Source organism: Pinus tabuliformis, chromosome J, assembly GCF_031772625.1.
Source record: "Pinus tabuliformis cultivar Carrire ecotype Pingquan chromosome J, CPIR1, whole genome shotgun sequence".
NCBI lineage: Eukaryota > Viridiplantae > Streptophyta > Pinopsida > Pinales > Pinaceae > Pinus > Pinus tabuliformis.
Window position 1 is genome coordinate 131,156,441 of NC_142295.1, and position 72,089 is coordinate 131,228,529.

The following is a 72,089-nucleotide window of genomic DNA, read 5'->3' on the forward strand; positions in this document are numbered from 1 at the left end:
ATATGTGAAATGAAAAATACACACTCTTGTATTTCCTTTACCCATACAAACATCATGTTTCAATTTCATAATACTTTTAACACTTTTAAGCCTTTTTTTAAGTTGATTTATCTATTACTTAAAAAAAATATCACACAAAATGTCCAAAGTTGCTTACCTACTACTTTGGAAACTAGATTAGTAGCAATGGAGAAGTTTCTTGATCCAAATTTTCTAAACATTATAAATAGTGAAATTAAAACTTGGAAGTTTCATGTATAGTATATGAGTCCTAGTAGCCTTGAGATGCATAAAACGAATCTTCCATACCATAATAAAAAAGTTTGGAATGCTATGCATGAAAAAGATAATCTATGTGATGCAGAGCAACATTTGATGGAGGGGTAGAGCTAGAAATTCCATAATGTTGAGGGTAGGAATTTCCATACTGAAGAATAAGACCTAGCTAAGTTGAAACTAGTGACTTGGCATTGATATCTTTGAGTTGAAGTTGTACCTCATCAAGTTGTAAAAGAATCTCTTCCTTGGCTTCATCCCTCTCTAGAGAATCCTTCCAACCATGGTCCTTTTGTGCTAGTAGATATAAACTTCCAATATTTCGTATCTCTAACACTATAGTTCTCTAGGTCCAATATCTAGTCTCCCAATTCAAAGTCAACATCCATAACAAACCAAAAGCCTAATAAACTTTAACACTATTAATATTTATAACTTGTTAACTCATAAAAATTATAAACAACAAAGTTTATCTCCAAGCTTATTCTCATAAAAATATAGAAAAACAAATCAATTCATATCTTTATAATTTTATTTTTTTCCCCTAGGAAAATTCGTAATTTTATTAGAGATAACAAAATAACATTTTGTAGATGCAGAAGCGCATATCCATAAGAAAGTCAAGACTGTTGTTCAAATAAAAAACCAGAATGAAAAAACCGAAAAAAATAATAATGCACAATTGGGGAGAAATTATGACTTTCTCCCTTTTTTCTTCTCTACCTTTCGCCACTCCCCTTGAGTCGGCAAGGATGAAAACAGAACTAGTGAGGTATCCTCCTCTGGGCGAGGGTTATCCTTGTCTAAATCGGAGTGGTCTGAAGTATGGAGTCTTTTGACTCCACTAGTATCCATTGTATCTGATATCTTCTCCGGCAAAGAGTCCATCTGATCATGTGGCTCAGATTCCACAGATTCTGGCTACTTGTGCACCTGATTATTCTCTTGGGGAGTGTGTTCCTTTTCCGTTTCTTCTTCCTCAACAGGGTCGTCTTCAGGTTCTAGTGGAGAGAATTGCCATCCTTTGGGCTGTTTTCCAACTTTCTTCTTCCTACGCAAATCTTTTTTGGCTTCTGGGCATGTGTTTTGAAGATGCCCTGTTTGGCGGCAAATTCTGCATCTGAATGCAGTATTTTCATAATCTAATATTTGTGTCCAACATCCCTGTTTATACTTGAGTTGTATTTGGTCTGGCAGCCCTTTGTTGAGGTCGACTTCCACACATATACGAGCAAATGTATATATTCTTTCCTCCATTCTTTCTATAATTTAATTAATAACTAATAAATATAAATTAATTTAAATAAATACTAAACAACATTATTATTAAAAACAAAAAATTATATATAATTTTTAAAATATTTTTATTAAAATAAAAATATTGTACAATTAATAATTAAAACACTTTTAAAATTAAGTAATATAATTTTATATTAATATCTTATCCATATTTTGTGAGTTTTCATCCCCTTTGTGTTAGTATCTCCATGATCTCCTTTAATCTTTAAATTTGTAACTACCCCTCCCACATTTACCCACTTTCACAAGCTCTCTAGGGTAAACATGAGATGAGTGTCACTATGATATGACCCAACCTCCAAGTTCAAGTTATGGAATTGAGGCCTACAAACCAGAAGTAATTTGACATCCCTCAGAGAATACATATTACTCGGGAGCCTACCAACCACCCCAAGTGATCAATCCCTGAGTTGGAACACTTTTTCACTAGGTTTACTCCTCAATCACACCCATAACACTTCATGCATGAGGTTGAGAAGCTATAACTGCACCCACAACCCTACCTCCATGCGATTATGACCCAAAATCCGATGTTTTTTGCATGTGATCACGATATCTATGCCACTTTTTCAAACTAGCCTCCAAACCATTGCCTAGAACTACCTATAACTTTCCATAATCATGACAATGATGATAAAAAAAGATAAAAAATCATAACTTGAGAAAGATCTTGACCTAGACATGCCTAATACATGATAGACATTTCGTCAAAAACATGATAAACACATAAGCTACAAGTTATGAATGCATATTTGATCATAAACTTTTGAACTTCATCTGAGAATCACCAAGAAGGCTCAATTCCCTCTCTAGCTAGATGCAATAACACTTGGTAGCTCATGCATTCATCAAACATCCAATAAATTATCAAGTCATTAACAAGATCCATAGCTAGAGAACATAATAGAACCATGCATATAACCATATAAACCATGACAAATTAGCCATAATATCACCATAATAACTAATACAAGTTCTCATAGATAACAATAGGAAAATAACTCATATTAACATAAGAAAATGCCAACCAAGTCAGGGACTTACACGTACCACCCAACCATAGATTGGGTTGAACCAAATATCTCTTTCATCCAATCACCCCTGCACCATATTCCAAGTATGAATGTGGGATCATATCGGTTAAACAAAAATAAAAATAAAAATTAGGGCTTCTAGAGGCCAAACCACCTCAACCCTAAAGCATAGTGATCTCACCTATACAGTCCAAAAATCACTAACATGAACTAGATCGGCCTCTTCTTGAGCTTTCCAGGGCTTTGGGGATTCCATCTCAACCCACAACCTTCATGGACCTAAACTGTTATAGGGCTTCAGAAAACTACCATCTCAACCCACAACCTCTAGGGACCCAACCTATTCCAGGGCTCTATAGATCCTATCCCAACCCACAACCATAGGGAACCTGAGAACCAATTAGAAAATCCAAAAATGGGGAACCCACTACACCGTGGCTATCCAAGAAATCTAAAGGAAAGGCTGAATCCACTTCCAATCCTGGAAAATCTCTATGCCAATGACAACACAACTATAACACCACATGCATATACCATGCATCCAAAAACCAGCTAGGAGATCACACATGCAACATGTTACTTGCAAAGTAGGCTTCTTGTAGTTTCTGATCCAACCTTCCTTTCCTCTATCCTACAATTCGTTGCTTGCTTTCTCCAAATTCAAGTGGATTCTAGAGTGCTCCAAGAATTTTGTAAGTGTGGAAGAGTGTATGCAAGAATGAGAGTATGGAAATAGAGAACCAAAAGTGAACTGACAAAACTTGTCAAATATTTCTTTGATGCCTTTTTATCATTGATGTCTCCCCTTTTCTTCATTTTCCTCTCATTTTCCTTGCATGCAAATTTGTCTCTTCACCTTACTTTTCTCCTATTTTCCTTTATTTTTATAATTAAATGCCATTTATTTCCCCTTTTCCTTTTCCAATTTCCATAGCCATTAATTAAACACAAGTGATTCCCACTATAATGTTTACCCACCGTTCAACTTAGAATACATGTACCATGACCTTGGTGTTATTTTATTTACATGTAAAATCAACCGAAGGCTGTTACAAACCCCTCCCCCTTGGGGGAACACCCTCCATAATGTTCAATGACACTTATAACTAGAAAAACATGTTGCCCATGAAGCTTTATAGCACAACTCGATGCAACATTTACATCATACCAAATTGTTGAAGCCATGAACACCATACTACTTATTGGAGATTTATAACATAGCTCATTGCAACATTTACAATACTCATATGCTGTATAAATATATAACCCAAACGCATATACTAAACACATCTGCTAAACTAGAAAATAAGGAAGGATACAAAGCCCGCATATGATAAACCATCTCCCATGTAGCTTCATCAAGACCAGGGTGCTTCCATTGCACTTTAAATTTCTCTATTGCTTGGTTTTGGAGCATGATTTGCTTCCACTACAAAATGAACTAAGGTTCTAGCAGGAACTTTCCCTATGGTTCCAACTACAATATAAACTAATCAATCACATGATCAACATCCTGGACATATCTCTTAAGAAATGAAACATGGAAAACATCATGTACTTTCATTGTTATCAGAAGTGCAAGTCTGTAGGCCACTGGTCCAATCCTCTCCAATATCTTAAAAGGCCACAATATTGAGGTTCCAACTTGGCACATGACTCAATCCTCAAGGAGATCCTCTTGAGATTAATGCACAAGTACACATGATTCCAATCTAAGACTCCTTAAATGCTCTATGTTGATCCACATAACTCTCCTGCCTATCTTGTGTTGCCTTTAGATTCCTTTCAATAACTTGCATATCCTGCTCCATCTCAGCCAACATATTTGGTCCAATCAACACATTGTTCACTAAACCACTCCAACTTATTATTGCAACTTTACCCATAAAGAGCCTCAAGTGGACTCATCCTCAAGGATTTTTGATACCCATTATTATATGAAAACTCCACTAGTGGAAGATACTCCTCCCACTTCCTTTGCCAATGCATGACATACACCCTCAACATGTCCTCAAGAATCCTATTAACCCTCTCTATTTGTCCATCTGTCTACAGATGATAAGCTATGTTGAAGGCTAAATCTCCCCCACCCCCACCCCACACAAGACTACAAACAACTCCTTCGAAAAATTGGAAGTTACCTTGGCATCTCTATTTGATATGATCTTCTTGGGAACATCATTCAATCTCACTATCTCCCTGATGAAGATCTGAGCTACCTTACTATCTGAACTAGTAGACGTCACTGCAACGAAGTGAGCCACCTTGCTCAATCTTTCAACCACAACCATGATGGAATCATGTTGCCTTGATGTCCTTGGAAAACCTATAATGAAGTCCAAGGAAATGACCTCCCATTTCCATTTTGGAACCAGAATAGGTTGCAACAAACTAGCTAGTGCTTGCTCTCAAATTTCACCTACTAATAGTCTAAGCATATCGTAACAAACTCAGCCAATTCTTTCTTCAAGTTTGATCAATGATAGAACTTCTTAATAGCTGTCAAAGTCTTCTAATATCTTTGATGACCTGAATACAGATTGACATGAAACTCCCTCAAGATAAGCTTCTTGAGCTCATTTCTGTCTAGCACATAAATCTTGTTACTCAATCTTACCAAGCCATATGTCGTGAGGTGATACTCCTCATCCCTATCATCTTCACCCTATTTCTGCTATCTTTACTTCAGCTGTTGATGCCTCTCATCATGCTACCCTACATGCAAGATTTGTTCTTGGAAATCTATCCCATATGAACTCACAACTGAAATATGATTCACTTGCACTCTCTTACTTAGTGCATTTGTAGCCCTGCTCTCCTTTCCATTGATGTATCTAATCTTAAAGTAAAAATCACTCAGGGTATCCAACCATCTACCTTGCCTAGAATTCAGATTCGACTGGTTAAGTAATTACCTCAACCCACTATGATCACTCATCAAGATGAACCTCCTGCCAAGAAGATAATGTCTCCACATCCTAAATGCATGAATGATAAAAACCATCTCAAGATCATTAGTCACATAGTTTCGCTCATGCTCATTCAACTTCCTTGACTCATCACATACCACATATCCTTCCTGCATCAACACTCCAACAAGTCCTTTCTTAGAGGCATATGTAGAAACCACAAACTCCTTATCGGGATATGGAATCTTCAAGACTGGAGAATTTGTAAGAAAATGCTTCAACTATTCAAAACTTGCTACACACTCCTCATTCCATTCAAACTTATTTCCTTTCCTCTATAAATATGTAATAGGATAGTCAATCCTTGAGAATTTTCTGATGAACCAACTGTAGTAACCTACTAGTCCCATGAATTATCTGACCTCATCCACATTCCTAGGAGTTGACCACTCCATCATAGATTTAAACCTTTCTGGGTCCACTGATGTCCCTCCCTTAGAAACAACATTGTCCCAAGTAATGAATCTACTTTTGAAATAAGATGCACTTGTTGAGCTTGGCATACAACTAATTCTCTCTCAACAATATCAACATTGTTGCTAGGTCCTCTACATGCTCTTCCTCATTCTTAGAGTATATCAATATATCATCAATAAAAATTATCACAAACTTTTCCAGGTAAGGATGCAGCATGTTGTTCATCAAACACATGAAGGTGGAAGGAGTGGTAAGACCAACAAGAACCACCACAAGCTCATAATGCCCATACCTTGTGCAGAATGTAGTCATATAGATGTCTTCTTCTTTAATGTGCACCTGATGATATATTGATCTCAAATCAATATTTGAAAACACTATTGTTCCATTCAACTGATTGAACAAGTTATTAATATGTGGCAATGGATACTTATTCTTGATAGTCACCTTGTTCAATCTCTTATAATGAATGCACAATATTAGATTACGATCCTTCTTCTTTACAAATAGTATTGGTGCACCCCAAAGTGACACACTTGGCCTTATATATCCCTTATCAAGCATTTCCATAAGATGCAACTTAAATTCCACCAACTTTGGAGTACTCATCATATATTTTTCCTTAGATGCTAGTGTTGCTACTGGCATCAACTTAATAGAAAAGTCCACCTCTCTACGAGGAGGAAACTCTGGAATATATGCAGGAAACACATTCTGAAACTATTGCAAAACATGATACCTCTTCAGGACTTCATCATCCTCATCTTCCTTCCTTTTGTCACTAGAAATATGCACTACAAATAATAAGCATCCTTTCCTGCAAATATGCTTTTCTTGAATAGCTATAATCGTTCTCACCAATATAGGCTTCTTCTTTCCCTGCAAAATTCTTCATTCCCCATCATCATCCATGCACTCAATAGCCTTGTCATAGTAGTCCACTTTAGTCCTATGAATGAACAACCAATCCATGCCCAAAAACATACCATATGATCCCAAAGGAAGCACATTTAGATGTGTTGATGTAGGCATAACATTCAACTCAAATGTAAAAGATCTCACCCAATGATGAAATATTCTCTTGGTCCCTGTATCCAAGTACACCAACCGAGATCCTACATGCACTTCTTTATTCAAGCAACATTTATCCACTAGATCAGGACAAATATAACTATAATTTGATCCAGGATCAATCAAAATACAACCAACTTGATCAGAAAGCTTACCTTCCATCTTGATAATGGATGTCTGATTGCAACACCCTCCTCCCACATCTACCTAAGCAATCATCCTATTGTGGTAAACATATGACAATAGGCCACTATGATATGATTCAACCTCCTAAGTCACGTTAAGGAAGTGGAACCGATGGAAACACACCGTACATGCATTCAACATCAGCATTAGGACCCTCAGGATCCAACCCAACCTTGCTGCCAACCAACCCCTAGGTCCCACTGATATTTTAGACCACTTGACCCCTAGATGCTCTCATGCTATAGGCCTGCCAACGTCTAGGAAGCTTTGGACACTCTCATGACAAGGCACGACAGCATCTAGGGACAATTTTGCTCAATTTTGTGCCAGTGTCCCCGAGATTTAAGCCACATTTTCACGCCGAGAGCCAAAGTCACTACCCAGAATTGAATGACACCTTTAGAACAATAAGCTAACATGGAAATAATAGTACTAATGCAATTACTTTAATAATACCTTTACTAGACCCCTACTAGCCATGACATACATTTTGTCAAACATATCACGAATATGTAATCTACAGGTGTAAATAACATATTTGAGCATAGGGGTCTCATACTTATATGAGAGTTTCTATGAGGTATTGTTTCCTTTTCACTTTAGTTGTAGTTTCATCCATTAGGCCATAGATACATTGTTCATTCATATACAAGTAACAACATGATGGGAGCCATACATAGCCATTGTCATAATACATATTCATAACTAGCACAATAACAACAGAAATATCGAGGATACAATAGCCATAGAATCCACATATAAAACAATATATTACTCATAGAATTACAAGGAGAAATAAACTCATATTAATGACATAAAGTCCAATTTAGTATGGGACTACCACATTCCACCCGACCATAAAATGGTTGAGCCAAACTTCTCTTCATCCATTCAACCCCATGCCATATTCCAAGCATGAATGTGGGATCTCATAGACCAAATCAATCCAAAACCATATAGGGCTTCCATAGGCCATTCACCTCAACCCATCAAGAATTGATTCCACCTCATGGTCGAACATCACAAAACCATCATCAGATTGGTCTCTATCCAAGCCTTCCAGGGCTTCCATAGCGTTTGTCCAACCAAGGCTTCCAAGACTAGTAACTCAACCCACAAATTTACTGGGCTTCCAGAGCGTTTGTCCAACGAGGGCTTCTAGGACTAGTAACTCAACCCACCAAGGGCTTCCAGAGCGTTTTTCCAACCAAGGCTTCTAAGACTAGTAACTCAACCCAAGTTGTTACAGGGCTTCTAGAGTATTTGTCCAACCTAGGCTTCTAGGATTATTAACTCAATCCAAGCTATGTAAACATGATAACCAACCAAAACAAAACAAGGAAATAAACCACAATCTCCATGGGTGTCGAGGAAATGGAAAGGCTAGGAAATCCACTGTCAATCCCAAGCATTTTCCATGTCAATGACAGATTAACCACATGCATATGACATGCATTCACAAACTATTGATGAAAACATACATGCAACTTAGTTCCTGCAAGCAAATCCTATTGTAGCTATTGATCCTGATTTCCTCTTATGGTTTTTTGCTCTTCCTTTTCCTTCTTGCTCCAAAACTCCAAATATGCCACACTCCTCCAAGACTGCTCCAAGAAAACTCTAAGTATCCAAGATTATGAGAGAGAGAGAGAATAGAGAGAAATATCCAAAACTGAATTGACCAAGCCTACCCATTGATACTCATAAGCCTTTTTATCAATGAGGCCTCTATTTTCTTCAATTTCCATTATTTTGCTTCATTTTCCTCCTCATATGCAACTTGTGACTTTTCACCTTCCTTTCTCTTAATTTCCATTATTTTCATAAATAAATTTCAATAAATGCTTGATGTCTTTCCAAATCCTTTTCCATTGCCTTTTCCAATTTCCCTTAGCCATGATAACCAAAATTAACACCCACTAGGATGTTTTTTTCCCACCATTTATCTTGGAATACGTGTCCCATCATCGTGACCTTATATATTTTTACATGTATTTTTAACTAGGTATGTTACACTGATGATATGCTTACCTGTTATCCACTCATGCATAAATATGAGGAATACTCTTCCCAACATCTCCAACTTGTTTGTGCCTCCTGATCACTATAAATCTGAGGCTTGCCACCTTGGTGCAATGGGTACTTACTCCTAAAGTGCTCTTCACCACAATTTCAACACCTAAAACACTTGCAGCCACATCCTTTGTTCTACTCCTTAGACTAAGACCCATGTCCTTTCTCAACTGCATTTAACTTCTTATGAGGTCCCACATTCTCCTTATCACTTGCATCCCAAGGTATTCCTTCCTTATGATTCCACCTCCCTTTAGTACTCTCATTACCTTTCCAATCCCTCTTATGCTCCAACTTGTGGTTACACTGCTCATAACAATGATTTAACATCCTGATGACTTCCTCTAATGACCAAGGCTCATCATACTCAATTCAATATTTAAATGCTAAAGACAATCCATTGATGAACCTTTGGCGCTTTGTATTCTCATCCTTGAGGTAGGGCACAAACCTCAACAACTCCAGAAACTACATCATGTACTCTTCATTTGTCATAGAACCCATCTTGAGCTCATAAAAATCCTTTGCCTTTCCATCATAATATATATTAGAAAATCACTTCTTCCTGAAGAGTCTTTTAAACTCATACCAACTCAACTCATCTACCCTAATGCCTTTGAGACACTTCACATCTTCCCAACATATATATGCTTTTCCCTTGATACTGAAGATCACTATCTTGTCTTTCATATTATTTGAATAATCATGCAATCCGAAGAACTTATTCATCCAAAGTAGCCATGCTTATGCATCTTTTGATTTCTTTACATCCCCATCAAAAGTAGGAGACTTGGATTTCTTGAACTCTTCTAGAAAGTACCTCCTCTCACTCCTCCTATAAGGATGATGGCGGTAATGACAATGATATCCATCAGAACCAAAGCTGGAATAAAATCCATGACTACTAGCTCTCTTGTCAGGTGTATCCAAAGATTTGCTACCTTTTACTGTATCATCCATATCCAACCTGTGTTCTCCATGAGACCTACTTCCATATGCCCCATTTTTCTTTTCTTCTTGTCCCTAACTAATCCCTAGTTTTCCCTGCTTCTATAAATCTAAAAGACTTTGAAGGATGACTGCATTAACTTCTACTTGCTTTTCTTGAGCTATGACAATTATTTTATGTGTCTCAATCAAATTGTTATTATTTTCCTTGAAACTTATAATTTCCACCTTCAAAATTCTTAGTGTATCTGCTAAATTAGGAGAGCACTCTTCTCCTTACTACCCAACTGACCTTTCCCATTCCATAGTATTCACATCAGGCCTATAAGGTGTAACAACCTCCTCCCACATTTGCCTAAGCTAACCGTTCTACTCGGGTAAACATCTGATGAGAGGCTACTATGATGTGATTCAACTCCCCATGTACAATTAGGGAAGTCTAATCGAAAAAACAAAAGCCATTATGACCTTCCACACATGCTACAAAACCTTTAGGAGCCAACCAACCCTTCCAGGTGACCAACCCTTGAGACAAATTGACATTTCACTGATTTAGACCCTCAGCCACTCCCATAACAAGCCATGCATGTGACTGAGGCCTTCCAATTGCTCCCATAGTAAGGCATGCCAACGGCTGTGGAATTTTTCAGACAATTCTATGCCGACAACCCTAGATTTCGAGCCACTTTTTTAGGGCTAGGTCTTAGGCCACTACCCTGAACTTCATGAAACTTTTAGAAATGATAAATAACAATGGAATAAGTCTACTAATGCAATCAATGGTACAATTACTTGATCTCACCCCTACTAGCCATGACAGGGATTTCGTCAAACATGCCACATATATGTAATATACATGTCGTAATAAAAAAATTGATCATAGGGGTCTCATACTTATCTGAGATTCGTAAAGAAGAATTGTTTCCTTATCACAATAGACGCATCATCATATATTAGGTAATATATTCATTTTACATTCATTTTTTAATCCAAACATGATGAGATCCATACATCGAGTCTGTCATAAAACATACTCATAACCAACATATAGCCAACATAAATAACAAGGATACAATAGCCATAAAAACCACATATGAACCAGTACATTTACACATGAAATACCAAGGAGAAGGAACTCTTATTAATGAATGCATAAGCCAACCATGTATGGGACTTTCATGAACCACCCGACCATATATTAGGTTGAACCAAATATTTCTTTCAATGAATCACCCCTGTTCCATATTCCAAGCATGAATGTGGGACTCAAAACAAAACCAACCAAGGCTTCCTCAGGCTTTGTCGTATATCCCACAAAGGGTTTCTTAGGCCCGAACCATATTCAATATAACTAGGCTTTACTACGATCTTCGCTAAATCACTAGGCCCTAAAAAAGCATGGATGCCTTCGAATATATCCACCTAAACCATGAGGAATTTATTTGTCTCAACCTCTCGATTTTACCGTGTATCCCACCATTATTGGTCAAGGGATTCCTAGGCCTACAAGGTCACCACACTCTTGGTTTTACAATTTATCTTGCCGTTACTGGTCAAGGGATTCCTAGGCCCAATCAAGGCTATTTACCTCTGATATTTATCGTGTATCCTTCCATTCACCGGTTGAGGATTCCTAGGCTCAATTGAGGTGTTCACAACCAAGCTTTACCATGTATCCCATCCCAGGATTCCTAGGCCTTGTGAATAATGGCAAGACCACCCCACCCAACTTCTAGTCCATCTGGCAATCCTGCTCAACTAAATACAAGATAATCCACCACACCATGGCTATCCATAAATGGCAAGGCAATGCTAAAAAAAATTGTCACGCTTGGAAAAATCCATGCCAATGATAACAAGAGAACCAACAACACACATGCATGTACCATGCATGCCAAATCTAGTAAGGATAGCATACATGCAACTCGATACCTTCAAGTAATCTCATTATAGCCGCTTGATCCTTTCTTCTTTTTTTCCTTCTTTGTTCTTCCTTCGCTTTCCTTGATCTAATGCTAGAGTGCTCCAAGAATGATCTAAGTGTCTAAGAGTGAGAGAGAGAGAGAGAGTAGAGAGAGATAACTCCAAAATTGAACTGACAAAAAGGTACTAACTGATCCTCATAAGCCTTTTTATTAATGAGGCCTCTATTTTCTTCATTTTCCATTATTTTCCTTCATTTTCCTCCTCACACGCAACCCGTGACCTTTCACCTTCCTCTTCTCCTAATTTCCATTATTTTCATAAATAAAATTCTAATTAATGTCTCATGTCTTTCCATAGCCTTTTCTAATTTCTTTGGCCATAATAAACCAAATGAATACCCACACTAGGATATTTTTCCAACCATTCAACTTGGAAAAGTGTCTCATGATCTAGGTTATTATTTTTCCTTTGTTAACTTTATTACATGGAATTTTGACCAGGGCTGTTACAAAACCCTCCCCCTTGGGGGAACACCAGCCTTGGTGTTTAATGACACCTACAACCAACAGAACTTGCTGAAACGTAAAAAACATACTTCCCATGGAGATTTATAACTTAGCACGTTGTAGTATTTACAATGATCAACCTATTGAGAAGCAAACCAACATGACACATAACAGCATGAAAACCATAATGACATGACACCGATTACGCTTATTGGATATTTATAACACAACTCATGTCGGTAGTTACATCCATATACATATGTACATATACGAAAAACATTCACTCATCTAGTGAATATAGAAGGATACATAGCCCGCATATGACCTACCATCTCCCATGTAGCTTCATCGGGCCCAAAGTGCTTACACTGCACTTTAACCTACTCGATTTATCGGTTCATAGCATAAGCATATTTCTCTGCAAAATAAACTAAGCTTCTCCTTCTTTCTCTACCTGCAATACAGACCGATCAATATCATGATAAACATATTTAACATACTTCTTAAGTAAGGAAAAATGGAAAACATCAAGGACTTTCACTGTTGGAGGCAGTGTAATTCAATTGCTACAGGTCTAATCCTTTCAAGAATATTGAAAGGTCCACAAAACTGAGATGCCAACTTGGCACATGATTCAATCCTCAAGGAGCTCTTCTTGGGCTTGATGTGCAAGTACACTTGTTCCCAAACCTGAAACTCCTTAGACATCATGTTATGATCTGCATAAATTTTCTTCCTGTCATGTGTTTCCTTTATATTCTTCTTTATTACCAGCATTTCCTATTCCATCTCTTCCAACATATTCGGTCCAATCAACACCATATTCATTGGATCACTCGAACTAATGGGAGTATTACAAATACACTCATAAAGTGCATCAAATAGACTCATCCTCAGTGACTCCTGATAACCATTATTATAAGTGAAATCAACCAATGGAAGGTACTCTTCCCATCTCCTTTGTTGATGCATCACAAACATCCTCAGAATGCCTCCAATATCCTATTGACCCTCTCTATTTGTCGATTTGTCTTCAAATGATAAGCTATGCTGAAGGTCAACTCTATTCCCAAACCTATAAACAACTCCTTCCAAAACTTGGAAGTTAACTTAGCATCCTTGTCTGATACAATCTTCCTTGGAACACCATGCAAACTCACTACATCTCTGATGAATACCTGTGCCACATCACTAGCTGAATACGTATATTTTATTGGAATGAAGTGTGCTACCTTTGTCAACCTATCTACCACAACCACAATGGAATCATGTTTTCTAGATGTCCTCAGAAAACCTGTGATGAAATCCATGGAAATGACCTCCCACTTCCACTCTCGAATAAGAATCGACTCTAGTAGTCCACCTGGATGATTACATTCTTCTTTCACCTACTGACAGTCCAAACATATAGCCACAAAATCTGCAATATCCTTCTTCATATTCGTCTAATGATAACACTTCTTCACTATTGCCAATGTCTCATGATATCTTGGTTGACCTTAATACAGTTTTGTAAGAAACTCTTACAAGATAGTCTTCTTGAGATCATTGTTGTCTGGCACATATATATTATCCCTAAATCTGATCAAACCATCTATTGTAAGGTTATAGTCCACATGTTTCTCAATTGTACCCTTTTGTAACATGTGCATAAGCTCCAAGTACCTTTGATCCTAATGTCTTGCCTTTAAGATCTGATCCTATAAGTTTGTCCCCTAAGAACTCATAGTTTTTATATGATTCACCTATATCCTCCTGCTATGAGAATTTGCAACCTTGTTCTCTTTACCTTTAATGTACCTGATCTCAAATTTAAACTCAATACTTGTGGCCAACCATCTAGCTTGCTTGACATTCAAATTCAATTGGTCAAACAATTATCTCAATCCACATTGATCACTCATCAATACAAACCTCCTACCAAGAAGATAATGCCTCCACATCTTCAATGCATCGATTATCGCTGCCAACTCAAGATCATGGATAATTATTCTCATGCTCATTTAGTTTTTGTGACTCGGAGCACACTACCTGGACTTCCTGCATAAGGACTCCACCAATTCCACTCTTGCAAGCATATGTACACACCACACACTCTTTTTCTAGATCTGCAATCTTTAAAATTGGAGCATTTGTCAACAACTACTTCAGTTTCTCAAAACTTGCTACACATTCTTTTGTCCATTCAAATTTCTTACCTTTCCTCTGCAGTTTCATAGTACAATATGCAATCCGAGAGAAGTTCCTGATGAACCTCCTATAGTAACCTAGTATCCCCATGAATGACCTTACCTCATACACATTTCTAGGAGTTGCCCACTCCATGATAGCCCTTATATTTTCTGGATCCATTGCTATGCCTTCCTTGGAAACAACATGTCCCGAGTAATTTACCTTTGTTTGAAAGAAACGACATTTACTAAGATTAGCATACAATTGATGCTTTCTCAACAATCTCAATACTGATACTAAGTGTTCGACATGATCTTCCTCTTTCTTAGAATATATCAAGATGTCATCAATGAATACAATAACAAACTTGGCAAGATAAGGACACAATACACTATTCATCAAGCACATAAAATTAATTGAAGAATTAGTCAAACCAAATGGAACTACAACAAACTCATAATGCCCATACTTGGTCCAAAAAGTTATCTTGTAAATGTCCTCTTCCTTGATGTGTACCTGATGGTGTTCTTATCTCATATCAATATTTGAGAACACAACTTCTCCCTTCAACTGATCAAATTTGTCATCAATCCTCATCAACAGATACCTATTCTTGATGGTTACCTTGTTCAAATTCTTGTAATCAATGCATAGCCTGAGATTACCATCCTTCTTCTTCACAAACAACACCGGTGCACCCCACGACAATAAAGTTGGCCTAATGTATCCTTTTCCAAGCATTTATTTCAACTATAACTTTAGCTCTACTAACTTTGGAGTGCTCATCCTGTAAGGTGCCTTCGATGTTGGTGTTTCCCTTGGTACCAACTCAATGGAAAATTCCACTTCTCTGTGAGGTGGATACACTGAGAACTCTGCTGGAAACACATCCTGAAACTGTTGCAATATCGAGTACCTGTTCAATACCTATGCATCCTCATCCTCCTTATCTTTGTCACTAGAAATATGCACTACAAATAAATCACACACTTTTCTGTGACTGCCCTTTGCCTGCATAGCTATTACCATTCTAATTGATGTTGTCTTCTTCTTACCCTGCAAGATCCTTTCTTCCCGAGTGTCATCCAAGCACTCAATGGCTTTGTCATAAAAGTCCACTTTGGTCATATGAAGATACAACCAGTCCATACCCAAAAGCATATTATATGATCCCAATAGAAATAAATTCAAATGTGTTGAGGTAGGCATACCATTCAACTCAAATGCATAATATCTTACTAGTGATGCACTCTCATATTTGTACCTATAGTCAACTACACTAATCAGGATTTTGCATGAACTTCTTTATTCAAACCACACTTATCCACCAGGTCAAGGTTAACATAACTATAAATATATCTAAGGTAAATCAAAATAGAAAAATCTTGATCACAAAGCTTACTGCCCGTCTCGATAATGGATTTCTGGTGATCCACCTACTTGCTATCCAATGCTTCGTAGATATGAGGAATGCTTTTCCCCACATCCCCAACAGTCTGCGCTTCCTATGCACTGTAGAGTTGAGGCCTACTACCCTAATACTACAAACTATCTCTCTTGAGATGCTCCTTGCCACATATCCAACATTGCAATGGTCCTATACCATCACCTCTATTCTGTTGGCCTCTAGGCTGTGACCCATGTCCTTGTCTAACTATGTTGGATTTCTTATAAGGTTCAACATTTTCTTTCTCACCTACATCCTGAGGCATTTTTATTTTTGGATTCCATTTACCTTTAGCTTTGTCTTTCGCTTTCTATCCCTACTGTGATTTTGTCTTACACTTTGACTGCTCATAATAGTGCTTCAATTTCCCAATAACTTCCTCAAGTGACAGAGGCTCATTATACTCAAACCGATCTCTAAATGCTAAAAGGAAATCCACGAACAAATCTTTGAAATTTTTTCCTTCTCATCTTTAAGATAAGGTACATACCTCAATAACTCTAGAAACTTTGTCATATACTCCTCATCTGTCATCGATCCCATATTTATTTCATATAATTCCTTAGCTCTGTTTTCATAGTACCTTTCTAACAAGTATTTCTTTCTAAAAAGTCTCTTGGATTCATGCTAACTCAACTCTTCTATCCTGATGTATCTTTCACATCTTTCTACTAGATGTCTTCTTTCAATTTGAGGTTAAAGATAGCTATTTTGGCCTTCATATTCTCAGTGTACTCATGCACCTCAAAGAATTTCTTCATCCCAAGTAGTCATGCCTCTGCATCCTCTAAATTCTTCAAAACTCCATCAAAGGTAGGTGGATTTTCTTTCTTGAACTCATATGGAAAATATCCCATATCACTCCTCCTATAAGGATGATAACGATGACTATCATAGTTCTTGTCAAAACCAAAACTAAAATAGAACCTTTGTCCATCACCTCTCCTATCTAGAGTATCCAAGAGACTACCATCTCTGATTGTGTCATCTCTATCTGACCTGTGCCCACCATGAGATCTACTGCCATATGTCCCATCAGTCCTACCCTCCTACCCATGACTAATCTGAAGCGGTCCTTGTCTCTGAAATTCTAACAAACTTTGAAGGACTATTGTATCGACTTATTCTTGTTTCTCCTATGCCTGCATGATTTTGTCATTATCTACCTTGCAACTTCTTGTTTTTGCATACAAACTTCTCAATGTGTCTACTAAGTTAGAAGAGTTCCCAACACCACATTTCTCATCTGATCCATAGGGAGAATCTCGTGAACTATAGTCTACCATCTTACTATTCACCTTTGATCTCTTTCCTGCAAGTATACCTTGTCAGTGAAAGACAAAACATAACATAATCAACATACCTCAGCTTAGTTCAGGGGAGGATATATTGTCTATAAGATAAACCATATTAGCAAAAATCATATTAGTACATAAATATCATTTTAACCATCATCCAATTACCATACATGGCCATACCAACCACATACCATGATCTCATGCAGGACAACTATAACCATGTCAATGTATGCATAAAAACGTATAAGCACTAACATGCATAACCAATGCATAACCGACATACACTCATGACGACCAGATCCAACAACAACACCATCAAATTCCACATGGTGACACAAATACAACCATCACCACTACCATGCATACACAACAAGCACATAAACCACAAACATAAGGAACATAGATGAAACCGATATGTGTGAATGACCAACACAATGCCCATCTAGTCCAAGGGGTGAACCATGTTCTAATACCACTCTGTAACAACGTCCTCCCACATTTACCCAAGCTAACTATTCCAATGGGGTAAACATGTGATGAGAGGCTACTATGATGTGATTCATATCCCAATGTATAGTTAAGAAAGTGTAACCGAGAAAACAAAACCATTTTGACCTTCCACACATGCTACAAAACATTCAGGAACCAACCAACCCTTCCAGGTGACCAACCCTTGAGACAGCTTCACATTTCACTGATATGGACCCTCAGCTACTTCGATGATAAGCCATGCATGCGAATGAGGCCTTCTAGTTTCTCCCACAACAAGGCATGCCAACAACTGTGGAATTTTTCAAACAGCTTTACGCCAACGACTGTGGAATTTTTCAGACAGCTTTATGCCAACGACCACTAGTAGAAAATGAGAAATTAGTGGCTAGGTGACTAAAAGATGTAGTCACCAAAGCTTTTCCAAGTGGAATAATACCAAAAAAAGAGCAATCTTAAGTGACCAAACTAGAAACGATTGACATAAAAAACTAATTTAGTCCACTAGTACAAAATGAGATATTAGTGACTGCACGACTAAAAAAGTTAGTCACCACAATTATTTCAAGTGAATTACTACTAAATTTGAGCAATTTTAAGTGACCAAGCTAAAAAAACTAACTTAAATGACTAATTTAGTTTAGGACTAAAATATATGACTAGATAATAAGCGATAAAATGAAAAAAGATTAACGTAAATTAAAAATGAATAGCACTTTACTTGTAAGGACACAATATAATATTGTCCATGTTGGATTTGACATATCTAGGTAACATATCTATGGCATAGTAAACACTCTTAAGCTTCACATGAGTACATGAATGCATGAAACACCTTGATATTTAAGCTCTTTATAAATAATTGTGAAAAGTGTTTACAAATTTGCATCATGGTCAAATTTTGTTCTTGATACATTTATTTCTTACATTTTTTGAACACATTTGACATTTTAACCACACCCTTATGCAAATCAATGCATGGGAACATGAAATGACTTGGTTCATAAGGCTAACAATTCACTATTTTTAAGGTTGTCTTGATGGTTTACTTGCCTGCCTTTTTCTAGATCTAGGATCACTTTCTAATTTGAAATGCCAAATCATAACAAACATAACGAGATAGTGATCGAAGCCCAATAGTGCCACTATTGGTGCACTCTACACTCAATTTAGACAATGCACACAATTCTTAAATATTTGATGTTGACATATGGAATTTCCTATTGTTTAAGGGTGCTTTAAAACTTACATTGATCTCGAGTCTTAATGGAAGTTTGTTCTAAATACATAGTGGTTATTGTGCTCACACGCTAATGGTATTGATCATGGTTCATTAGTTGTAATTATACACTTTGGAATGTTACAAATACGTCGTTTCAGTCACAATTCTATGGTTACAAAGTACCAAACTATAAATGGTATTAAATTGATTATAAATGGATGACATTTGGATGTTACTAATGTTTAAGTAGTCCACATTCAACTTTGTTGTCTTCATTATCCTTAGTAACAACAACAAGTTTGAATATTTCCTTTATTTATCATAGCAAACACATAACTATTTGTCGTCCCAAACATAGTTAATACTATTGGAGTATGATCTTTTAATTGTGGAATGGTCTCTTTATGATGATAACAAACTCTCAATATCCAATGCTCATGAATACGATGAATGAATGATCTAATTCCTTACTCGTGTGGACAATTTATGATTCATTTTCTATTTTTATTGTGCCATTATATATATGCTTCACTAGCATCTCATGTTATATGGTTAATTGAGCAAGCTTTATTTTTCATTTTTCAAGTATAATTTTGTTGCATGAATAAGCATAGTTGTCTAATTAAAATCATTCAAAATTTGTTAATAATTCATGGTTTGTTTGACTATTTTCACACTTATCCCTGACCTTTTACTTTGAGAGTGAGTAGTGTCAAATCACTAGTCTTCATTAAGGAACTTCCCTTCATTACTCAATGACCTAGCTTAGATCAATCTTTAAGCATTCCCCCCTGGACAAGGATATCCTTCTTGTAGTCTAAAGAGTGAGAGAAGGCCACCAAGGTGACATTGGGTGGCTTTCTTGAGAGTTTCCTTTTAGGCATTCTGGGTGGGGTCAAGACTTTTTTTTTTTCTATGAGAGTGTTTGAGTGGAGATACAATTTAGAAAATGCTTACAAGAAAATTAGTTTCCCTTATTGCCATCACCTAAAATACTTCCAATAAAATCACGTGCTTTTAATAACATCTAATTTTGATAAATAATTAATTCAATAAATTGAAAAAAAAAAGATTATTATTATTATTGTTATTTTTTGTATATGGAAAAATCAACAACTATAGCGAGCTTGTACTTACATTGCCTCACCTCCAAGTGTACCCACATTGCTTCACATGTGGCACATTGAACTAATCGAAATTTAAACCAATGAATTGATCTACACCATGGAACAAATTAAAACTAAATTTTAATATTAAAAAATATAGCCATTTATTTTATTTGAAAATCGATTTTAATATCTAATTTGAGGAAACTTTGTAAAATAAAGTTTAATGTGAAATGTGTTAAGAAAAATTAAGTTTAGTGTGTGAAATGTTATGAAAATCATTGATTATACTCCACTAGGCCTAACAATGATGGTAAAGTCCTTTCGCACATAGTATTGGTAAATAACTTAGTGGTTTTGGAAAACAATATAGTTTTGGAAAGCATATTGACGGGGTTACCACTTTGACACTTATTTCTAGGATCATTTCATATGGAGGATATTTTATAGTTGATGGTTGATTGAGATAATCACATGGCATAGTCTTCTAAGCCACACATCTTCTAGGCATTCTCTCATCATTATTTAATGGATATTTCAGCTACAATTGGCATCATTTAAACTCTATGGGATAGTTCCCTCACTTTTTTGACTTGCCATTTATATTATTCTATTTGGAGTTTGTTATGAAGGAGTTTTTTCAAAAGGTGTGTTACTCTTGGAGGTACACAAGTGCAACTTTGCATGCATGTACTTAGTCTCCCTTTTTATTTTTCGAGCTTCTTTTTGGAGGGTGCACATGGGGAGATTATCATCTTCAAACTTTGGGAATTGGTTACTTAAGGATGGTTATTTTATTTTACTTAAATGCATGCATTTTTGAGGGTGCACTTAGTGATTTCCCCTAGATCCACCTTGAAGCACATCATCTTCGAGGGTGCACTTAGTGATTTCCCCTAGATGCACCTTGAAGCATATCATCTCATAACAAGCATTATTTTATGTATTTTATTGAATTAACATAATGAAGGGTGAACTATGTGGACCTATATCATTTTAACTTTGTATTAAAACTATTTCAGTCATGTTACGTCTCTTGTCTAAGGATATAATGCACATTGTTTGATATTTTTAGATGGGGTGACCTTGTTTGTAGAGAGTAATTGTGGCACACTATCCACTTAACATGGTTAACAAGATCTAACTACTCCATCTGTTTATTGTTTCTTTGAATAGTCATGGAGTTAGTTGGATATTTATTGTATTATATTTTATGAGAAATTAAGTTGTATCTATATAAAGATGAGTTTCTCTCCATTTCAAGTGTAATGGGAAACTAGAGGATCACATAGTGAAAGTAGTGATTAAAGGTTGGAGCTTGGAGATGATGGTGTTGGGATCCCTTATCTATCAAATTTTAAGAATAATGAAGAAATGAGGTATTGTTGTTTTGTAGTATGGCTATTGATATATTGATGTATTTGACTAATTTAAATACTATATGCTACTGATGTATTTGTTCTAGGAACATATTTCTTTCATTCTAAATAAAGGATTAGTTATGAGAACACTACTCATCTAGGAATAAGCAATGTGAGAAGGTTCTTCCTCTTGTATTACTTTTGATTTCTTTTCTTTATCCTATCATATATAGTTTTTGATTGGATAATAATTTAGATAATAAACAAAACCTTGATGTAATATGATGTATTGAGCCCTACAAGATTGATTTCCAACAAGCAGCTTAAGATTTAATTTATCAAACAAGTTAATTTTACCTTACGTATGAAATTAGTTAATGAAAGTATCAAACAACATATTTCATATAACTAGGTGAAAGGTGTCAAATGTGTCTTTCTACCCCATACCCTATCTTCAATGTAATTTATGGTGACAAATCAATCCACTCATTTTTGCAATATTCACAAGACTCCAATAGTCACTAGGGAAAAAATGATTAAACTGTAGTGGTAGTAAATTTGGGGTCTTGGGTGATTTGGTGGTAAAAGTGGGTAGATCCTTCCTTGATAATTAGCATTGTTTTACAAACTGGCACTATTCTTGGGATGGTAGCACCGATCCAGATCTTTGTGGTGAGGATGGATTTTCAGTGTTGTTTCTGTGATGGTAGCACCTATCAAGATCTCTGTGGTGCGGATGGATTTCGGTTTTATTTCTACGATGGTAGCACCGATCCATATCTCTGTGGTGGGGCTGGATTTTCAGTGGACCTACGTGTTTGGTGGACAAACCATGTAAGTGTGGATTTTAATTGTAAATTGTTCTTGCAATTATTCACCTTGAATGTTTTCCCATTACCCAAAATTACATTTCATTCGAAATCTCTGTTGATCGTTGTTGCAGCGACAGTAAAAATCCAAGGTGAGGTGTTCACCGATGTGCTTGAATAGGGACCTTCGTTGGTCGTGGAGCATACAACCACTATTCCTTTTTCGATGGCGTGAAATGTTGTTACCACTATGGGGTCAGAAAGGATATCTATCGGGTATTCAGAAGAGGTTCCGATCGAGATTGATATCAAGTTAACTCCATCGTTCACAGAATCATCCAATACAACCATAATATCCCATTTGAGAATCTCAAGACCTCCGCAGAGAAATAAAAAATTTCAGCCCCGAGAATCTACTCAGAGTGGGAAGCTTCGGATTGGTTTATAGGGGAACTTTAGCAGGAGGCGAGACGGTTGTTGTTAGGTGTTTGTGGGTCTATATGGTGAAGACTTAAAAAAGAGCTTTGACAGAGAGTGCAGAACGTTGGGCAAAGTCCGACATCAAAATCTATTGAAAGTCATCAGGGCGTGCTCCACTACCAATTTCAAGGCTTTGGTATTAGAATTCATGCCCAACGGGAACCTGGACGGCCATATCCATGGATCAGAGAGTGAGAAGGTCAGTTTGGAGGTGGGCTAACGTGTTTCATTGGATATTGCCCATGGGTTATCGTATCTTGATCACGACATTTGTCTGCCTATTATGCACTGTGATCTGAAACCGCATATGTGTTATTAGACGAAGACATGACAACTCATCTAGCTGATTTCAGATTGGCCTGTATGTTCACCCAATCCGACGTGGCATCCACCACGTACTTCAATACTGAAGGGATCCATAGGGTATATCGCCCCTGGTATCAACTACTCCCATTTTTTCAATAGATCCCTAATGTTTATTAGTAGCTTCTCGCATCTTTGGCAATATTTAATTTCAAGCTATTATTATAATATTATTCCATATTTTTAAAATTGTTGGTCTAAAGATATTATTATAGCATAATTAAAATTCTTATAAAATTATTAAATTTTGAAATTGTTGAATGTAGAATGTGGAGTAGGGGATGAAATTTTGGCAAAGGGGGATGTGTACAGTTATGGAATCTTAACGTTTGAGGTGGTGATAGAGAAAAGACCCACAGATGAGATGTTTAGAGGTGGAGTGACGCTGTCAAACTGGGTCTCAATGCCTGCTGCTATCGAGGTCAACGACAAATGACTTTAGAAAATGCGAAAAGACCATAAAATTCTTACATGGTTTTTTTCCATGATGTTCATAATGAATATGTATGTCTTTTACCTAGTAAATGAGTGCAGAGTTGGCTTATTGTGGTTTTGAAATGCAATGCTGGAACTTGCAAAATATCTCATACCATGTCATACCATACATCTCCGATCCCCACTCTCTCATCTCTGTACGATATAGGTTTACGTAGACATAATTGAATTTCATGATAGGGAAAGATATTTATTAGGTTGCTTTCTTCAAAGCATGCCTTCTCTAGAGACGATGGAACTCCACTTAACTGATGACTTGGATTATGACGATCCACGGTATGTAAAGCTTTTGGAAGAAGTGATGTATTTAAATAGAGTTTCAAAGCAAGCAAGGATATTGGTATGAGAATCTTCTTTTTAAATACAGGCTTCAAAATCTTTAAACCATTGACTAGTAAAAAGGTTTTTTGGCTTCATTTTCTTTTATTATTTTCTTTACTGAAGGCTATGGCCAATGCAGGTTGTATATGGATACGACAATGAATTCTACTATGGATATGAGGATGTGGACACCAGTTGAATGACCTGCTTAGTCTTGGGCAACATTGAGTATGGAAGAAAATGACAATCTCATGGAGTGGGTATGTGACATTTTTCCCCATTTTCATTTTGTTTGTCATTCATTTTTTACGCTGGTTCTGACAACGAGTTTTAATTTTGTATCATTAAAACTGGTCACTTTGTATCATTAAAATTCCAGGTTTCCTAGACCAAGTAACATTTTCGGTTGCTTTAGACGAGCTGTAGGATTAAGATGTTCCCAATGAGTTTTGAACATAGTCCAATATGCCTTGTTGATTTTGGGTTGTCATTGCGGGTTATCGCTTGAATTTTTATCTGGTTTGACATTTGATTAACAACAAAATTCCCTGCTTTTATAAATTATTTTTATTTTAATTTTTAAAAGTATTTAAGAAATTTGTCTTCAGTAGCCACACTTCAAATGACATATTTCACACTACCAGGTTTAAGGTTTGGGTTAATCATTTGGTTAAAATTTCCCAAGATTTATATCATATCTCAGGGATCAGATTTGGGTTATTTATTTTGTCAAAATTTCCCAAGATTTATCATATCTCAGCCTTTTGAAATTCATGCCATTTGAGTGTAACAAATCATGGCAAGGATGATCCCTATTAATCTCATCAAATCTGTTACTATGCTCCATGAATCATAATTCAAAGGGACTCTGAATTTGATTATTTTCCTTGATTAAACAATATTAAGCAAACTCTTCTTAGTCAAGCTCAACCCCAAGTCATACTCGAAATTTCGACATGTGAATAAGATGGGCTCGGTAGTGAGTTTGACACCCAAGTCCTTGCAAGTCAGACAAGACTATCTAATTTAACAAAAAATTGATCATATCCTTAAATTGTTAGCCCTTGGACTCCCTCATTACAGAGAAGATAATTCTATGATCTTGATAATTGGTCTATCAAAATGTTGATGGGGCCAAATATGTGTTAAGGAGTAGAGAAAGTATTCTTCCTTGACATTACCTAGAACCACCACACCAGTATTTTTTGGTAAAGTTCCATTGCAAGAGACATCCAATGATTCATGTTCCTCAACCTGTGACCATAAAGATGATTCTTCCTAAATATTTTTCCTAGATGATGATAGTCCTTATCATCATCAAGTATGGATTTTATTTCTTCACCTATGCTCCACCTTCACCCTCCCAATTTTAGATAAGCATCAGTTTCTCTTGCATGCTTCCCTCCAATTGAAAAGTTATATACATACCTAACATACTCGTATTGATCTTGGTTCTTATACTTCTCTGCTTCTTCTAAGCTAAGAAATGAGGAAACCATTACGTCCCTACCATCACGATTATATAAACCATTTTTGCTACACCGTCTTTCAAGCTCCATAAGAGGAATATTGAACAATTCTTGAGTTGTTTTTCCCTCTGCAATCACCAGAGAAACATCTTGATTTGGACCAGATCCATTTGTTATGTCTGTAAGATTGGCTTCAAAACTATCAAGGTTCTTCAATAGTGGGGCATCTCCACATATTGAATGAAAAGGAGGGACACCTGAATTTCTAGACCGAAGAAAGGTAGATCTTAGTCCATTAACATAAGCATATAAAAAGAGAAACCAGTGTGAACAAACCTAGAGATCTTTCATCACTCTCTCCTGCAAGAATGCCAGAATATAAATGTGAAAAAATTCACAGAATGATCCACATAGTTATTACACTTATTATGATATTTTTTTTACAAGTAAAAATTACCAACCACCTTGCTAATTGATGACCAATAATGTAATATTCCATACACTTTTCCCACTGACACGATAAATCAAATCTAAAACTGTCAAATAAATGGTAGATATAAGATAGATTAGCATTAAGTTGCCTATCAAAACTCTCAAGCAACTAAAAATTGTTCAAGAATTGCAAACAAAACGATGGTACCACGGCCACTATAAATAATAAAAATATAAAAACTTGAAAGTTCTAACATGGTACTTCTAAAAAATGAGAATCTCAAAACCTAAGTTTTGTAAAGAACCATCTATTCTTCCCTACCTTGAACCTCTCCTCAAAGGAAACTTTTACTCCCTTTAGTGTTTCCACCTTCTTATCCCGTGTCTCCAATTTATCAAAGGTAACCACATTCTTCAAATCCACATCCAAACTATACCTAGTGGGCATGATGTGGTTGTAGTTAACAACCTTAATGAAAGCCTTCAACCTTGATTTCTTCGTCGTTCACTTTGCAGAGTCCTTTTTGATGACCTTCTTAAGGTATTTTGCGATACACACTACAAGGAAGTGGTCATATGTCCGTCCAATAATGCCATCGTTGAAGGTTTTAATGATAATGACCTTCAAACTTGTGAAGCATCCCTGTAAGAGAATGAAAGATTTGTTTTCTTCAGAAAATTCACCATTCGTGTTGATCACCCTCTGCCCACTCTTGATCTTCCTCTTCTCTATATCCTTCGCTCTTCTGCTTTACACTTATTATGATATGCATATCAAAAACATAAAAACCTTCAAATATTCTATAGTAATCTGACCAATAATGTTTCAGTATAATTCATTATAGGTTTCCATAATATAATACAATGTTGCTTCAAACTTTGTCCTATATGCATAAGCATTTTTCATAGGAGCACTACTATTGTAGAAGTTTGAACAACTTTCTGCCTCGATGTTTCTGATTTGTAGTATGATGTAATTGTACCAGAGAGTGGATCAGGAATGTGCCTTAACAGAGAGTAGAAGAGATGAATTTGAGGACATGCTTCGTGCTTTAAAGCTTTCCATAATTTTAGGAAATGTTGCTTCAAACTTTGTCCTATATGCAAAAGAATTTTTCATAGGAGCATTATTATTGTGAAGAATATCAGAAACTAACATGAGCACTCCATAAGAGGAATACTAAACAATTCTCGAGTTGTTTTTCCCTCTGCAATCGCCAGAGAAATATCTTGGTTTGGACCGGATCCGTTTGTTATGTCCGTAAGATTGGCTTCAAAACTATCAAGGTCCTTCAATAGTGGGGCATCTCCACATATTGAATGAAAAGGAGGGACATCTAAATTTCTAGACCGAAGAAAGGTAGATCTCAGTCCATTCACATAAGTATATAAAAAGAGAAACTAGTGTGAACAAACTTGGAGATCTTTCATTGCTCTCTCCTGCAAGAATGCCAAAATATAAATGTGAAAAAATTCACAGAATGACCCACATAGTTATTACACTTATTATGATTTTTTTTACAAGTAAAAACTACCAACCACCTTGCTAAATGATGACCAATAATGTAATATTCCCTACACTTTTCCCAATAACATGATAAATCAAATCTAAAATTGTCAAAAAAATGCTAGATATAAGATAGATTAGCGTTAAGTTGCCTATCAAAACTCTCAAGCAACTAAAAAATGTCTAGGAATTGCAAACAGAATGATGGTACCAAGGCCACTATAAATAATCAAAATATAAAAACTTGAAAGTTCTAACATGGTACTTCTAAAAAATGAGAATCTCAAAACCTAATTTTTGTAAAGAATCATCTATTCTTCCCTGCCTTGAACCTCTCCTCAAAGGAAACTTTTACTCCCTTTAGTGTTTCCACCTTCTTATCCTGTGTCTCCAATTTATCAAAGGTAACCACATTCTTCAAATCCACATCCAAACTATACCTAGTGGGCATGATGTGGTTGTAGTTAACAACCTTGATGAAAGCCTTCAACCTTGATTTCTTCATCGTTTGCTTTGCAGATTCCCCTTTGATGACCTTCTTAAGGTATTTTACGATACCCGCTACAAGGAAGTGGTCATATGCCCGTCCAATAATGCCATCGTTGAAGGTTTTAATGATAATGACCTTCAGACTTGTGAAGTGTCCCTGTAAGATAATGAAAAATTTGTTTTTCTTCAGAAAATTCACCATTCGCGTTGATCACCCTCTGCCTGCTCTTGCTCTTCCTCTTCTCTATATCCTTTGCTCTTCTACTTTACACTTATTATGATATGCATATAAAAAACATACAAACCTTCAAACATTCCGTAGTAATCTGACCAATAATGTTTTGGTATAAGTCATTATAGGTTTCCATAATATAAGGCAATGTTGCTTCAAACTTTGTCCTATATGCATAAGCATTTTTCATAGGAGCACTACTATTGTAGAAGTTTGAACAACTTTCTGCCTCAATGTTTCTGATTTGTAGTATGATGTAATTGTACTAGAGAGTGGATCAGGAATGTGCCTTAACAGAGGGTAGAAGAGATGAATTTGAGGACATGCTTCATGCTTTAAAGCTTTCCATAATATTAGGCAATGTTGCTTCAAACTTTGTCCTATATGCAAAATAATTTTTCATAGGAGCATTATTATTGTGAAGAATATCAGAAACTAACATGAGCACTCCAGAAGAGGAATACTAAACAATTCTCGAGTTGTTTTTCCCTTTGCAATCGCTAGAGAAACATCTTTATTTGGACCAAATCCGATTGTTATGTCTATAAGATTGGATTCAAAACTATCAAGGTCCTTCAATAGAGGGCATCTCCACATATTGAATGAAAAGGAGGGACACCTGAATTTCTAGACCGAAGAAAGGTAGATCTCAATCCATTCACATAAGACATAAAAAGAGAAACCAGTGTGAACAAACCTGGAGATCTTTCATCACTCTCTTCTACAAGAACTCCAGAATATAAATGTGAAAAAATTCACAGAATGGTCCACATAGTTATTACACTTACTATGATATTTTTTTTACGAGTAAAAATTACCAACCACCTTGCTAATTAATGACCAATAATGTAATATTCCCTACACTTTTCCCACTGACATGATAAATCAAATCTAAAACTGTAAAAGAAATGCTAGATATAAGATAGATTAGCATTAAGTTTCCTATCAAAACTCTCAAGAAACTAAAAAATGTCCAGGAATTGCAAATAGAACGATGGTACCAAGGCCACTATAAATAATCAAAATATAAAAACTTGAAAGTTCTAACACGGTAATTCTAAAAAATGAGAATCTAAAAACCTAAGTTTTGTAAAGAATCATCTATTCTTCCCTGCCTTGAACCTCTCCTCAAAGGAAACTTTTACTCCCTTTAGTGTTTCCACCTTCTTATCCTGTGTCTCCAATTTATCAAAGGTAACCACATTCTTCAAATCCACATCCAAACTATACCTAGTGGGCATGATGTGGTTGTAGTTGACAACCTTGATGAAAGCCTTTAACCTTGATTTCTTCGTCGTTTGCCTCATAGAGTCCTTTCTGATGACCTTCTTAACGTATTTTACGATACCCGCTACAAGGAAGTGGTCATATGCCCGTCAAATAATGCCATCGTTGAAGGTTTTAATGATAATGACCTTCCGACCTGTGAAGCGTCCCTGTAAGAGAACGAAAAATTTGTTTTGCTTCAGAAAATTCACCATTTGCGTTGATCACCCTCTGCCCGCTCTTGCTCTTACTCTTCTCTATATCCTTCGCTCTTCTGCTTTACACTTATTATGATATGCATATCAAAAACATACAAACCTTCACATATTCTGTAGTAATCTAACCAATAATGTTTCGGTATAAGTCATTATAGGTTTCCATAATATAGGGCAATGTTGCTTCAAACTTTGTCTTATATGCATAAGCATTTTTCATAGGAGCACTACTATTGTAGAAGTTTGAACAACTTTCTGACTCGATGTTTCTTTATTTGTAGTATGATGTAATTTTACTAGAGAGTGGATCAGGAATGTGCCTTAATAGAGGGTAGAAGAGATGAATTTGAGGACATGCTTCGTGCTTTAAAGCTTTCCATAATATTACGTGATGTTACTTCAAACTTTGTCCTATATGCAAAATAATTTTTCATAGGAGCATTATTATTGTGAAGAATATCATAAACTAACATGAGCCTTGCAACTTTAGTTGGAATAGGCATCAACTTTAGAGTCAAAGACTTTGTAAGTACCTCAACTACCTACAATGCATGCAACGCACCAATTAATTTATAAAGAAATCTTTTTGTCAAAGTTCTTAACCAAGAGACAAGATAAATCCCATAGCTATATCATCATCATGAGAATAATACCTCGCTAGCTGCATCGACATTGTCTAGAGAAAACCCCATTGCTTCTTTTATCTAATTTCTCTCCAAGGTTAAAGCATGAAGCATGTCCTCAAATTCATCTCTTTGACCCTTTGTTAAGGCACATTCCTAATCCACTCTCTAGTACAATTACATCAGACTACAAATCATAAACAACGGGGTAGAAAGCTATTCAAACTTCAAACTCAAAGAAATTTGATTAGATGTTGACCCTTCAAAATATTTGGTGAAGTTTAACATTACTAAAATTCAATGGGTGTCAATGTCTCAAAAATATTGAAATTACCTTTAATAAAGTATTAAAAAAAATCAATCCCAATAGATGATATGGTGCTTACCCTAGTCCTTCTAGTAGCGTAAGTTGCAGTTGAGGCTTTCTCATGCTCTGGACTCTTTGTACTTTGTTGTGGTAAATGTGGTGGTATCCACCTAGATAACAAAATATACAGTCAATAATTGAAGATATGATGATTCCAAAACAATATATTTATATAAAATATAATTTCGCTCATCCAAAGTTGTGATGCATCATTCAAGTAAAACTAAAGATTGATTCGATGTTCTGCAGATAGTCTACGTGACTCTAAACATAATTATTGCAAGATGGTCTAACAATTGCAATCAAAGTTTTCTAAAAGGTATTAGAAATTCATTTTGAAGTCTACACATCCCATCAAGGTTTTTTAAAACATTAAAGAAGGCCCAAGCATAAAAGAAAAAGATAGCCTTTAATAATAAATTCAAAATAATATATATGGTCATTAATATTGAAGTATGATTCTATATATAATTTTCATATGAAGGGTGACTTATCTTCATGCAAACATTGGTTGAAAATAGGGGGTGTTTACTAGTATTTTATGATAGTAAACATATGTTTAGATTCCACACTGCGAGAGGATAAGGGGAATATTCTCATATTACCCTTCAATAATTTTTTCAATATTTATTTATAATTACAAAAAAAGGAGAAACCGATCAACACACAAAGAAATGCAGGATAGAGATATTCATGCAAGCATTACTAAAAAAAGTGTGTGTTTACTAATGACTATTATAATCAAATCATCCTTGCATGTAGTATTATCTTTTCATGGCTTGATTCTAAAATAGTTAGGCTCACCTATCAAACTATTACAAGCATTCTCATCTTTAAAATTCTCACCACTATATTTGCGTTTAATCTCTTTATAAAAGAAATCGTTTATAAAGAGACTAAAATGCCTATAGACTTTATAGCCTTCAAAGAGTTTAAATTAGAAAACATAAAAATGGAAGAAAGAGGCTAGCAATCAAATACACTCACTAACAACGACACCTGCAATCATGGAAAAATTACAATTAAGGTCCCTAATTAGATTCCATGAAACATGTCACTTAGTCACATGATAATGACAATGTTTTTTAGATAATTCACTTCCATCACCCCTGAGTACAAGATAGAAAATACATATAATATAGCAATATTTATGCTTCACTGCATAAACTCCGATGTTTTGAATACTCCTTTATAAGGCTAGCTAGTTGAAGAACAAAACCCTTTAAAACATTGGGAGCTAATCCATTTCCTTTTCCCTATCTCTCTTTCTTTATCACGATTCCTATCCCTCTCTCTTCCCTTGCCCCTCTCCCTGTCTTTGTCCCTATCCTTGTCATGATTGTCATGTTATCTATTTTCGATCCTCCCTCTCCCCCTTCCAACATCATAATCATGAAGCCTATCTCTATTACCATCTCTTTCACGATGAGGAGAAACAATGCCAGGATCTCGTTCTGCATCCCCATCAAAACCCTTCTGCCTATCCTCTCTTTCCCTGTATTTACTTAATCTGTGTGAGGGACTCTTGTTACGGTTCCCATCACAAAGTAAAATAAGTAAGCCACAAAGATATTAATCATGTAGATACCAGTTTTCATAAACCTGACTTAAAATGAGATGCAATTTCCAAGCACGAGAGACTTCATATGGAACCCACTTCAATAAAATGCAATCCAATAGATATACAATTTCATGCATTATCTACCATGCGAGACAAATGCCTATAGTATCCAGAATCTAATCTACTATCTTTATTAGTCACAAGATCTATTAACCCATATTCATATTTTAATCTATTTATGTGGGAAGAGACTTTTCTTTCAATTTCTTCGACATTCTTAGTGCCATGTTCTTCAAGAGACTCACAATACTGCATGAATGTTACCTCCAATTGACATAGATTTTTCCTGATATTACACGTTTAGAGTATCAAACCAGATGGTATATATATATAAAGGAAAAAAATAAATTAGCATCCTAAAGGCAAGGAGAATCACCTGTGACCTTCATCCATTCCACTCTCGTTAAGAGTAGAAGCATTGTTGTCCATTGTGACTTCTTGTTTGTCTTCTTTCCCAGAACTCCCAAATATGTCATCACTACAAAAAGAAGAGTAATTCAAACCAAGTACCTTAAGATCTACCTTGCCCTCTGTATCAGTTCCACCATCATCATGAGTCCACTTTGAAGCCTATAATACAGGATGTATTTTCATAGAATTTCTTGTTAAAGGTTTTAGATCTGGATGTGGGAGTGATGACTTTGAGATCCCCACCACACCAACATTTTTTGGTAAAGTACCACTGCAAGAGGTATCCATTTATTCACATTCCTCATCGTGCAACCATAAAGATGATTCTTCCTGAAAATTTTTCTTAGATCTAGACATATAGTCCTTATCATCATCAAGTATGGATTTTCTTTCTTCACTTGTGCTCCCAATTTTAAATAAGCATTAGTTTCTCTTGCATGATTCCCTCTGATTGAAATTTATACCTATACCTAACATCCTCGTCTTGATCTTGGTTCTTATGCTTCTCGACTTCTTCTAAGCTAAGATGTTGCTCTAGTGATTGGGAAAACATTACCTCAAAGCTTCTGCAGTAATCCGACTAGTGATGTTTCAGTATAAGTCATTAAATCTTTCCATAAAATCAAGCAATGTTGCTTCAAACTTTTTCCTATATGCTAAAGAATTTTTCACGAGAGCACTACTATTGTGAAGAATACCAAGAACTACCATGAGCCTTGCAACTTTCGATGGAATAAACGTCTCCTTTAGAGTCAAAGACTCTGTAAGTACCTCAACTACCTAACCAATTGCGTTGACATTGTCTAGAGAAAACCCCATTGCTTCTTTTATCTAATTTCTCTCCAAGGTTAAAGCATGAAGCATGTCCTCAAATTTATCTATTTGGCCCTCTGTTAAGGCATGTATTTGATCCACTCTCCTGGTCCTTCTAGCAGTGTAAGTTGCAGTTGAGGATTTGTCATGCTCATTTACGTGTTCAGATTTAATCACACGAGTGGGGGAACTTAGATGTATTATGAATTGATAAACAAGATTTTTTTGGAAATATATCTATAAGATTTATTGCTTGCAGTGAAAGATGCATATTTTTTTCACAAGCATGAAACAAATCACGTTACAAAGATTCGAGGGAGGAATTTCTTCAAAAGTCAAATTTTAGCCTACCTTTAGGATGGGTTAGTTACTATGTGTTGTGGCCAGCAACAACCCCCATTCTTATTTAGTGTTATTCCTAATACTAAATAAGTGGGGACCCTTAGTTAAAAAATTCAAAAATCAATTAGTGCTTAAATTTCCTTTTCGAATAAAACTTACCATCATAAGCTTAGGAGGATCCCTTTGAAAAATCTAAAAAATCTAAGTTTTATGATAAGGTAAGACAAAAATCTTTCCTTAGGAAATATCACATCGCAAAAGAATAACAGGATACCTCCTTACAAACCCAAGTTCTATCATTGCGAGATCGCGATAATAAAATATCGCATCGCATACATCAAATACAACTTACATTGAAACATCTTAAATTGCCGACATGTGATGACGCATATCGCAAATCGCACTTCGCAAAAAAAAGATTAAAAAAGATTGTCATATATCACGATTCTGCGATATTGCGATATTGCGATATGGCGATATTGTAGTTTTGAAATACAGCGACAATGCGATAATGCGATATAGCGAGCTATCAACTTTGTGATGTTATGATTCTGCGATGTTGCGATCTGCAATATTGTGAAGCAAATCGCAAAATCACCTCATCGCAGATCTTTCGGGCTCGTTATTCAAAAAAGTATTTTCCATAAACTGACACCTGGTTATGCACTTTAATGCTAATAAATGAGTTAGTTGCTAGTTATTAATGGAATATGGTTTCGTGTTTATCGAAAAATCATCTCACGTAAGGTGGTATGTCTGATACGTCTTCAGCATTTAAAAACTTTCCCATCACCCTGCCTTACCATTATTTTCACTTCACTTGTGAATTGCAGGAATGGAGAACAGAAAACGATACAAAGCAATACACAGGATAAAATGGGAAAGAAAAGCAAAGCTTCGAGCTCTGAATAGAAAGAAATGGCACCCTTGTATACAGACACAGCCTGTAACAGAGAAGTTGGTATTGCTACGTGGGAAGGCATGTATAATCTGCTTGAGGAGGAGAATCCCAGAGTAATGGAAGTTACTGCTACTGCGGGCTCACATATTTATTCTGAGGCATCCATCACAGAGCTAGCTTATTCATTCTTGCACCGGATAGCAGCAAGACCCAAAATTCTCCCATACACAGACATGGTTAAGTGGATACTGGATAGAGTTGATATCAGAAATAGACAGTTTAAGACTCAAGGTCAAGAGAATATGAAATCATTATTTTCACAAAATTTGAACTTTATATCCGCTAAAAGAACAAAGCGCAAAAGGTGAAAAATGCATCAAGGAAGCCCAGATCAAGAAACGGAGGCAGTTTCCGATGCGCGATTAAAAATTTCTCAAAAAGGAAAGCTTCTAATTGCTCAGTTACCTGCAAGCCCTGAAAATTGCAAGAAAACAACGATAGAGACAGACTAGAAACAGAAGGCTCAAGAAAAGGCAGAAGCAATCCAAGGGTTAACCAGGTTGAACTGGGATTATTACTGGGCATACTTGGTAAAGCCACATAGCTAGTGGATGACTCTTAAGTGTATCATCAATTCTGCCGAGAAGATGGCACCAGCTCTTGCCGATTCTGTTTTCTCAACTCAGCTAAAGTCGTAGGTCGGCCAGCCAACTCTTCTCAAACAGTTGCTGCATGCATGCGATTTCAAGGAGCAGATACAGAAGTAGTTTTAATTTTAGAGTCAATTTCAGTTTTAATTTTGTTTTATTTTGCCTGAAATGAGGACTGTCATTTAAGCCGCATCCTACATTTTTGTAATAAGTTATTTTTAGATTTAGTTAGTAGTATTTAAACCCTTCTCATGCATTTAGAGAAGGGTCCTGAAATTTGTCAAAAACTTATCCCCAGAACATGCACTTTTGTACCCTCTGAGGAGGTTTTGATGAATGAATGGAACAGGATTTATTGATATTTGCATTTGATATCTGCTACTGATGTTGCACTTTTGTACTCTTAGTGGATGTTAGATCAAGAAGAGATAAATCATTATCGCTTGAAGCTCATGAGTAGGACTAGTTATAAATGGTACTTCTATCTCTTAACTATTTCTGCCTTTGTGTTAAAGTGATATTCATGTTCATTTATTTATATATTGTTGCATGAATGCTTGAATTATCATTTGGCACTTTTGTACGATGATAGCTATTTATTTATGCTTGATGTATGAGTAGCTTATTATGCGATATGTTTTTCACAACTGTTTTGTCTAACATTTTATACGAAGTGGTTCATCTTTATTGAATTCTTTTCTCATAACAGTTGAATGATCTTTATTACTAGTTGTTATTTGAAATCATTTTAGATCGCATAAAAGAAAGATTACACCCTGGGTCAATGTAGACTTAGATATTTCTGCTTATTAGAATACAATTTATATATTATTAGATTAGAGTTAGAGTAAAAGTATTCCATTTAGAAACTGTTAGAAAGAGAAATATCAATCCTTCACACACACACATAAATTGGGAAACTGGTCCCATATCCCCAGTCGGACCCACTATACCAAATGGAAAAGGAGTTGCTAACCAAGGTCCAGACCGGGTGGGTATCCCCCTTGTTGTAGACCTGATTTTTAGGGCTTCAACACTATGGAATCATAAAGAACCTAAATATTGATTGTATGCATACCAAAAAAAATAAATGTATAAAAAACTGGAGCAATCAAAGCTACGGGTATAATGTTGAGATTTGGATTTGAAAAACCTCTGGACTATATAAATTTTCAAGTAATTTATGTAAAGGACAAACCGTATTCTTTTAGTTGTAGACCCAACATATTCTTGATTGCTTTCATAAAATTAGAAAACGTGGAGAATATGAACCTCAGTGCAAGTTAAAGGCACTTGAACTTCATACATGCTTTGTTTTCATCGTTAATATCCTCAACATGTTCTATTATTTTGAGTGAGATTTCGTGAATTGGTAGGAGTGTTTTCCCACATTTATGTTTTTATATCCTACATAATTGGAATCCTGCTACATTTGGCCTCCTCTACTTCCCCAGGCTACATGTTTTATAGAGGGTACAAAACACTAATGAATGTTATTTTTCCATAATTTCTTCTCCTTTTTTGGATGTATTATGTGGAAATTTTATGCATGCCAATTATGTGACAGGAAAAAATGTTCCATTATTTTTTGTTATCATCTCTTGTTTCTTAGTTAGCATGCTTCTATTGTACTAGTTCATTACGCCTATGTCTTGTAAATATTGATTTGAGTGGGTTTTACATTTGATTTCCATTATAGTCAAAAACTAAATATATATGTTCTTCATGTAGGTTGGATGATGGGACGACACACTTTGATTTCCACTAGTGATTTCTTTTTCATATACTATCATAAGTGCACAAATACAAACTCACTTTTGTTTTTCCTGGATAAGCAAATGATGACAACTTTGTATTTTGTAGTGAGAAGGATAACTATGTATTGGACCTAGACCTTGATCCCTTTAATTCATCCTTTCCTTGTCCAACACGATAGTCTCATCTTGGTAACAGAGTTCAATTTTTGCACCAACATTTTTCTTAAATACTATTTCATGATAAAGAAAGAATGCAACCATTATTGGATTTCCTTCGAGCACACAAATACCACATCCATGTCATTTTTCTTTCCTTGGTTAATATATTTCATAATTGTGTTTGATAGTTAATTCGTTATTATTCTATCCGCAATAAATCTCTATCAAACAGTAGAGAAGGATGACCTGACTGTTTTAGAGATATATAATATGAATTAATTAAAAGTTCACAAGGCTATTTTGATTCTCATCTTTCTATTTCACTTCTTTAGAGATAAATATATATTAAAATACCAACTCAACTCAAATAAATCTAAAAATCCTAATTATGAAGATGTTTCTCTCTCCATACCTTGCAATGACATTAATTTTTTGAATTATACTTGAATTTCAGTCATAATAACCTAGATTTATATATTTATTTTAGCACCAAATTGACATCATGGTAAACATAAGAATACCCGATTAAATATGACCTAAAGATGAATCAAATAATATCAACTTTAGTCTAAGAATGTGGCAGAGTAATTTCTAAGGTGTGAAGTTTTGTTAGAGGCAATTTTTGTTTGTTTGTTTTGGTTAGAAAAAAGTTTTCTCTTTCTTTTATGTGACTTTCAATTTATCATATGTAGCATGTTAAGAAATGGGAAAGAATAATGTGTGACATTTATCTTGCAAAAATTGATGTTGAATGAAAGGATATAGAGTTTAACCAAGTTGCAATCTGCTTTGGTAAAGACAAAGGGACATCTTAAAAAACTACCTAAGAATACACCATATACAGAGTTTGAACATAAGTAATATATGGATTTTTGTTTTGCAGATATGCTATTTTTCTATCCAAGATATCACAACAAGACAAATATTGATATTTTAGAAATTGTTAGAGGACCTCATTAAGGTCGATTTTTTTTATGTCCTACTTGATTGATACCTTCTCATGACAGGAAGGCTTTAACTACGAATTAATATGTTCCCAAAACAAATTAGATTCAAATTTTAGAGATCTAAAAGATAAAAACAATTGTCAATGCCCTCATTTGATTGTTACTAGACTGTGGTGTGGGCAGTTTACATGAAATGTGATTGGAAAAAGGATGGGGACACAATGTAGACATCATGTCTTGGATATGATTCATTTGTTGTTGGAGATCCTTCAGGCACTTCAGCCATCGACTTTGGAAATGTTTCTAGTAGGTATTCCTATATTGGTTTTTAATGTTGTGACTCTTTCACTACATGGTTATTTTGGGCAAGCAAATGTTTTAGGAATGCCTGATAAGATATCGATGGACAGGTAAACAATTTTTTTATAATTGTAATGTCCATTCCATAATATCCTCTCTTTATTGTTTGATTACATTTTGAACACTTATTTTGTTTTTTCTTTGTATCTTAACAATGAAATTGAAAATACTCGGTATCATGTCTGTGTAAACAACAACCAAAGCTTGAAGATGAAATTAGTATTACACAATATTAATTAAAATCATTTTAACTGTTTTGTGTTGAAATATTTTCATGACTATTAGAAAGTTTAATTTCATGTTGTTATTTGAGCACATGTTGTTTATATACTTGATCAAGTTCATGCGTTAGAGATCAATAAAATGTTGTTGTGAATAAAATGACAAGGATTAGACATCACACCTCATATTATTTGTTTTCACAAGTTATTTATAGCTTGATCTTTTTAGCATGTAACTTAGTTGGCATGATTGTGCCTAAGCTTTCCCTGAAAGTTGAATACTAAGTTACTAAGGTTTTATTTTCTATGGTGAAGTTTATTTGTTTATACAGGTCATCTGGCCACATAGTGGTCACTATCTCTCAACTGAAGATAACTTGTTCAAGTTTCTTGCTTTTATGGGGAAGAATGACTTTATCATTGTTGATGTTGAGGTATATGTCATATAAATCTTGTATAGTCTACTTTAGTTTATATTCTAGTATTCATCATCTTTCATGTCTTATAGTTTGCACTGAATCTTCTTTTGTTTTCAGAAAAAGAACTCAGTATTGATGGTAAGGAGCGGGATTTGAAGAAAGAGGAGAAAACTAACACTCGAGAGACAAATGCAAAAAGAGAGAGAAGAGGACCGGTCTAGTGATACCCTTAAAGCGAATATCCCACATAAGACACACACATAGAGACTAATGTTCAAGTCTTCAGAGTTGGTGAATTCACCTACAATGACTTGACAACACAATGATAATGTTTTGTAGTGATGAAACAACATTTCATGTGTAAATTGTAGTCCAACCAATGTTAAGTTGGAAACTCATATTGTAATACTTGACATTTCATATAATATAATTTATGTGGTTGAAATTATTTATAGTTGCACTTGATATTGTTTAGTATTTTAATTAACATATGTAACTTTGCATTTTCATATTAGATGAACCAATGCACATTGTATGACATTTTTTTAATTTAGTCACAAAATCATACTAATTAATTTATGTTGATTAATAATGAACACATAAAATCAATCTAAAACTACTAAATTAGTAGTTTATATTGATTAATGATGAACACAAATAAAATGAATATATGACTAAATTAGTTGTTTATATAAATGAATATGAATATAAACTACTAAATTAGTTGTTTATATAATGAATACGAAACTACATAAAAAATATAAATGACTACTACAAATGACAACTAAATTTTTCATATATACGATTATTAGTAGATAATTTACAGTATCTGATAACATGAAAAAAATTTAGTCATATTTCTTTGGTCATTAATTGGTTTTCTTGGATGATCATATAGAAATATATTTTGTTGTATATTTGGTCATTAATTGTGGCAATTAATGGCTAAATCAATGATTAAATTAATGACTAAATATACTAGTAGATGATAAAATTGAGACAACCAATTAATGACTAAGCTAAAAACGACTAAAAGTTTGTCGCGTTATAAGATACTGTAAATTAGCTACTACTGGTCACCAACTAGAAAATGGTCGTTCATATGCAAATTTTAGTCATCTTTTTAGTAACTAAATAGTCATTTTGTACTAGTGGACCATGGATTTTGAGCCACTTTTTTAGGTCTAGGTCTCAGGCCACTGCCCCGAACTTCATGAAACTTTCAAAAATGATAAATAATAATGGAATAATTTTGCTAATGCAATCATTGGTACAAATACTTGATTTGACCCCTACTAGCCATGACAGACATTTAGTCAGACATGTTAATATGTAATCTATAGGTCATAACAACAAATCTGAGCATAGGGGTCTCATACTTATCTGAGATTCATAAAGAAGCATTGTTGCCTTATCACAATAGTTGCATTATCATCTATTAGGTCATATATTCATTGTACATTCATTTTCTAATCAAAACATGATGAGAGCCATACATCAAGTCTGTTATAAAACATACTCATAACCAACATATAACCAAAAAAAATAAAAAGGATACAACAACCATAAAAATCACATATGAACTAGTACATTTACACATGAAATACCAAGGAGAAGGAGCTCTTATTAATGAATGCATAAGCAAACCAGGTCTGGGACTTCCACGAACCACCCAACCATAGATTGGGCTAAACCAAATCTTTCTTTCAGCTAATCACCCTCGTGCCATATTCCAAGCATGAATGTGGGACTTGTTGGCACTAATGACAACCATACTAGCAAGAATGTGTGTTGCAACAAATTCATGGCTTAGAAGGATTCCTATGGTAGCTACAAGATCCATGTGGAGGATCATCATGGTGGGTGTGATTTCATCTGTCCAAAAAGTCAATGAGCAGATAATTTTGCAGCCATATTCCAAGTAGCAGAAGGACTCAAAGCCTACATCATACCCTCTCCATTAGAAAGTTCCATGAACAAAATTTCCAATGATATGTGGAAGTCCAAAAATGGACTCCTGGATCAAAAGATATGGTCTACTGAAATTTCAAGGATTTGAAGCCTTAAGAAAGAAGGAATATTAGAGATCACAATATCGGAGGTCCAACATACTAGTGCATCACAATATCGGAGGTCTAGCACATCGTGCATCTCAATATCAAAGGTTTGATACATTGAAGCAGGTGATATCAGAGGTTGGAGGAGCATCAGCACATTGGAACATCGATGTATTTCAGAATCAGAACTTCTTAAAGTGAGATATTTTAAAAATTTGCGATATCATAAAGTGCCGATAGTATTAGAAAGAATCGAGGAACGTCGATAAAGGATTAATGAAGGATTTCATTGTGAAACCAAAGGTTGACAGGCCCTTTTCTCTCTCCTCAAGTGGGACACATGGCAGCATAGAGTTGGCTTCGATAAATACATGTGGCATCATACAATTGGTTCTGATAAAGCTATAGTGGCATTTGACGTCAGCATTACATGATGGTACAACAGGACACGTGGCAAAGAAATTTGGTATTTTGAGGGGCCTAAGGGGAAAAATATGGATGACATATGTCGCCACTCATGAGGTTCCACGTGGAGTGAGGACATCATATTGGAGGTAGGCATATCGGAGGTTGCAAACGTCGAAACTTTAGAATAGTTGGTATTTGAAAAACTTCCGATGAGATGGGTTTTGATATTGGGCTGGCACATGGCATCCAGAACACCACTAAGACCACAACGGTTGATCACTCCCAGCTCTAGAAAGTGGGGAATTCAAGCGGTTAAGGGGAAAACGACAGGCGAACTGACTGAGTAACTAAAGAGGAACATTGTGGTAAAAGACGTGGCCTGATTGGAGGCACTCACAGGCATGGCATGGAGATATTTTTCTCGGCCATCATTCAGTTGTTCCATTTTGTTATTTTTGTAATTTTATGTATTTTAAAGAAAGGAATCAAATTTTTTGCAATGATTTGGGCAGCAGAGCCTTCGCACGCAGAGACAACTAGTCGATCAGACAAGCTGGAGCTCAGTTGAGATATTTTGTAACTGTTTCTCAAGCTCCCCCTCTCCTTATAAAAAGAGGGAAGAAACACTTAAAGAAGGTTCAAAATTTTTGGAAAGAACTCTTGGAAAGGACCTTTTCCTGGTTTCATGAAGACAATGTTATGAATCTTGATGTATGTATGTTTCTCAGAAAATTAATGTGAGATTTTTGGTGATTCCAACTTATTGGATTGCAGTATGTTCATCTCCCTTTGTGTTTTCATATATGTTGAATATTATTCTCAGATTTCATGTCAAGTAGTTGCCAGATATATTTCTCATTAGATGTAGATTCATTTCGATCAAGTTATTGATGGATAATGTCTGTATAAGATTCATTTTGATTAAGTTATTGATGGATAATTCCTGTATGGATGTGGAAATTAAGTCTTTAAAAAGCACTCCATGTATCTTAGCATTCCATAAACATTTCCTTTCTCTTGTTTCTCTCTAAATCTAGATATACATAATTCTTAAGGTTTAAGCTTTGTATGATGGATTTCTCCTCTACTGTCTTCTACAATTACATTTGTCTTAACAATTGATTTGTTGCAAGCTCTCAATCTGATTTGGCCACCACCAATTGAGGATCATTTCCTATGTATTCATGCATGTGTGTTGGTTCATACATTGTATCTTTATGAATGGTTCTGAATCAATCTTATTTGAATTACATGCAAAACTATGGTGCTACAAGTCCTTAAGACAAATTTGACAACACTAATTAGGATGTCCTAGGCACTGGTCTCTTATCAACCCAGAGACTGTCTCTAGGAGTGACAACATCAATTATGGCCTTGTTGTCATGGAACAGATTAGAGCAATTTTCCCCTGGGTATGACATTCATACACTCTTTGATAAGGTGAGCAAAGATGTGTGGGTTGTAGATTTATCAACTTGGTGACTCCACTGTGAAATCATAAGTTCATCACCCTAGCTTTTAGGAGGCCCCATACCCACTCAGATACCTCTCAAGAAAGAATGCCATCTATATTTGATCCAGAAAGACTAATATCCAGAAGGATTTGGAAGGAAAAAAAACCCCACTACTGATGCTATTGTCTCCTCGTTTTCTTAGACATCCTCATCAAGCTCACAGAATGCCATAATTCATTGCTCCGATTTTTCTCCTAGAGTCTTGGTATATCCTTTAGAAATTGTTCCACTACTCAGTACCGCCTCCCTAGAAGTCAAAGAAGAAGAAGTTTCAGTCAACACCCCTTCTTTCTCATTCCCTCCCCTCCCTAAGGTTGAGGAGAGTAAAGATATCCTCAAGAGCAGTCCTACCCATAATGTGAACAGTTTCTCAAGTCACGGACAATCAACTATCTCGCAATTGGTCATAGCTCAAAGACCTCTGATAAACCTAGCACCACCACCTCTGCTCTAGATGGTTGTTCCAGGTTTCCTGTTAAAAAAATATTCTCCTTAGACCTACCTCAACCTTTAAATTATATGCCACAAGACTATCTCAAACTCCTGCCCAGGTTTAATGGAGAAGATGACACATTAGTATAGAGACACATAGAAGCTTTCTATGCCTTTGCACAAAATTTAAACGTCGAGCACCTAGATGTGGTGATGAGACTCTTCGTCCAATCTCTAGATGGGGAGGCCAAAAAATGGTTCAAGTCGTTGCTGAATTCTTCCATTGCCATTTGGGAAGAGATGGAGAATTATTTTATGCAAAAATGGGGAGATAAGATAGATCATGGATATATTCTTACTGAGTTCAATGTTATGAAGAAGAAACAAACTTGATGACGATATCTCTGGGTTGATAAAAAGGTTTAATAAATTGTACAACAATTTACCTGCTGAGATTAAACCTCCACAATTCATTGCCTGAGAATTTTTTGTTGGGGCCTTTTGAATCAGATTTCAGCTTCAGACTCAGAGAGAGGAAGTCACGTACCTTGGACAAGATTCAAATTGATGCTCTCGAGGTAGAAAGCAAATTTTACATCAACGAGGAAGTCAAGAAGCAGAACTAGCACTAAAGAGAAGAAAAAGGGGAAAGAGGAGGCAGCTTCCTCAAGTCATGGAAGAGAATCCCAAGAACAGAAGATGGAGGAGATGGATAAGTTAATAATGAACTTATCAAATAAATTGATAAAACTGGAGCTAGAAAATGAAAACCTTCTACGACAAAAATCCCAAGCTACTAGTCAAGGTTTCAATCCCCAATATAGAAGGCCTCACCTACATATATTGCAAAGGGAGAGGAAACAACAGCAAGACCACACCCATCCTCCATTATATACAAAATATGATCTAGAGGAGAAGATACAAGATGCCAATGAAGTTAAAAGGAACCTATATTCCTCTTTCTATGATGAAGAACAAGAAGTTAGAATGTATGAAGAAGAGGGGGATGATCTCGATGCAATGCTAAATGATGGTGAGATTGATAATTACTGCAAGTAGTTCATTGATTTCATGCATGCTCGAATCATAAGAAATATGATCTTTGTTCATCTAGAAAGAGATCTAGGGGACAAGACGAAAATGAAGGTGCTTCCTCCCAAGAGCCTCCTAAGTCAGCTGACAAGAGGAAGAGGCCTTTAGATCCAATTATTCAAAAAAATAAGGAGTCCTTTGATCCAAACTCCCATAAGCCTGAATTCCTCAAGGAAGAGAAGTCACCTCCCCCCTCTAGGCCCATCTATGAAAAATAAAAAGAGTTGGTAGAGGTTAACACTGCAGAAAAAGGCCCTGCTATCTTTAATCTTCAAAAAAAGCATGAGAAAGTCAAAATCTCGGTCTCGTTATCTGAGCTCTTGAAACAACCCGCCTATAAGGCCTAAGTTCTCCAGTTCATGCTTTCATCTACTTTAATCGAATCACATGATAGTTTAAACCTCCAAGAATAAAGACAAATGGTCATCTTTGGACCCCATGTTTAAGAACAAGATCCCTCCACAACACGTTTCTATGTTACTCTAATAGTATATGACCTCCTACTCCATAACTACATGTTGGACTCAGGCGCTTCCCATAAATTGATGCTACTGTTAGTAATGGAGCAACTAGGTCTGCAGATAACCAAACCATAAAAATATCTCTTCTCTTTTGACTCTATGAGGGAGTGTTTTGGAATGATAAAGGACTTAGTGGTGAATTTGGCCCAGATCCCAATAAAAAGTGTAGTAATGGACATTGTAGTAGCTGATATCCCTGCAAGGTTCAATATTATTTTGTCCAGATCTTGGGGATCAAAGATTGGAGTTTCCATCAAGCTGGATCTTACCTATGCTACCATCCCTATCTTTGGTGGAGAAGAAAGTGTAAAAATTCTCACTGTAGATCAACCTGATAATGCAATATACTAGAGCAAAATACTTAATCTACTTCTACAATCAAACTTGTGGAATCTTAATTGATTTGAGCAAGATCAAACAGAACACATATAACAGGGAAGAAGAATCAATACACATGAAACACAGAAGAATACTCTGGGGAAATCATCAGATAAAAACCGCGCTATCTGTATTATCATACAAGGTGGAAATACATCAAATATTACACAAAGCTTTAGCTCTCACAGCTATCCAGCTCTCAGTACAATCCTCCTGGATGCTCACAGGGTAACAAGGCTTCTCAAAAACCTTCTCCTCTACCCTCCAAGCCTCCTATTTCCTTGCGATGTTTCTCTTGGGTGATCCTACTGTTACCAAGTGTAACACTAATCACTCACACTAATCTCGCACCTTGTAAAACTGCGCAATCCTCAAGGAACCGTGTTCCTTCTGCATGGATGAGTTTCCTTTATAGGAAAACTCATGCAATTGATAGTACAATGTCCCTATCTTTAATCTCAACTGGGTCTTTCTCAAAATATACATGCATGAGTTAATGATGAGAGAATCTTCAGTTATCTGGAGTACACTAGTTGGATGCATGCATGCATTAACTGACTGAACTCACAATTAGTTCCTCAAATTGTTTGGAACTAATTTAAATGGACATAACTCAATTAAATGAGCTAACTAATTACAACTCAAATACAACTCATCCTTATCTCCTTAATTAAGGGATAATCTCCTAAATCAAAGGGATAACTGTTGCATGACTTCACAAAGACTTCATGTTTGAATTTCTCCAACTAATTAACTCAAGATTAATTAATTAATTATTTTTTCAAGCAGCTAGTGTGACTAAATTCGAATTTTAATTCACAATTCTAATTCAAGGAAAAACTAAAATTGGAATATACTAAATGCTATTTTTAGCATTTCTTGTTGCTATTTTCAACACTCCCTCTCAACAAGAAAGGAATTCAACTCGATCCCGATCCTGAATCTTTGGAATGTTCTACATGCAACACTTCTCACTAGTGTTGTTGCTCCAACAACTCAGAAACAAAAAATATCCAACCTGAATCAAAATGATGCCTCTGTCATCAAAGTCTCTGACTGCTATTGCCTCTGTCAACTAAGAACTTTGTGCTTCTGCTGACTCTTCCTAGTCAGTCCTTCTCTGCGCTCTTTAGTATCTTACTACTCTAGTCTCTATCACTTTGATCTCTGACTACATCAATCCCACTGATTCCTCCTGCTACTATGTACTTTGGGCTCCCATAGCAAGGTATGATCCATGAGATAAAACCTCTCAATGGACCCTGCCCAATTTCAGCCTTCTTGGAACTATGACTTCACATCACCCCACCTCACGCCTAGAGGTATGGTTGCATGTGACTTGGCTTGAAATTTCCCCCTAGTGGAGGTCTCTACATGAGTGGATGCCTCCACTCAGTCTCCTCTCAGCATCTCCAATTGTGGCTCCTCCACAATTTTCTGAGACTTCTTCTAGAACTACATGTTGAGAGGTAATTTACTTTCCCTCTCAACCACTAAGTCTCTAACCTTTGCCTTGCTCCTCAAGGCTTTGCATGCATCTTGAACCTCAAGAGCATTCATGTTCTTGACTCGTGAACCGATCTGCTTCACCTGTACTGTGGTGATGTGTCTAAGGAAAACCTTTCCCTTACTTAAGACAACATCGTAGCCTTTGTCCTCCAACATCGTGATCGATACCAAATTCTTCTTCAATCCAGTCACATACTTCACATCGATCAGGGTGATAGAAGCTCCATGCTCCCTCTGAAAAACAATGGTGCCCACTCCTGAAACACTAAACCTTTCATCGTCACCCATCTCTATGTGCATCTTGAGGTCTTTCTCCTCCAAGGTACTGAATAAACTTTTATTGTCGGTCATGTGGAATGAGGCTCCACTGTCAAGAAACCAACCACAACCCATCATCGATGAAGCCATACATGCGATGAGGGTAAAATCCAATTTGAAATGAGAGGCCAATACCTCACCTTCAGATCCTTCCAAGGATCCCTTATTGGACTTCTTCAATGGGCAATTAGTTGCATAATGACCCACCTCATGACAATTAAAACATCTCACTTTAGATTTGTCAATCTTCTTCCCTCCATGAGAAAAATTCGATTTGGAATGAGAATCCTTCTCCTTCCCTTTCCTTGCCTTACCTGCTAAGGCCAGATTTTCTTCATCATCCTTGGATGAAGAACCATCTCGTGTGCTCCTCTTGATCTCCTCCTACATGAGATCCGACCACAGTCGTTCCCAATCCAGCAGTTTCTCACTTCCATTCACAAAGTCCTGGTAGCTATTCTAGCTCTTTGGAAGGCCGAGGAGAGTGAGGCTCACCATATCTTCATCAACAGTAGTTATTCCCACACTTCCAAGCTCATCTCTGTAGGTGGTGAGCTTGTTCAGATATGTAGAAATAGGATCATCATTCTCCATCTTGATTCTCCGAAGCTTATCTTTGAGCACTAGTTTCCTCTGGTCGTTTTTTTTCGATATAGGTCCTTCAATGTCTTCCACATTGCAAACAGAGTCTCCTTCCCATGGAGACTCAATACAATATGGTCTCGAACTCCCTCCAGAAGAATCTGCCTTGCCTTCGCCACACACTTCTTCCATTCAGCCAATTCTTGTGCATTAGCTGCAGTTGGCTTGGAGATTTCTTGATTAATGAAATCCTTCAAACCATTGTCTTCTAATACCGCTTCCATGTGATCCTTCCATGCTATGTAATTCGAGCTACCATCCAATGCATACTCGAGCCTCAAGCCATTGAACGCCATTGGTGAACTTAGAGGTATGATAAGAATTCTATTTTACTCCTCCAACCAAGAAATTCAAACTTCGAATTCTCTTCTCAGTATATTGTTCACAGCTCCGATAACCTTTTCTCCAATACCATGTAGAAATTTCTCTATAGATCAGCTAGCTCTGATACCATGTAGACATTCTCACTGTAGATCAACCTGATAATGAAACATACTAAAGAAAAATACTTAATCTACTTCTACAATCAAACTTGCGAAAGCTTAAGCGATTTGAGCAAGATCAAACAGAACACATATAACAGAGAATAAGAATCAATACACATGAAACATAAGAAGAATACTCTGGGGAAAGCCTCAGCTAAAAACCCCGCTATCTGTATTATCATACAAGGTGGAAACTCATCAAAGATTACACAAAGATTTAGCTCTCACAGCTAGCTATCTCTCAATACAATCCTCCTAGATGCTCACAGGCTAACAAGGCTTCTCACAAACCTTCTCCTCTACCCTCCAAGCCTCCTATTTCCTTGAGTTGTTTCTCCTGGGTGATCCTACTATTACCAAGTGTAACACTAATCACTCACACTGATCTCACACCTTGTAAAACTACGCAATCCTCAAGGAACCTTGTTCCTTCTGCATGGATGAGTTTCCTTTATAGGAAAACTTATGCAACTGAAAGTACAATGTCCCTATCTTTAATCTCAACTGGGTCTTTCTCAGAATAGACATGCATGAGTTAATGATGAGAGAATCTTAAGTTATCTGGAGCACACTAGTTGGATGCATGCATGCATTAACTGACTGAACTCACAATTAGTTCCTCAAACTGTTTGGAACTAATTTAACTAGACATAACTCAGTTAAATGAGCTAACTAATTACAACTCAAATACAACTCATCCTTATCTCCTTAATTAAGGGATAATCTCCTCAATCAAAGGGATAACTGTTGCATGACTTCACAAAAACTTCATGTTTGAATTTTTCCAGCTAACTAACTCAAGATGAATTAATTAATTATTTTTTCAAGCAATTGTGAGACTAAATTTGAATTTTAATTCACAATTATAATTCAAGGACAAACTAAAATTCGAATATACTAAATGCTATTTTTAGCATTTCTATTTTTTAGCATTTCTTGTTGTTATTTTCAACAGAAAGGTGATTATATAGGGAATAAAGGTTCGTTAAAATAGTTATGAAATTTGATTACAAATAATGCTCCTGTGTATGGGAAAGAAAGGGATCTCTCCTCCTTACTACTAGAAGAAGATGAATTTATTTTAGAAGAAACACAGGTACAACCAACAACAAAATTCGATCAGCAGCTCGAGAATGTAGCAAAGTCTGGAAGTTGTATTTTGATGGTGATAATTACAAGGAAGGTAATGGAGTAGGGGTGTTGTTGATATCCCTATAGGGTAGCTTTGTCCCTCTCTCGTTCAAATTGGAATTTGAAGCAACAAATAATGTGGCAGAGTGTGAGGCATTACTACTAGGCCTACAATCAATAAGGAATTTTAACATTGAATGCCTCACTGTGTTTGGAGACTTGGAACTCGTGGTAAATAAAATCAAGAACCAATGTCAAACTAAGCACCCCAGGTTAAGGGCTTACAGAAATGAGGTTTGGGATTTAATGGAAAAATTCTTCCTTGATGTTAATGTCCAATTGATACCCAGGTAAGGAAATTGAATGGCTGACTCCTTGGCTATAGCTTCCAGTAATTTTAAGCCACTACAAAATCCACTTCTCATATATGAAGTCGAAGTTAGGTACAAACCCTCAGTTCCTGATAATGTGAGACACCAGCAGGTGTTCAAAGATGATGAAAAAATAAAGCACTTTATGGAAGTCATTGGGGAATTCTCAAATTCTGTGATCGACCAAGAAGAAGAAAAATTGACAGAGGAAAAACCAACCGCTTGGGAGGAAACTATCACAAGGCATAGAGTTCTGCAGCTAAAGGGAAACACTATTCCCCATGGCCTAGTTCCTTTGGAGATATTATTCAAATCCAATGATGTGGCCTCAAAACTCGCTAAACAAGGAGTCGATGAATAGGTGGAGGATTGCAACATTGGCTCAGAGCGAACCCTGGATGATCAAGTTGTCAAAAGGGATCCCCCATCAATATAAACAAAGGTACTTAAATCTCTTTAGAACCTATAAATATGTATTTTCTTGGTCATATGATGATTTAAATACTTTTGATACAAATTTTATTCAACATAAGATTCCCTTAAAGAATGGAATGAAGCCTTGTAAGTAGAAACTCAAACAGATCAATCCCATTTTACTACCATCTATTGAGAAGTAATTAAGGAAGTTAATTCAGGCCAAGGTCATTGTACCCTTGAGGTACTCAGAGTGGGTGGAAAACCTAGTTCCTGTTAGGAAAAATAATGGAGAGATAAGGTTGTGTGTGGATTTCAGAAACCTCAACAAAGCTTCATTAAAAGACAACTACCCATTGCCAAAAATGGATTATATATTACAGAAGGTAGTTGGCTCAGCTCGGATGTCCATGATGGATGGATTTTCATGGTATAATCAAGTAGCAATGCATCTCGATGATCAAAATAAAACTGCATTCACTACACCCTGGGGGAACCTTCATTTATGCAAGAATGTCATTTGGCCTTATAAATGTAGGAGAAACCTTCCAAAGGGCCATGGATATAGAATTCGTGGGAGAATAGGAAAAATTGATAGTGGTCTACTTAGATGATATCACAATTTTTTCTAAAATAGATGAGGAGCATATTGTGCATTTGAAACTCACTTTTGAGAAATGCAGGAAGTATGGGCTGTCTCTAAATCCAAAGAAATATCAGTTTGCTCTGAGCAAAGGTAATTTTTTGGGACATATAGTAGCACAGGAGGGGGTGAATATCGATTGCAAGTGTGTGGAAGCCATCAGCCAACTTTCCCTACCTAGAAATAAAAAGAGGTCCAAGTGTTCTTGGGAAGGATTAACTTCTTGAGGATATTTATACTCAACTATGTAGAGATAGTGAAAGGTATCACAAAGATGTTGAAGAAGGAGAACAAAGTGAAGTGGAATCCAGATTCCCAGGAATCCTTCTCTAGGATAAAGAGAGATTTTGCAGAGGCTCCTATGTTAGTCAACCCAGATTATTCAATACCATTTTACATCTTTTCTTTTTCCTCCCCTCATACTATAGTCATTGTGTTATTACGAAAGGATAATGAAGGTTACGAGAAGCCTATAGCCTTCTTCATCTAGATGTTGTGAGAGGCTAAATTGAAATATAATATCTTGGAAAAATAGGCTTATGCCTTGGTCAAAGCTTTGAAATCCTTCAAAGTTTATGTTTTACACTCTAACGTTTTAGCTTATTAAATAAATTCTTTCGGTAGAAATCACATGAGAAAATTTTTGGCATTTCGAACCAACAAGTGTGGTTCATCCTCAGGACCAGATGAAGAGGAAAACCAAGGCAAAGGCTTAAATAGAGAGCAATGTAGAGACAAATTATGTCTCTACATTGCTCTCTATTTAAGCCTTTGCCTTGGTCCACCTCTTCATCTGGTCCTGAGGATGAACCACACTTGTTGGTTAGAAACGCGTCGACCAAAAACTTTTCTCATGTGACTTCTACCGAAATAATTTGTTTAATTCATTATGGATCACAGAAGATTGAATACAAAAATTTTAGCTTATGTTCCAACAACGGTTGTTAAAGACATCCTGGTGCAAGGGGATAGTGATGGAAAAAGAGGTAAGTGGATTGCCAAAATCCAAGAGTACGACATGGATATCAAGCCCACTAAACTCATCAAAGGACAAGGATTTTCCAAAATCTTATTAGAGTCTAATTGTCAAGCCTTGGGGATTACTTATTAACAGAAGAAGATGAAGAAGGGACACAATAGCTGATGATCAAGACATCAATCCAAAAAATTCATATCAAATATGAAACATCTACCTGGTGTAAAGATGTCATCCACTATCCACTATTCTTAAGGTGTCCAGTGAATATGGATAAATCTAAGTATAGAGAATTAATATTACAAGCCCATAAGTTTATTATATCCAATGGGCAACTGTATTAGAAAGAGCTGGTTGGAATACTACTTTTGTGTTTGGTAGAAACATAAACTCAAAGGGTAATAGATGATTTACATAGTGGAATTTGTGGGGGACACTACAACAGGAAGAATATCACACATAATATATTGAAAGCATGATTCTATTGGCCTAAACTATTCAGATAAGTTTACTCTTATGTTCGAGCCTGCCAGCAGTGTCAAATGTTTGCCGAGAAGTAGAAATTAGCCCCACTCCCATTAACCCCTGCTTGTATAGAAGAGCCTTTCAGGAAATGGGGATTAGACTTTATCAAAGAGATACACCCCCCTTCCAGCAGCCAACACAAGTGGATACTCACAACCACAGATTATTTCACAAAATTGGTGGAAGCAATCCCAGCTCGAAATGCAACTAACAATGTGGTCATAAAAGTTTTGGAGGAAAATATCCTGGCCAGGTTTAGGTGTCCTATGAAAATTGTGATTGATAATGCTCAAGTTTTTAAGTCTACAAAATTTATCATCTTTTGTCAGAAATTCAACATTACAGTTGGCCACTCTACTACCTACTATCCATAGGGAAACAAACTAGTTGATTCTTCCAACAAAATGGTAGTAAGGATCCTAAAGAAAACAATTACAAAAATCTAGAGAAATTGGGACTCCCAACTGAAATTTTCCCTATGGGCTAATAGGGTCACTCCTAAAAGATCCATGGGGAAATCACCTTTCGAAATGGTCTATGGGAAAGCAATAATATTCGCTATACAACTCACAATTTCGGTGGCCAAAATATTTCAAAATGATGAAGAAGAACCAAATTCCCTAACCCAAAGGATAAATTAGCTAGTGGAACTTTAGGAAAGCAGAGAGCAGGTGAATCACAAATTAATCAACTACCAACAGAAAATGAAATATTTGTTTGATAAGAAGGCTAAGGACAGATCTCTCTAGCCAGGAGATATAGTTTTGAGGTGGGATGTAAGAAGAGAAGACAAAGGGGAAAATGGAAAATTTGATCCCTTATGTTTTGGACCCTTCAAGATTACTGAGGCAAAGGGAAACAATACTTTCTTGCTGGAAAACTTGGAGGGTGAAATGATTGAGATGCATGTAAATGGGCAATTTCTCAAGCTTTACTTCTAGTGCTAAGAGGTCCATTTCTCACCCATTATACATACCAGTGAGCCACTGTAAAATATAAGTGATAATTTCAGTTTTTTATGTTTCTGTTTTTTTTATGTACTTGGATAAAATGACTCCATGCCCAATGGATAAAAGGCTAGTAGTCTGTAGGTTCTCAACACCTTGTTAGCAAGGCACTATCCCCACTTGGAGCCAATGTTGGCATTGATGTCAATCAAACTGGAAAGAATGTGTGTTGCAACAAATGCATGGCTTAGAAGGATTCCTATGGTAGTTGCAGGCTTCATGTGGAGGATCATCATGGTGGGTGTGATTTCATCTATCTAAAAAGTCAATGAGCAAAGAATTTTGCAGTCATATTCCAGGTAGTAGAAGGACTCAAATCCTACATCAGACCCTCTCCATTGGAAAGTGCTCTGAACAATCTTTCCAATGATATGTGGAAGTCCAAAAATGGACTTCTGGATCAAAAGATATGGTCTACTAAAGTTTCAAGGATTTGAAGCCTTAGGAAGGAAGGAATATCAGAGATCACAATATCAGAGGTCCAGAATATCGGAGATTGCAATATCAAAGGTCCAACATATCGGCGCATCATAATATCAGAGGTCCAACACATCACGCATCACAATATCGGAGGTCTGATACATCAGAGAAGGTGGTATCGGAGGTTGGAGGAGCATCAACACATCGAAACATCAGCGTATCACAGAATCATAACTTCTTAAAGTGAGAAACTTTAAAAAGTTGTGATATCATAAAGTGCCAATAGTATTAGAAAGTGTCAGGGGATGTCGATAAAGGATTAACGAAGGATTCCATTGCAAAACCAAATGTTGATGGGCCTTTTTCTCTCTCCTCTAGTGGGACACATGGTAGCATATGATTGGCTCTGATAAAGACACGTGGTAGCATACGATTGGTTATGATAAACCTATAGTGGCATATGATGTCAACATGATGTGGCAATATGACGGGACACGTGGTAGGAATTTTTGGTATTTTGAGGGGCCTAAGGGGACAAATATGGATGACACGTGTCACCACTCATGAGAGCCATGTGGAGTGATGATGTCATATCGGAGGTTGAGGACGTCGAAACCTTAAAACAGTTGGTGTTTGAAACAATTTCTATGAGATGGGATCTAATGTTGGGCTTTTACATGGCATCTGGAACACCAATAAGGCCACCATGGTTGATCGATCCTAGCTCTAGAAAGTGGGTAATTCAAGAGGTTAAGGGGAAAGAAACAGGTGAACCGGCCGAGTAACCAAAGAGGAACATTGTGGTAAAATATGTGGCCCGATCGGAGGCACTCACAGGCATGGCATGGAGATATTTTCCTCTGCCACCATTCAATTGTTCCATTTTGTTATTTTTGTAATTTTATGTATTTGAAAAAAAATCAATTTTTTGGCAATGATTTGGGTAACAGAGCCTTCCTACATGGAGACAACTAGTTGATCAGATAGCTGGAGCTCGGCTGGGATATTTTGTAATTGTTTCTCAAGCTCCACCTCTCCTTATAAAAGTAGGGAAGAAACACTTAAAGAAGAACACTTGGAAAGGAATTTTTCCTAGTTTCATGAAGACAATGTTATGAATCTTGATGTATGTATGTTTCTTAGAAAATTAATGCAAGATTTTTGGTGATTCCAACTTATTGGATTGCAGTATGTTTTCATATATGTTGAATATTATTCTCAAATTTCATGTCAAGTAGCTTCCATATTCATGTACCTTAGCATTCCATAAACATTTCCTTTCTCTTGCTTCTCTCTAAATCCAAATATATAGAATTCTTAAGGTTTAAGCTCTATATAATGGATTTTTCCTCTACTATCTTCTACAATTACATATACCTTAACAGTTGATTTGTTGCAAGATCTCAATCTAATTTGGCCACCACCAATAAAGGATCATTTCCTGTGTATTCTTGTGTGTGTGTTGGTTCATACATTGTGTCTTTATGAATGGTTCTAAATCAATCTTATTTGAATTACATGCAAAAGTATGGTGCTACAAGTCTTTAATACAAATTTTACAACCTTAATTAGGATGTCCTAGGCATTGGTCTCTTATCAACCCAGAGACTATCTCTAGGAGTGACAACATAACTCACAACAAAACCAATTAGGGCTTCCTCAAGCTTTGTCGTAAATCTCACCAAGGTATTCCTGGGCCCCAACCCTAATCAATACAACCAGGCTTTACCGCAATCCCCACCGAATCACTAGGCCTTAAATAAGCATGGATGACTTCAGATATCTACACCTAAACCGTGAGGAATTTGTCTGTATCAACCCACTATTTCCAGTCAAGTGATTCCTACGCCTACACGGTCACCACCCTCTGGGATTTAAGATGTATCCCGCCATTACTGGTCAATGGATTCCTAGGTCCAATCAAGGGTATTCACCTCTTAGCTTTATCGTGCCTCCTACCATTCACTAGTTGAGGATTCCTAGGCTCAATCAAGGTGTTTACAACATGGATTTATCATGTATCCCATCCCAGGATTCCTAGGCCTTGTGAATAGTCCTGAGACCACCCCACTTAGCTTCGAGTCCATCTGACAATCCATCTCAACCAAATACAAGAGAAACCACCACACCATGGCTATTCGGAAATAGAAAGGCAAGGCTGAAAAATATTGTCACACCTGGTAAAACCCATGCCAATGACAATAAAAGAACCAACAACACACATGCATGTACCATGCATGCCAAATCTAGTAAGGATATCACACATGCAACTCGATACCTACAAGTAATCTTGATGTAGCCTCTTAATCCTGCTCTTTGTTGCTTGATCTTTTCTTCCCTTTGCCATATTTGTTCTTCCTTCGCTTTCCTTGATCCAATGCTAGAGTGATCCACGAATTCTTTAAGTGCCCAAGACTGAGAGAGAGAGTAGAGAGGGAGAGCTCCAAACTGAACTGACAAAAAGGTACCAAATTATCCTCATAAGCCGTTTTATTAATGAGGCCTCCATTTTATTCATTTTCCATTATTTTCCTTCATTTTCCTCCTCACATGCAACATGTGACCTTTCACCTTCCTCTTCTCCTAATTTCCATTATTTTCATAAATAAAATGTCAATTAATGCCTCATGCCTTTCCAAAGCCTTTTCCATTACCTTTGTCAATTTCCTTAGCCATAATAAACCAAATGAACGTCCACACTAGGATGTTTTTCCCAACATTTAGCTTGGAATACGTGTCCCGTGATCTTGGTTATTATTTGGCTTTATTAACTTTATTACATGGAATTTTGATGAGGGTTGTTACATAAGGGGAGTCATTTGAATTGAATTCCACCATTTGGCTCTTCATCTTTGATCTTTTATCTCCTACAAACATGTCATGTTAGATAAACCAAATAGAGACATAATCAAAATCTTGCCTTAGCGTATTTCAAGAGAAGATATCTCATCTACACAATCAATCCAGAGTAGAACGATATATATACATAATGACATCAACACATCAACATCATGCATGATAACACAAAAATACAATAATTACCACATCCATAATAACGATAACTGTCAAAAGGCATGCATAGTAGACTCATATACAATTAACATGCATGCATAACAATATGCATTTAACCCATCTTGTCCAAGTGTTTGAACCTAAAAAAAAATATTCTGATTTGTAACTACCCCTCCCACATTTACCCACTTTCACAAGCTCTCCAAGGTAAACACGAGTTGCGTGTCACTTTGATATGAATCTGTTAGCACTCCATAGTTTTCCTAGGCTGAGGTTGAGGAAAATGCAAAGGTAACCACAAACCACTTTTAAAGCTGGAATCTATCCTTTACAGCTTCTTATGATTTTAATCTTACTGTTTAGGTCTTATGCTAGTTATGAAAGGTCAATATAGGTTTTTAAAATTTTGGTTGTAAAATTAAGGAAAATTCCATTGGGTATGGAGTCATAAAAGATCTTTAGTAATCAATCACAAATAAACAGAGTAGCTAAAACAAGGCGAGGTAGGAAAAATCCTGGATCTTGTGAATTATATGTGGTATGAATAAGATGAATAGGAAGTAAGATTCAATTAAATTTAAAGCATACTTAAATGAATTTTATATTTAATCTCAAATGGAAAACATTGAGATTGTTTAACAAGCCAAAGCAAAGTATTGTAAGTAAATTCAACTCTTAATTTTCTTGCAACAACCAGGAAAGAACATTCATGTGAAAACTTAGAAGGAATAACATATTAACAAAGAGGAAAACATCACCATTTATTTGACACAAGAATCCTGAAACAATACTACCTCTGTATTTCTGAATTGATTACTTCAAAATATAGTTCACTACTTACAATCAAAGAAAGATCTTCTCTTTTGCATCATCCAACCCTTTCTAAATATTTTCAAAAAATACTTATAGATTTTTTATTGAACTAATTCAGACCTCAAAACAAATTAATTACAAAATAATATCTACAATAAGATGTACATATTTAAAAAATATAACTAAGTAATAGGAAATTTGGACTAATTCGGATGTTTTCTTCACAGCTGACTGTAGCTACATTTCCACTTCTTTCGTTTTCCTACTCCCCAATTTGTAGGAATCCTATTTACCCTTATTCAACGAGCTATAACAATTTATCCCACCGCTCTTCACTAGGAATGGATAAATTTACCATACTCTGAAATCTCTCATCTACTTCTGTATATGTTTGAAAATTTGGTTTGTTTAGAAATAGATGATGGATTTCAAATTGAATGAAGATATCATATTGTAGTCCTTCTATGAAATATCTCCATTTATTGTTCCTCTTACTTTAGTGAACTTGGATGTGTTTGCAACTATATTACACAATTGATATTGATAGTTTTCTAATTTAATCAATTTTCCATTAGAAGCTCTTAGGGTTGGGAGTCCTTTATCCTACAATAAACCAAATTTTTTGTTATCCAATTCTTTGCATTTGTTCTCCAAATTTATCATGAGGTTATTCTTTGTTACAACTCTCTTCACTTCCATGATTGTGCATGTTTTGTCTTAAATGTGGAGTTATTCAAGCTCATCCTTAGTTCTGGAATTCAACATTTTAATAATTTTGTGTGCTTCTGTTGACCTTTGTTCAATCTCAATCTTTGTTTTCTAAACTACTGCTCTGACATTCTGCCCTAGTTCCTCCTGCTCAAATATGATTTGAATTGATGACCATAACTTTGTAATATTTTCATTTATATTATCCCATATGCTTCGCTTGGCCTCTGCCAACATTTGAGTTGTTAAAGACTGATTTTCATATTTTTCAATTTGCTAAGTCAATTTGAAGTTTCTCTGCACCACTTCTAGATATGCATTATCAACTTTGATTTTGTTTTCCTACATCTTTGTCAGTGATTCTCTTAACTTCTCGTTCTTCATGTTTGTTAATGATAGTTCTCCCAAAGCTTTGACTATATTTTCAGAAGAATCTGGAGTGGATGTTTCTGTTGTTTGTTGTACTTCCCACTGTGTTGATGTACCCATAGATGCTAATTGTTCCTTCTCTTTTAACAGTGCCTCCATGTCTGTCTCCATTTTCTGAATTTGAATGTTTTGTTCAACTATTAATTTGAACAAGTTTTCATTTTCTATCTCCATATTAATTATTTCTTTGGCTTGAGGGTGCTCTATGGTTAGAAGCTTGAGGTGTTTCCTCAGAGCTTGAATATATGCATCTTTATTTTTAATCATCTCCTTAGTTTCTTTGATGTTGCTAGGATCATATCCTAGTTTAATCACTAAATCTTCTAAATCTTTGGTTCCAATGCCTTTGGCCAAAGATGACATTCGCTCTATCTTTAGCTGTGAATGCATATTATTGAAAGAGGCCTGTAGTTTTGAGGCAACCATGGCTGAAATTGTCAGTGTTGAATAAATCATTTCACGTGCCTATTTATGCAAATCAATTTGATCAATTTCATGTACCTTTTTGGTATCAAAATAAAATACTAAGGCTTTGTAGTCTTTTTCACTTTTGGGGATTGGAACTGTGGGTTCCAAGAAGGCCAATTGGAACTATCCCTTCTCAGTGTCAAGTGCAGATAGTAACCTATGTTGAGTAGTAGCAGTTTGCTTCCAAAACTCTGAATATTTTGTAGCCTTCAATGCTTCATTCTTCTTCTTGATCTCCCTATATCTGGCAAAAATGTTCTGTTGTGTTGCAATTTGAGATGTAGAAGACATAGGTGACTCAGTTGTCTCCTCAACATATGGGAATGAAGTGGTGGGAATACCTGTCAAAACCATTGTGGCTTGCTCCTATGAGCCCTTTTCTTCTGAGGATTCCTCTTGAATATTTATTATCTGAGCATCACTTTTAGTATCAGTATTAGTATTGGTCTTTGGATCTTTCTTTCTCCTCTTGAAAACACGAAAGTCTGTAGCTTGAGATCCTGAATCTGTAGGAGACATACTTTCCCTTGGTCTCTTGATTTCTTTTTCCTTTGGAATAGGAGTTTATAGAGATATTTGACTGATAATTTTCTCTTCAGCCTCCTGTGGTGTGTTCTCTGTCCATTGCTCCTTTTTGGCTTACTGTTATATCTCTAGTCTAGTTGTATGTGCATATGGTTTGGTTTTTTGCTCGATTCTTAGTCTTGAAATTATCCATAATGGATCATAAGACCATGTGAAGCTTAGCTTAAATTTAATTTTCTTTAGTAATTCATACACTTCCTTTGATGCTTCTCTAGTATTTAAAATGTAAGGCCCAACATGTGACTTCAATTTATAATGTCCCTTCTTTTTACCTAATACAAAATATAGGACATCCATATTTAACATCTATGTAATGTATTCCAAGGAAAAAATTCTTACTGGTACAAATATTGGAAATCTATAGGGAGGAAGTTCACACCTATAGATTTGAATCTCTGTATAATTCTAGTAAAGATATCAGTCTCCAACCTTAGCTTGTTCTGTAAGATGTAAAACTTTTTTTATCTTTGGTGAAATCCTTGGTATAATATCGTTGCTAAGAAGACACAAGGATGTATGCAAAAACTGATCTACAAAATTGTTGAATGAATATTCTTCTGAATTCCTTCTGACTAAAGAAGTCCAGTGAATGATTGATAGTGGACTTCCCTATTCATCCACCTTCTGTAACTGGAACTTGAACCTATCTTCTTGATAGAACAACATCAAATATACTAGGATTGGCTGGTGTTTGAATGCACCTTCAGCCTTAAATTTTATAAATTTCTCATGAATAACATCTGCTAGGTATTGACAGTAGTTGAAAACGATTGATGACTTATGACCAATTGAAAAAACTAACAAAAACTATAATACTACTTCATCTACCCATTGGTATGTGGGATAACCTAATAGGCAAGTAACCATGGAAATAACTTGCCTTGACATTTCAGGGAAAATAGAAGCAGAGTATGGGGGATTATTTCTAGGAAATTTAGAATTTTCAGGCAGAAAACATTCAAAAATATGGGCTCGTTGGGGGAAGGTAAGATTTTGGTATATTTCCATGAGTGCATTAGTGGAAAATATGTGTAAATAAGTTTGGGAATTAATCTGAAGGGCTTGGCAGATAGCTTTTGGGGTAATTGAGAATAAGATTTCATTGTTTTGAGCAATTATCACTTTCTAGCTGGGGAGGTATCTAAGATGGCACCATGTAACAAAATATGGGAAAATATGAGTATGGGGAAAGTTAAACTGAGGTAAAAATGATTCTCAGATGCTTAAATCATCACTATTATCTAAAAACTTTTGATTCACCCAATTATGAAGCTCATATAAATCAATTTCACATTTATTTTCTACTATCTTATATTATGTGTCAACCAAAGGAAATTTAAATTGGGAACATAGGGTAAGACAGGACTCTCGACGACCAATTTCGTTTTTCCCTTATGTGATGACATTTCAGATTGTAAAGAGCCTCAAGGGAAATTACCCGATTTGTACTTGATTGATAATAGAAGAGGATGGCAATTGTAGAGGGCATTGATGCACTTGAACAATCTCTGGGCGTGAACTTGCACTGATACAATGAAATGGAAAAGGGAGAAAGGCTAGGCAATGCGGGATTTTTAAAGAAAAAGGAAAAAAAAACTAACAGAAAAATTATTGTTGTTGGAGCATCGCAATTAATGGTTTAAACGTTGGCGGGAGTTAATGACCAACGTCTATATGATTGTTGGTGGGAAATTTGGCCATCAGTAATGTGAAATAAGGGGATGAGGTGACGTGGATGGATGTGATGGCATGGCAAGGATGGATGTGGTGGTGCGCTATGAGTGGAACAGGAGCCAGTGGGAGCGGGAGCAAGTGGAATTAGGAGATGGCTTTCGGGGGGGGTTGGATGGTAAGCAGTAAGGGAGGAGAGGCCCCTAAAATGCTTGTGGGGCCACCACATGGTCGATGGTGGTTTCAAACAAACCACTTTTCGGAACCCCCCTCCCCCATTAACCTTCGGGAGTTCAGGGGCGGATGAACATCGTTCCCTGTCATTGATTTTGGCAAAGGACGATCTCATTCGTCCAAAAGCACCAATTCGTTATTAGAAAATGACAAAACATCATGTCAAATTTTATTCACTATTTAAACCATACTTTTGCTAATTTAATCAAGATTTAAGGATAATAAACAAAACAAATTAGGCGACATTTTCACTGGCGCGCCCTTTTGAGGATTATATTTCATTCATTTTTCTTTAAATACTTTTATTTTATTCCTCTCTTTATTTTTTCTCTATTCTTATTTCCTTTTCCATTTTCATCTGTTTTCCATTTTTCTGTTTTTTCTTATTTTTCTTTTTAATAGCTAAACAACTTAAAATGAAAAACAATTTAAAACATCCCACTGGGATAAATGGCTAGATAATCATACCTTGATCACTATATTTATAGGACCCTAACAGAATCAACCTCCAAGTTCTAGTTATGGAAGTGGGCCCTACAAACTGGAAGTAATCTGACAAACTACAAATCACTCAGGAGCCTACCAACCACCCCAGGTGATCAATCCCTAAGCTAGAATGCTTTCTCACTAGGTTTTCTCCCCAACCACACCCATAGCACTTCATGCATAGCTAAACAACTTAAAATGAAAAACAATTTAAAACATCACACTGGGATAAATGGCTAGATAATCATACCTTGATCACTATATTTATAGGACCCTAACAGAATCAACCTCCAAGTTCTAGTTATGGAAGTGGGGCCTACAAACTGGAATTAATCTGACAAACTACAAATCACTTAGGAGCCTACCAACCACCCTAGGCGATCAATCCCTAAGCGAGAATGCTTTCTCACTAGGTTTTCTCCCCAACCACACCCATAGCACTTCATGCATGTGGTTGGGAGGATATAACTGCACTCACAAGCCTGTCTCCATGAAGTTATGACCCAAAATCCCCGATTTTGTGCATGTGATCGTGAGATCTATCCCACTTTTTCAGGCTAACCTCTAGACCACTGCCCAGAACTTCTTGTAACTTTCCAGAATCATGAAAATGATAATAACAATGCTAAATAATTATAAATTTACCAATATCTTAACTTAAACATGCCTAATACATTATAGAGATTTCGTCAAACACATGATTAACATAGAAGCTATAGGTTATGAATGCATATATCATCATAAACTTCTAAACTTCATCTAAGAATCACTAAGAAGACTTTATTCCCTCTCTAGGTAGCAGTAATAATACTTTTTAGCCCATGCATTCATCAACCATCCAATAACTTATCAAATCATGAATAAGAGTCATAACTAGAGAACATAATAGAACCATGCATATAACCAACATATAACCAAAAGATAAACCATGACAAATTAGCTATTAGGTCACCATAATAACCAGTAGAAGTGTTCATACATCACGATAGGAAAATAACTCATATTAACATAAGAAAATGCTAACCAAGTTAGGGACTTCCACATGCCACCTGACCATAGATTAGGTTGAACCAAATCTCTCTTTTAACCAATCACCCCCATGCCATATTCCAAGCATGAATATGGGATCATATGGGTTAAACCAAATTAAATAAAACAAACAAGGGCTTTCAGAGGCCAAACAACCTCAATTCTCAACCATAGTGATCTCACCTATATGGTCCATAAATCACTAACATCAAACAGATCGGTCTCTTCCCAAGATGTCTAAGGCTTAAGGGATTCCATCTCAACCCACAACCTCTAGGGACCCAAGTTGTTAGAGGGCTACAAAGAACTACCATCTCAACCCACAACCTCTAGGGACCCAAGTTATTCTAGGGCTCTAGAGATCCTATCCTAACCCATAACCATAGGGAACTTGAGAACCAATCAAATAATCCAAACATGGGAACCCACTACACCATGGCTATCTTGGAAATGGCAAGGTAAGGTTGAAATTACTGTCAATCTAGGTGAATCTCCATGCTAATGACAACACATAACCATGAAACCACATGCATATACCATGCATCCAAAAACCAGCAAGAATATCACACATGCAACTTGTTACCAGCAAAGTAAGTCTGTTGTAGTTGTTGATCCAACCTTCCTTTCCACTATCCTCCAATTCCTTGATTGCTTTCTCCAAATTCAAGTGGATGCTAGAGTGTTCCAAGAATGCTCTAAGAGAATGAGAGTGTGGAAATAGAGAACCAAAATTGAACTGACAAAAGCTATGAATTGTTTCTTTGATGCATTTTTATCGTTTATGTCTCATATTTTCTTCATTTCCTTTCATTTTCCTCTAATTTCCCTTGCATGAAAATTTGTGCCTCTTCACCTTTATTTTCTCCTATTTTCCTTTATTTTTATAATTAAATGTCATTTATTTCCTCTTTGACTTTGCCAATTTCTATAGCCATTAATTAAACAAAAATGATGCCCATTATAATGTTTACTCACCATTCATCTTAGAATACGTGTCCCATGACTTGGTTTTATTTTATTTACATAAAAAATCAACCAAAAACTATTACAAAATTAATATCTCATAATTTCCTTCGTTATCTTTCCTATTATATTATATTATTTTAAACTAACTCATCATAATTTTTACATATATTTTAATATATCATAAAGCACTCTCTTGAGTCTTGCTATAACCCTTCATTTAGCGAGTCTTGCTATAACCCTTCATTTAGCTTTTAACAACAGTTCAATATTACTCTATTTATAATGCCAATATTCCAGTAGAGAAGAGAGATTGTATGCAGAATGCATGTACCAGAGAGATTGTATGTCACATGCATGTACTAAGTGTGTTGCATGAGTGGTGGACAATCTGTCCAAGTAATTAAATTAAATGGACAACATGTGATATACAAACATAGATTAAAGATATATGTTTAGTTTTCTAAAGTGGTCATAATAAATATCATGGGGATTTTCATAATTTTTTTAACCCTAATTTATATTATAATATTATTTAGATATATAAAATTTAAAAATAGAGTGGGTTGAAACATGAATAGTTATGCAATAAATCATTCGACTATTCATTCGAAAACTTTGATCATAATTTATATTATAATATTATTTAGATATATAAAACTTCATAAACATAATATAAAAATAGAGTTGGCTTCTTAATATAAGAAAGCAAAAATAAAGTGAGACATGCATATTTAAGTAAAACTAAAATGAGATATGTACAAATATGTCATTAATTGTTATTATATTAGATGTGTGTTTTTATAGTTTATTAAATTAATAATGTAATGTTAATTTTAGTATTACTTATTTTTTTTTGTTGAAATTTGTTATTTTATCTTTATTAAATATTAATTTAGATTTAGTTTAATTTCAAATTTATAAAGGTTGAGAAATGAAAGAAATATAAATATTTTGATTATATATATATATATATATATCAAAAGGTTAATTTATAATATTTTGTTTTTTATTTTTATATTTTAAGGTTAGTTAGATATGTGAGGTTTTGAATTAAGAATCTTTACATAATAAGTGTTTTGACGATATATTCTTGTTTTGAATTAGTAAACTTTATAAGGAGTGTCTTTATAATACATTCTATTGCTAAATATTTTATGTTCATTTGTTATAATATTATTTTTATTATTTTTATTACTTGTTATAAGTATTATAAACAAAAATCAAGTGTTACTCAGGTTACAACATCTTTACCATATTTGATAGTAAAAACACATTTCAATGTAAGTTTTAAAAAGTTATCATATTATTTTTATAAAAAAATAAAATTAAGACAATAAAGCACATAATGCATATTGGTTTATCATCCTATCTTCTAGAGGGAATAAATGTAAACATAACATGTGGACCCAATAGGTCTTTCTTTTTACAAGTTTCTTCAACAAATGAGGTATTGAATGATTAGATTACCATGTTAAATTAAAAAGAAAAAAGAAAAAAAAATGCAAGAACCTTTTGATCTCACTAGACACTTAGTAGATCCAAAGTTGACATGAATCTACACTAGTATATATACATGCACATAGAAAAAATCATGTTTGTATGTATCTATGTACAATGAAAATCTCGTGGGATCCTTGTTATAGCACCATTTACCACTCTCGGTAGATCTGATGCTTTGGTTATGGCCTAGGGCAACCCTTCCTTCCAGACATGGTCCAAAATCTAAAAAACAATGTTTTATTTCCTATACACTACTTTGCCCTGTAATAAAAGCATGTACACATAGGTTAGCATATACCCAACCCGCATACATGTGTTAAAACACTTAAAAATAATAAATTTCCTTAGTTTCAAGCAGAGTTCACAAGTTTTACCTATTACCCACCTCCTATAGCCCGTGGCCCAACTGTTTCCCAACTGAAAAAAAAAAAAAAAAAAAAAAACTAATTTGGAGAAGTATACATAAACCTCCATGGGAAGGCCTTAAGGGAAAAAAAAGAGATATTGATATTATAGTTGATTTATCCATGATCGAGTCTGACAAAATCCCTGTGCCTCCTACACTTCCCAAAGCTTTAGGAAACTCTTGTTTCCTCTTTTGAGATATCCTTCATCCTTCTTGAGATATCCTTGTGTATGATGATGGAGGAAGATTGATGAGGTAGGGAAAGGACGGATCCGGAGGACAGTTCTGCTTGGAACTGGAGGAAGAATCAGTTTGTAGTTTTCCATCTTTCTTATAGCTTACATCAATAAAGAAATGATGTTATGTTCCTGATATTAAAACGTGTTTATGCATTGGTCTATATTGTGATTTGTTTACAAATCTTATATTGATGCGTAATTCTTCATTCATTTATATGATCTAACGTATATATCATGAATATGCTTTACGTTTCTACTATTGTATATGCTTTGTTTGAATCATTTACAGGTTTCAAAGGCATCAAAAGAAGCAGAGGGTTTGCACCCTGTAGGATCTACCCAAACGTAGGACCTCTAAGTTAGGACACTTCTTCCTAGTTCAGTAGAATAATCATTTAGATTGTTTGTCTGAGCATTTCTTGCTACTATTTACCCTCTGCTCTGTTGGGGGTTTCAACCCAAGACCCTAGGGTGTTCTCACCCGCAACAGAATTGGCGACTCCATTGGGGATAACATTCTTGTTATTCTTGGTTTGGATTGTTTGTTCTCGATCAAGTTTTGTTTTCTTGATTTCTTGCTTTTACAGTGTTATTTGACTCACTAGCTTCCCAAGCATCAAGCCTAATCTTCTAAATTAGGCCTTGATTTTTGTTTTTTCTTAATTGAGCCTTATATACGCCTTTTTCTTGCGTTACAGTCGCGAATACGCATAAGTTTCCTCAAACAGACTCGCGTATACGTGAGTTTCTTATGTTAGAAACATGTGTTCACGCTTCTGTGTCTTTACACAGTCGTGTATACAATTTTTTGAATTGTTTTTTCAAATCTTTTTGCCCAGTTAGGTCTACTGCCTGGTGATTTCTGTTGTTTTATGGTCATCCACTATCTGAAGAACTTAGTTCTCCTGCAAGTTTACTTTTTCAAATCTCCTTCTTGGGTGCTTGCACCAGAAAAGGTTTTTTTCTAGAGGTCAATGTAACTACTTCTGATACCTTCGCTAGTAGGCCTGGGTTGTCATTACCCCAGACTATTTTCGGAAGGTCCTTGATTTCGTTTTCTTGTATTTTGGTGTCCGGTCCTAATCACCCAGAGTGGAAATACTTGGAAGTAGTTTGATTGTCTGTATCTTTAGGGACTTTTAGAGAGTGCTCTTTGCTCCTAGTTGGCCTAGCTTTACAACTTTTTTGAGTCTTTAATTAGATTTCTTAAAAATAATTCAAAGTGGTTGATCGACCATTTCATCGATCTAGGAGACTTCATGGGCTTTCACCTACGAGTCTTGAGCCTTCTCCTTGGAGGCATAAGAGCAACTCTTCTAGTGATTTTCAATTAGTGGCAGTAGACGCATCAAAGATTGATCCTCCGGTTGGAGTTATTGATTCACAAGGTGGACCTCCTCTTCTAGTTGGAAGACGTTATTGAGGTCAAAGAGCTTCAAGAGCCTCTTTTGGCTCTTAATTCTCCTCTTCCTCCCAATCAACCAGAAATTTTATTATATGTGGGGACTCTGACCAACATGCCTTCAAGCTCAGGCTTCTTTCAATATTTTCCTTCGATGACCACTGCTAGAAGCATGGCATCCACCATGAGTGATACAAGTATGAAAACTCTTGTATCCATAGAAGGAGGAGGAATGATTTCCATACCTTCCATTACTCCTAGCACAACTATATTTGGCTCTACTTCCATCCCATCTTCAAGTGGAAATACTCAAGCTTTTGTCTCTGGCATTGGTTTTTTCCCTTTTGGAATGTCGACCAGTGTGATTCCTTTGGTTTCGTTAAGTATTCCATCAGCTACCTCCACATCCATGACTTCCATGGAAAGTGGGTCAACTTATTTTTAGGTTTTCCCTTTCGGGAGTGGTCATATACCACATTCCAACCCATCTTTGGGATCAATACCTTTTTCCTCTACGGGTCAATGTTATAGTCTGTTTCAAGGTTGGACAAACCCTACAGTTAGTGGGTTAGGAGCTGGGAATCAATCTTATTTCGGCCAATAGGGGAATATTCCATATTCTTCTTTCAGTTCATTCTAGAACTTTTCTCCCTATGCTAATGCATGGAACCCTTATCAAGGGCTCTCTGCTCCTTTTAACACCTCCCTAGGGGGAAATTTTACTAGATACAGAAATGTTTCGGCAGGAGTTGGTCAAACTCCGGTTTTTTCTGGACCATAAGGAGCTCCTTATGGTTCATTTGGGTTTGTGAGTTACTTTAGGCAACCTGGTGCCATCAAAAATCCAAGGCATTCTTTTCAAAATGTTAGGAATTCCGCCCACACCGGGTCCCAACCAAACTTCCCTCAGATATACCTAAATTTCAAGGGAAGACTGGTGGAGATCCGAGTGACCATGTAACCACTTTCCACTTATGGTGTTCATCAAACTCACTGATAGATGATTCAATCAGGTTGAGATTATTCCAACGTACCCTAACTGGAAACACGGCCAAGTGGTACATTGAACTTCCAAGGGGCACCTTCGCTTCTTTCGGTGACTTGGCTACTATCTTTTTAAACCATTTTTAGTTGCATGTCCGCTACGATGTTGGAACTAAGATTTTGGCTAATTTTCACCAAGATCGGGCAACCCACATTTCAGATCATATCCAAGAATTGAGGAGAAGTAAGAGGCTCATTAAAGTTGATATGCCACAAGAATTCCTTCTTGAATGGTTTCTTAAATCTTTACCACCCGAGATCTCTAAGGATGTGTCACTCTCTGGTGTGTTCATCGAAGAGTAGGCTATTTTTAGGACCCAGTAGTTAGAACTTATATATTCTCAATCTGGGGTTCTTCAAAACATTCTACTAGGCGCTCCTAGGTCCAAGGTTGATATAGCCAAGCCAAAGCCAGGTCTCCATGCCTATGGGCTAGTCGGATCAATCGATGCTAACACAGCTAACATGTTGAATCAATTGCAACAATTGTCTTTACAAATTGCTTCTTCTATGCAGGCATCGTCGTCTATGAGTACATCTTCTCAACCTACGTCTATAAATGCCGTCCAAACTCTTAACCCCAAAGGAAACCATCAATATGATGGGAAGAAGAAAGGATGAGGTAGAAAAAGAACCAGGATGGGAAGGGCAATCATGTCGGTGGGGGTAGAAAGGAGTCTAAGAAAAAAGTAAAATTTCCATGCAAGTTATGCAATGGAGATCATTTAACTTATCTCTGCCCTAAGATCCAAGATGCTCAGCACTTATTAGTTCAGCAGGGGTATTCTAGCTCCCAGGTTGTCCTCACAAACCCTTTTCCCCAAGGGTAGGATTTACTTGCTGGCGCAAACTCTAGTGTTGGTACCCCCAAAGGGGGAAACTAGGAAGGGGATAATACATCAAATGTCTGCATGATGAGTTCACATATTGACGTCACCACGTGATCGTGTGATTATGGTGAATCAGAGTCATCTAAGATTAAATCTGCTTCTGATTCTTCAGAGCCACTCCATATTGAGAGGCCCTCTATTGATTCTATACCTTGAATGTCGAACGGCTCTGCAAAATGCTCAACCATTAACCCTAATGCTATGGTAACCCATAACTACTCGATTGTAGAAGATCTGGCTCAGAGTCCTTGTGCTATGTCAGCATTAGAGGTACTCCAGTCGTGCCTCGCACAAAGGAGTGCATTACTCACTACAATCAGAGCAGTTTGATCCAAAAAAATCTCATGTGATTACATTTGATATATCAAACGTCAAAGAGAGACTCCCGCATCATATGGCTTTCTAGATAAAGTCTACATATCGCAAGACCAATATCTTTTGAACTGTTATTGATGAGGGAGCTTCCACATGCGTGATGTCCATGTCATGTTGGAAGGCCATTGGATTGCCTCAAGTTTTTCCTTCACCTACTCTATTGACGGAATTTGATGGTCATTCTCATAGGCCGCATGGGATTATTCCAGCCTTTCCCATCTGCGTTGGGGGATAGGTGGTAAATATTGAAGTAGAAATATTCAATGTGAATTTGGATTACAACCTCCTTTTAGGCAAGAATTGGATTTATGAGATGGATGCCATTGTATCATCATTATTTCACATCATTTGCTTTCCTCATGAAAGGAGAATTGTAAAGGTTGATCAGATGGATTAATCTTCGGGTGACTCCCATGCATCTTCTGAGTCTACTATCCCATTAGTGGACAATCCCAGGAAAACTATAGAGAATTTAGGAGTTGGAATGTACTCTTCCAAAATGGGTACTTTTGATCTTCCTTCTCCTATAACTAGAATTAATTCTATTTCATCCTCTAAGGGACCTTCTTGAAGAGAGTTTTTTAGAACTCATTATTTTTTGGACCCTTGGCCTTTACCCTCATCTACCACCACATTAGATGGAGGGAAGGTAGGTGGAGTGGCATGTCCTATGTCTGCAGTAGAAATTGTATATCAGTCTATTGTTAACTCTATAGACTCCAATCCTATGCCTTTCTTACCAGAGGAGATGGATGGAGATGTGGATCCGACCTTGACCCTCAATTCAACTTTGGCTTAGGATTGCTTAGATATTGTCTTGCCGTCTAAAGAAGTAATTCTAGAAGCAATGATGGGTGTTGATAGACCATGGGATGGTTTGCACCATCATTTGTATTTCCTCCCTCAATGGCGGGAAGTCGAGTCAAGTTTTTCCAGTCCTTCTACTAGCGAAGTTCATGCAGTTTCAAACCCTTTGGCCCCAGCACAGTTTTCTGCCGAAGGTAATATGTCGATATTTCACAAACTGTTCCATTGAACATCCCTAGGGATCCTGAGAAGTTTGCGGAGCCCAGAAATGGGTTGTACCTTAAGAAGTACTTTACTTAGGCTTTGGTTGAGCACTTATTTGTATATATTGTATGTTTTTACATATCTATCTATCGGTTTTAGTGATGCCGATATTTTTGATCTTCTTTGGTAGGTATTGATGGATGATTTGATATATCTAGGGTTCACCGATGGTGCCAGTAGACATGCCCAAAACCTTGCTTCCGCGGCTTGGGTGATTTATTATCCATCTAGCCAGTTGATGGTTTTGAGAGGAGTATGTATCAGTCCTACTTTGAATAATATTTCCGAATATACTATTTTTATTAATTTGCTATATGAAGCGATATCTCTTGATATTGATTCATTAGTCGTTTATTTAGACTCACAATTGGTGGTATCTCAACTGAATAACATCTATCGGGTACAAGATCCCTATTTGTATCATTGATTTTTTAGAGTGCGGTTGTTGC

The 72,089-nt window shown here is 36.1% G+C and overlaps 3 pseudogenes; all 3 read right to left on the reverse strand.

Moving 5' to 3' along the window:
• Positions 1–26,449: 26,449 nt before the first annotated feature.
• Positions 26,450–27,076, reverse strand: LOC149225966 (large ribosomal subunit protein eL27y-like; annotated as a pseudogene).
• Positions 27,077–27,959: 883 nt separating this feature from the next.
• On the reverse strand, positions 27,960–28,367 carry LOC149225967 (large ribosomal subunit protein eL27y-like; annotated as a pseudogene).
• A 1,073-nt stretch (positions 28,368–29,440) lies between these two features.
• On the reverse strand, positions 29,441–29,878 carry LOC149225968 (large ribosomal subunit protein eL27y-like; annotated as a pseudogene).
• Between the last annotated feature and the right edge of the window lie 42,211 nt (positions 29,879–72,089).